The sequence below is a fragment of the Phoca vitulina genome, unplaced genomic scaffold (genome assembly GCF_004348235.1).
Source record: "Phoca vitulina isolate PV1807 unplaced genomic scaffold, GSC_HSeal_1.0 scaffold10, whole genome shotgun sequence".
Taxonomy (NCBI): Eukaryota; Metazoa; Chordata; class Mammalia; order Carnivora; family Phocidae; genus Phoca; species Phoca vitulina.
Window position 1 is genome coordinate 7,852,524 of NW_022589713.1, and position 72,089 is coordinate 7,924,612.

Genomic DNA, 72,089 nt, shown 5'->3' on the forward strand with positions numbered 1-72,089 from the left:
AGTGCCATCTTGTCTCTGATTGGCCAAAACAGAGAATGATGTTCCATTAGGGGAAATAAATTTCTTTGTAAATGGATCCAGGGGAAGGGATTCCTAAGACTTTCAAAAAGGCCTTAACAAAGGTCCTAAATAAGGCTTACTTAAAAATGAATTCACTACACGAGAAAATTCTGTAACAGTCACTGAACCAAGGAAGGGGCAGGCAACTCAGAATAAGCACAAGGACTTTCACCCTTGCTCTCTCCTTCCCGCCCCCCTCCCCCCCCCACCTTCATTTCCATTCTGCTCTCTGAGGACCCTGGGAACAAACAAGCTTGCCTCCTCTGGAACAAGTCACTTCCCCACCTACAAGCAGCTGGTGAATTGCATGACCTCCAAGGGCCCTTCCAGCATCAAAATGCTTTTATTGCCCAAAAAAGGGTTGGGCTGTTTTTTTCAAATACCACTTATCTTATTTGTACCTCGACCTCTCTACCGCACTTCCCTGTGCCAGCCCCGTTTCCTGCCCTGAGCCTGTTGGCATTTTTGACGGCTTTTCACCTCCTCTCCAAACACCCACATTTTACCCTGCCTTCCAGAGCAGCTCAACTACCTTCTCTCATCTGTACCGACTGCTTTGCTAGCCTACGAGAACTCTCCTTCTTCCAACAATATTCCGAGTCTCTTTCTCTCTGATTTTCCGGAGTGCCTGGGCCGTTTTGTGCCTTCACCTGCCCTGTCCTGCCCCACTGCCCCACAGCTTGCCAGACCCCTGCCAAGGCGCAGGCGCGGTCAGTGAGGGCGGGGACAATGCCTCTCCTCTTCGCCGCCATGGCCCAGCACCCAGGAGAGGGCTAGCTCCTAGCGCTCATTAAATATTTGACAGTCATACTGCTTGTGATTCCAGATTCGTAACTTCTCACTTCCTGCTCCCTTGAGAGCCCTGTTAGTACAAGTCTTCGGGGCTGGAAAGCTCGTAAATAGGAGTCCCTGATGCCAGGAACTGACCGAATATTCACAGCTAGCTCTCATGATTATTACAAGCTGGTCTGACAGCCAGGCCATTTTGTTTTCCTGCTGGACAGAAACATTCTGGAAGAATAATAACCTCAGACAAGATGCTATAGACTAAATGTGTGCTCTTACAATTCTTATGCTGAAACCTGATTTCCATGGTGATGGTATTTGGCGGTGGGGCCTTTGGGAGGTGATTAGGTCTTAAGGGGAGAGTTCTCATGAATGGGATTAGTGCTCCTTATAAAAGAGGCCCCAAGGAGTTCCCTTGTTTTCTGCCACATGAGGACAGAGCCAAAAGACAGAGGTGTATGAACCCGGAAGCAGATTCTCACTAGACATCAAGTCCGCCTGACCTTGTTCTTCCCAGCCTCTAGAACCATAAGAATAAATTTCTGCTCTTTATAAACCACCCTGTTTATGGTGTTTCGGTATAGCAGCCCAAACTAAGTAAAACCAAGGTGACTCTGACACCATGATAAAATGAAATAAAACAAAGCACCTCATAATTTTGTCTAATCATAAAAATAAGGTCACTGAGCCACCACAAAATACTCCATCATAGAATAGCCCCCACTTTCTGACAGCATCCAATTCAGAGCAAAAGCCTGCTTGTTTCAACCTTCTCCCAAATCATATAACTGAAGGCTACACCCTACCATGCTCTAACTAAGACACCTTGTTGTCATTGGTGATAAGGTATTTAATTACATGTGTGTTCCTAGGGTGGTCTTTGGCTGAAATGCATGGACAGTTATAGGCTGTCATTTCACATTCACTGATATCCACAAACATCTTAGGGGTAAAGTATTATTATTCCCAATTTACCCCCAGGGAAACTGAAGCTGAATGAGGTCAAGCGATTGAACAGATATCATACAAGGAGACTGCTAGACCTAACCCTGTTCACTTAATATAAGGATCAGTCCAGGCCCTTTTTACAACACCCAGATGTCCTCAGCCACGGAGAATCTCAGTTTGCTTCCTTTACCTTAGAGGTGAAGTCAAACAGCAAAAACACAACTCCCACCAGGAACATTTCTCAGACTTAAGAGGCCTTTAAAAGGAAGCTGAACTCTAGAGTGAAGATGAATATTCCAGTCTGGGTGGTAAGTAAACGGATGTCCCTTACCTGTATTGTCTACCTCCTTGTGTGTATACAGATATTTAAAAAAAAAAATACAATGAACTGAAAACAAAGCCCCCCGGAAAGACACAGGTGGTACTTAGAGTAGCCAGATGCCTCAAGCCTTGCAACAAGCATGACTGGGTCTAGAGCGAAGCACCCATCTCGGGCACAAAATTTAAGGGGCACCCAAAATCTCATTAATCGAGATCAAATCGATTAAAAAATCAAATCAGCAAACTGCGACCCAAAGGCCAGCGCCTGTTTTTGTAATAAAGTTTTATGGTAAGTTCCAGCAGGTGTCTACTCAAAAACAAGTCCAGCATCAACAATACCAAGCGGCCTCACCGTGTCACTAGTAGTGGCTCTCCCTACCCCACTCAAACAAACACGCTTCAAAGGAGCTGAGAGGAAAGGGAGGTCAGCTCGCCACAGGCTGCCAGGGGAAAGCAGGTGAGAAAGCTCCTGAGCAGCTCTCTGCCCCGCCGCTCCTCTCCCCGCACCGCGGTCCTGCCGCTTTAAATCCCAGGGGCTTGGAGGCGCGCGGCGGGCCGTTGCCCGGGGAGACAGACGCACAATAGCGCGCATGCTCCCAGGCCTGGAACGGCGGCCGCGCCGGCCAGTGCGCTCGCGGCCTACCCCCCGCTCCCCGCCAGCCATGGCCAACTTGTCCTCGCGTCGCAGCTTCAGAAAGCCCGAGGAGGAGGAGGACAGGCAGGAGGAAGAGGAGGAGGAGGAAGAGGAGGTGTTGGTAGAGATGGAGGAGGAGGTGGAGGAGGAAGAGGTGATGGAGGAGGAGGAAGAGGAGGAGGAGGCCCGCGACGCGGAGGAGAAGACGATGGAGGTCCATGGGACGTTCAGCGATGAGTACTTCTGGAACGTTGTGGACGTCGGTGACAGCAATGGCGAAAATTCAGAGCCCTTCCTTCCCCGCTTAGCCAGCATCGTCAGCCCCAGCCTGAGCCCGACCCCGCCGCTCAGCCAGACGTCGAGCCCGTCGTGGAGCGAGACCCCGAGCTGGAGCTCACAGTGGAGCACGTCCTCCCAGAAAAGTACAGCCCCTGCCCGCCCCTTCCTCTAGGGCTTCCCGGGCCCTAGGGGCCGCTGGTCCCGCGACTCCAGAGCCTTGGTCTCTTCGCGCGTCTGGTTTCTAAATACATGCTCCACTCCACACGCAACCCAGTCTACCTCCGGCCCTTCTGTCAAAGGCATTGAAATCTTGGCTGAGCCTTTGTGATGGCTCACAATTTCGGACATCGTTGAAACGCTTGGTGAAACTGGAAGCTTGGGTAGTGCCATACGGAGCGCATTTGTAGTACTCCTGTGTGCATTCACGCCGTGATTGTGTTCTCTCTCCCCACCCCCATTCTCCTCTCTCTCTTTCACGCACGCACACACACACACGCTCCTGGAAGACTAGTGCCTTCAGTGTTGTGCTACTAAGACAATCCTGCGAAAAACTCATTTTTGTGTTTAAGTTCCTGTGCTAAAACCACTTTAGTCACTTCCTTTAAAAAGAGACGCAGAACAGTTATTTAGAGTAGGATTCTCAACCTCCCAGTATTGACATTTCTGTTAGGAACCTTCTTTGTTGGGCAGAGGGTGGGAGGGGGCTGTCCTGTGCATTATAGATGTTTTGTAGCATCCCTAGCCTCTAGCGGGGACTATGCCATTAGCCCCCACTCTACGATAATCAAAAATGTCTTTAGACGTTGCCAAAGGTCTCGTGGCAGGAGGGGGGGGGCGGGGAGCAGAAATTGTTCTTTTGAGAACCACTGATTTAGAAGGAGTGGCTAAATTTTTAAATGTTTCATTCAACAGGTTTTCCTAAAATATTTCAGACATTTAGGAAAGACTTGTCTGGAATGAATTTAGATAGGTAAGAAATGTTTTGTTTTCATATTATTTTTGGAAGCTTATGATGTTTACCTCTTGAATAAACATGTCTGGAAATAGAGTAAAATAATCCAGAGCACTTACAACTAATTTATTCAAAAAGGTTTTTTTAAAAAATCATACTGTTAGACACTTTGGAGATAGAGAGCAGGTACCTGTCCATCTACCTGCAGAGATGGCATGTCCTCTTAATATAACATGAAATGATAACACCCTGCCAGGTGGGCAATAGCAAGGGCTCTGAACGTTTAGGACATAGGTCTCTATTGGCTAAATGAGACCATGATTATAGACACCTTCTGTGAAGGAGACTGGAAATTATGGTCTTTTTTTCTCTCTCTCTTTTTCTTATTGTTGTTATTGCTATTAGCCTTCAAGCACAGGAAGACACCAGAGAAATACCTTTTGGAACATCTTTATAAATCTTCCCTGAAATCTCACACCAAACCTGAGTCCACAATCTTGAACTACTGTTCACCTAAGCTTTGCTTTTACAAGCAACTTTTAAATTCCTAAGCATCAGGAGGATTGTTCTGTCCCATTTTTATATTTTTATTTATCCTTTTAATTCAACTTTTTAAGAAAAAAATAATGTGTACATGGTTAAAATATTGAAGTATACAAAGGTATAAAATAAAAAATCTCCATGCCCTTCTTCATCCCCACACTCCCACTCATCAGTTAACATATTATTAACGGTTTGTTTCTAATATAATTTTATTTTTATTTTTTTAAAGATTTTATTTTTAAGTAATCTCTTCACCCAACGTGGGGCTTGAACTCACAACCTCGAGATCAAGAGTTGCAGGCTCTACTGACTTTGGCCAATGAGGTGCCCCTCCAATATAATTTTAAATAGCATATTTTCATTCCCTGATTTATCCATTTTTGACATAATTATGGGCTTCCCACCCATGAAAGATGAGGAATATAACTCATACTATTTCCCTCCTCTTCATTTTTGGTAATTATGTTATTTTTAGTTTTTCTAGCCTTTAGGACTTTAAGGCATTTAAGCCTCTACTATCAAATTTATCAACTTTAGTGACTACCTATTAACTCTTATTATGAGAAGTTAACACACTATCCTCTCACCCCTTCCTCCTCCAATTAACAACAAATTATATACATTTTATAACAAACTATATTAATGTGTAATATATATTCATATAAAGTCATTTTACTCTGCCAAGGTTTGTTATGTTCATATTATGTTTTATAATCATAATTAACTCAGTACAGGTTAATTCTAAAAATTGAAAACCAATCAACAATATAATTTCATGCTAAGAACCCAATAATGTGATTGGATTCGTGCACAAAAAAAAAAAAAAAACAAAAAAAAAAAAACCCAAATCCTTTGTCAGTAAAACTTGGCTCCTAAAAGGGAGAACTTTTCAACTCTCAGTTGTTTTTAATTGTCTTCAGTTTTCCTGAGTTGGGTGCAGTGGTCACACTTTCTTGATTCCTATATTACTTGCTTTCTTCTATTCCTTTTCTCTTGGCTGGAGAAACTCCTCAGGTAATTCTCTCATGCAGATCTCATGAGTAGTCAGACTTCTGAGTTCTTGCCTGTCTGAAGATTTCTTCATTTGACCCTCATACTTAATTAATAGTATAACCTGGCATAGAAGAATACATTTAAAACCCTTTTCCTCAGAGCTCTGAAGACATTGCGTCTTTGCCTTCTAGTACCCAGTATTGCTAATCGTTCTGATTCTCAGACACTAGTGATGATACGTGAGTACTTCCTTCATTTGTCTCTGTCCTTTCCTTTAGGACTCCTACTAGATAGCTGTTGGGCCTCTTGGATATCTTCAAGATTTGGGGTGTTTATATGATAATATGCAGCCCTTGAGCAAAAATTTTTATTTTCGTATTCATTTTTGTCATTTCAAGGAGCCAGATCTTGTTCTCTTTTGCTTTTCAAATAGTGGTTGCTTTTAACTCTCTTTTGAGAGTACTCTTATACCAAAGTTCTTTTTTTTCAGGGTTAGTTCTGGTTATCTTGGTGCTTCTCTTCCATACTATTGATTGCCCTTAGGTGACTGGTAATCCTTGGTTATCGATTTGTATTTATAAATGAATGGCCAGGTAGGTGGCCAAAATGGCGTCGTTCTGTAGCTGAGTAGTTCCTCACGGGGCTTGCCTGGAAGGTTGGCTGTGAGTCCTATGTGGGTGGATGGGGGGATATCAGAGCCAGCCTCTTGTGGAGTGTCTGCAGGAAGCAGGCAAGCTGGATGCTCCACTATTACTAGATAAGGACACGTCACTCTGTGGTTGGAGTTCTTCATGCATTTCATTTCTGGATGGAATGTCCCTTCCTCCTTTCTCATCCAGGTCTATTGGGCAGGTCCTCTGGAACCTCATACTGTGCTCTGCTTCTCTTTCAGACCTAAAGCCTCCCCAGAGAGGCTGCCCACTCTTTGTAGGAAGCAGTTCTGTGGGCTTCATCTGGAAATAAAAACAACTGCCCTGTGTCAGGGGAGAAGAAGGGGGCCTGCCTGCCTGCCCAGTTGCTTTGAGTTGACTTCTTTAACTCCGCCAATGGCAGTCCCCAGCTCCCTCCTCGCTGCACTTGGTTGAGTCTGAGCTAGGAACTTCCCAGAAGAATTTGACTTACCTCTTTTGTCTGGAGCTGTGGTGTTCTCCACTCTGGTTTTCCATCAAATGAAAGCCATTTATTTTCATTCTTTAAGGACTTCAATATTACTTGTCTACTGATGACACCTTTCTTATTTTAAAGGGCTATTTTTGTATTTGTTTGTTTGTATTTGTTATTGCAGTAAAATCTTGGAAAGGAAGGGAATTGGGTGCTCAACTGCCATCTTGACCTGAACTTCCTAATATATGGGAACATCTCTTTACTTGATCAAACTCTTAATTTCTCCTCATAAATCTCCCTCAGAAGATGCTTCTTTTATATTTCTAAGCATTCTCTGGTGAAGTTGGTGAGACTGTGTTTTTAAGGAAATCCGTTCTTAAAAAGTCATAAAAATGCAACCAATCCTGGCTCACCTTCTATTTTGAATTGCCCCATTACTATTCTGGTTGAAAATGGGGCCAGCTGTAGATGGCAGATGAATGTGGAGAAACACAGGTTTTGAAGCCAAACAGGTCCGGACCCCATCTCCATCTGCCCCATGCAATGTTTCAGAAGTTCCCTAGAGCCTCAGTTTCCTTGCCTGGAGAAAGGGACTATTAATACATGCCTTGATTAGTTTTTGTTAATATGAATGAAATAATGTGAGTAAGGCAACTACTGTGAAAGTACTACTACATAGTAAGTTCTCAGTAAATGTTAATTTTGTTATCCCTCAGTCACCTGCCATCTTTACACAGAATTTCAGAAACAATCTTTGGGGTTGGTTTAAGGAAGGCAAAGAGACCTTGATGAATAATGTATTGATTTTGCTAACCATTGAATTGGGGAAAAAAATCCAAACATTAAATGTTGTGTAGGGATTGCTCTTTAATAGACCCTTGGTCCCTATAACTTGTTTCTCTGGGAGGTGACATAAACAGGACTCCCCCAGAGACTTGCACAGGTGGCTTTGGCAGAGTTATTCATCACTTACTACAAGACACAGTCATTTCAGAATTATAACACCCCACTGATGCAACATGCCAAGGAACCAAGCATCCAAAAAGGAAGGTAGAGACATAAGAGAACTAAGAATGATGGGGGGAAAAAAAAGTGACAACCTAAAATTGACTCAATTATTTGAAAAGATTTGATAATTTTAGAAGATCCAGCAAATTATTACAAAAAACTGAAATTCAAAGAGGCAAAGGAACTTGAGGCAATAGATATTATTTACTTGTTACTGGTAACAGTCATTTTAACTAGTAAAAATCAATAAATTTCTGCCTTCCTATCATGTCAGTGATAACTCAAGTAACTGAACTACTTGTAGAAAGAATACAAATTGTTTGATTACAATGCATTTAACTTCAAACCTCCTAAAAATTTTTTTGGATTATTTTTAAGCTATTTAATTGGGGCACCTGGCTGGCTCAGTTGGAGGAGCATAGGACTCTTGATCTCAGAGTCGTGAGTTCGAGCCCCATGTTGGATGTAGAAATTACTTAAATAAATAAAATGAACAAAATGTCTCATTTAAATTCAAGTAAATGCTTAAACACACACACCATCACCGCCACCGCCAACACACATGCCCAGATACAGTGGTAGTGCTTTATTCCCCGGGGCGGGGGAATGCGGCATTGGGAGCCTCGGGGACTTAGGAGTACTTTCCCTATGATGAAAACACACTGCCTGACTTTACTGAGACATAAGAATGGAAGAAAATATTTCAAAGAAAATAGAAACCAGAATCTTCTATGTACGTGCATTATTTGTTAAAATGTGCTATATTTGGAAGAACTGCTAACAACTATATAGGTATACTCAAAACTAACTCTTTGTCTAAACTTCAGGACTATGTATCACACTTTGTATCCAGGAATCCCAACATCAGTACAAACAGAAGAAAGCTGGCTTCAAGAATTGTCTGGCAAAAGGCAGAGGAGTGAGTAGTTTGATTTCTTAGCTTTTGCTGGGCGATAGGCTTGCACACTGGAAAGAGCGTGGCTGGAGGTGGCGGGAGAGCCAGGTTTGAATCCCAGCCCAACACAAACTGACCTTTGCCCCACAGAGTCTCAGGCTCTTCATGTGCTGGTAATAAGAATAATACTTCCATCACAGAATTGTTAGGAAGATCAAAATGAGATGAAATCTTTAAACTCTTTGGCACCTAACCTGTGATAAATGCCAACGTTTATGTTCACATCAAGAAATAATCTGCCTTTATGTTTTGATACATATCTTCACTTTTTTATTAAGAAGTAACATGCATGCTGTTTCTAAATGCCAACCATTAAGAAATATGTAATATAAAAGTAAAAATTTTAATTTATCTCAGTATAAGGAATTATGAATAGCCCTTCCTTTGAACTTTTCTGTTTTATATTATGTCACTTAAACATCAGATGCTTATTGAGCACCTACCACATGCCAAGCACCCATCATAGTCCAAACCCTGTTTTAGGGAAATGGCAATGAAAAAAAACAAAACAAAACAAAACCCCTGTCTCAGTGATCTGGTATTAAAGTGTGGAAGGTGTGGGGAGTGGTGAAATAGATTATACACAAAAATAAGCAAATATGTAGTACATTAGGCTATAGACGTGCTAAGGAGAAAAAGCAGAGGAAAGGACAGGAGATGTTGGGTGGGAAGGGTGCAAGGTTACATGGGGTGCTGAGGGAAATCTTCACTGAGAAGCTAAAATTCTTGAGCAAAGACCTCAAGGATGCGAGAGACTGAGCCAGGATGATCCCTGGGGAAAGATGATTCCAGGCACTCGGACTAGCGCGTGCCTCCTCCTAGAACAAGGGGGCAGTTGGTGTGGCTGCAGCCAAGTAAGTGGGAGGAGAATCTGAGGGGAGAGGGTCAAAGGCACAATTGAGGACCAGATCTTTTTCAGTGGGAATGAAGTGGAAAGACGATAGAGAGTTAGCACAGAAGAGTGACACAATCTAACATAAAAATGGACCAAATACTAAAAAGATGTTAATAATTCCCAAATTAATCTGCACAGTCAATGTAACTCTGATGGGATTTTTCAATGGAATGTGACAAGTTGATTTGTTGCCCTGGCTTAGCAGTGTTAAAAGACGAACTGAGGCGTTTTCAGATTTCTGAGTTTGAGCAAACATGGATTGAAACAGAGCAGTGCCCAACAGGAGATAGTTAGGAGCACTCCCCAGACAAGAGCGAGGGGAGAGGTTCTTACAGAGAAGACACCGGAGCAGAACAAGGAAATTTTTTGATTGGCTAGCTTACGGGCTTGAGTTATTTGGGAAGCCTAGTTGGCTGTTCCCGGTTGGCTGTTCTTAACCTTGAGGCATTTACAGGAATTGACTGGAACAGATCTTGGTTTGCTTACCTAGGCTACCAAGGAAGGTGTTAGAGCCACCTCATCTGATGGCTGCTCAGTGTGAACCAAGCAGGAACCTAGTGAGCCTACGTGTGCCTCTCCATTTCTTTCAGATCTTCTTCCATAGTTTCGTGGGGTTTTTTTCCCCCATAAAGGATTCATGCAGCTCTTCCTAGTTTATTCCTAGGTATTTTATAGTCTTGTACTGATGTAACAATTGGACACCTTTTTCCTGTTATATTTTCTAATTTTTGTCAATGCATAGGAAAATTATTGATTTCTATATATTAATCTTGTATCTGACCCCGCCCCTTGGTGAAATTCCTTATTAATTCTAATAGTTTGTACGTTGAAAGTCTACAAAACAATTAACATTTCCTCTGAGTAATGGCAACTTTATCTCTTCTTGAGCTTTTTTACTTAGCAGTGCATCATGGACATCTTTCCATGTCATGAAAGATTGATCTAATTCATTGAAACAACAGCACAGTATTCCCTTTTATACAGTTATTGTGGGTTATGTAATAAAACTGATTGCTAGATATTTCAGAGTTGGGTTGGTTTGGTTTGATGTTTTGAGCTCTTCCCCTTAACAACTAAATGCCTTAATAAAAATCTTGGTGCATTCATTTTTTTATACCTGTGCTGGTATTTCTGTTGGACAAAATGCCTAAAACATATTTAAAATTTTTTTCAGATACTTCACATAGGAAGTGCATCATTTTCTGAAGCCCACTTCTTTCTCCAACAGCAGTCCTTGCTGGCCCCGGCTCTGTGAGCAAATGGGCCAGCTCCCTCCCCTTACCTCTGTCCCATTGTACGTTGATCTGGTTGGTTTTCATTGTTCCAATTCTATCCATTTAAATCTTCCAGACATTTATTCGAAGTTGCTGATGGTCACCTTCCCCATTTCCAGTACTGCCGTGGAATCTGGGGAGGGAATAATCCTCATGGTTGAGTTCAGTGTCTTAAAGGAGAACCCCCAGCACCCTTTGACCTGAAAAGTCTTTTACAGAATAACAGACATAGATAGACAAAGTAGTACTTTAAAAAAGCAGAAAACAAAAGAGCCCGCAAACCATGTTTATAATCAAGTACAGTGTGTGTCTCTGTAGTAGTCTAGGACCAGAAAGGAACAGGGAAACATTTTTAAATGTGATCCATCAGTGGTGTCTTTCCTCTGTTCCCCACTGTCGATAAAAAGTTATTTGGAAAAGGCAAAAAAAAAGTAAAAGGTAAAACAAACACAAATAAGCGTATTTGTTTTTCCAAAGGGCATATTTTCTTTTACATTAAACTTCCTTCCTACTTTGTCAGGATTGATGACGAATGTACACTCATTTTACAGGGAAGAAAGCATCCTCTGTAATTAAAGAAACTGACCATGAAAATCTGGCTTCTAAGTTAAGAGGTAAATGGATGTTTGGAGACCTTCCCTTTGCCCACGAAGGCAAACTGCCATTGGGAAACCAGCTTTAACGGGGACAGTGCCCACCCCCTCTCGAAAAGCCCTCCCCTAAGAATCTATGTGAGGAGGTGGTGAAAAGGTTTCAGGGCATTGTAACTCTGTGTGTGTGTGTGTGTGTGTGTGTGTTTGAGATGGGTAGTAGGTGCCGAGAAAGTAGAAGACCCTGTTACGAAGGTTTTAAACTTTATTGATGCTTTTCTCTTCAGAAAAATGGGTAATTAATCCAAAAGAGCGAAGACTGAGTATTTTATGTGAGCTGGAGGTAAGAAATGTTTATCAGTCCAATAGTACACAGTGTTCATGGTAAATATCATTTATTCAAACTTCAATTCTCTCTCTTTCTAAAAACGTAGTTTAAAGAAGACTTCATAACCCTGTTTGAGCCTTCTCTGAGAACATTGCCTAGCATCGGGCCACCGTCCATTCTGACATTCAAACAAGAGAGTTCCAATTTAGGCATTAACTTCAAGGTGATTTTAATTCATATTATTTTAAAATTTTGAAATTTTGCTTATTAATGAATGATGTAATAAGCCACACGATGATTTGCACAGAAGACGTGAACATACTTTAAAAAACAAAAACAGGCGAAGAGCTCTTTTCCCTGGAACAGCGCTTAGGGTGGCTCTGTCTCTCTGCTGGGGCTGCTAGAACAAAGTACTGCCCAGCGGGCGGCCTAAAACCACAGCAACTTGTTGTCTCACGGTTCCAAAGGCTGGAAGTTCAAAGTCAATGTGTCAGCCAGTCCAGCCTCTAGGGGAGCATCTTTCCTTGCCTCTTCCTTGCTTCCGGCGGGGCCATCGAACCCTGGCCTTCCTTGGCTTGTGCCGGCTCCACTCCTATGTCCGCCTCAGCTGTCCTGGCATTCTCTGTGGGTCTGTGTCCCAGTGTCCCTCTTCTCCAAGGACACCAGTCATGTTGGATTATAATCTGATCACCTCATCCTCACTTGATGACATCTGCAAAGACCCCACTTCTACATAAGGCCCCATTCCCAGGTACCAGGGGTTGGGACTTCAATATATCTTTTCAGGGGACACGATTCATCCCATGACAGTGGCCACAAGGCCTGGAAACAAAGGTGAATGTTGCCATACTTGATCATCTTTTTTTTTTTTTTTTTTTTAAAGATTTTATTTGTTTATTTGAGAGAGAGAATGAGAGACAGAGAGCATGAGAGGGAGGAGGGTCAGAGGGAGAAGCAGACCCCCCGCCGAGCAGGGAGCCCGATGCGGGACTCGATCCTGGGACTCCAGGATCATGACCTGAGCCGAAGGCAGTCGCTTAACCAACTGAGCCACCCAGGCGCCCCCATACTTGATCATCTTAAGTGACCGATTAATGCCTCTGCCTGATGGGCAAGGGAAGAGCCGCCCTCCTAATTCCAACAGGACCGCACACCGTCCCGCTGTACCAGAGCTGTGAGGGACTGATTGGTGGTAGGATTATTTCCATACTCAGATGGCCTGGCCATGTCGAGAGAGCTGCACACTGATTGGAACCCCCTTCATTATTTCCTTCGGGGTACGCTAAAGGTACAGGCTTACTCCCTGGAAACAAGAGCCAGCAGCCGTGGGAGGCGGCCTGCGGCAGGTGTGTGTGCGGGGCTGCTGCGGATGCTGGGTGGGCGCACTCCCGTGCTGCTCAGGGCCGCCTCGGGCAGTGCATTAAACTATACAAGTCTAAATATGCCACGTAAGGTAACATCAGTCAGTGTTTGCTGCTCGTATTTGTCCTGGTTTTTCTAAACTTTAGGGTCACCCTTTAGACTCTGCAGGCTGAAATTCTTTATTCAAACATAGCTCCTTCCTCTTTCTGAACCACAAAAGCTTGTACCCAAGGAAGTGTCTGGAGTTTTCTTCTGCTGACACCCAGAGATGGTCCTGAACATGAGGAAAGCCTGGTGGCCTTTCTTCCACGGGAGTTGTCCCTGCGCTGGCCCCCAGATCTTGGGCAGCTCTTTCAGGCCCGCTTACACGGGGCTTTGACAGGGGCAGCTGTAGCTGGCCTGCCTACTCTCCTCTCCAGCTGCACCCTCTTCGGGTGCAGATTCCGGCCCCGCTCATGGTCTTCGGAAGCATCCCCGCCTTGCTTCCCCTGCAGGTGAAGGGGTGAAGGGACTGTGGGCTGAGGAGCTAATTACCAAGACCCTGGTAGGGAAATGGCCTGGCCTCACCACACTCTCTTTTTGTCCTGTCACCTGGGAGGCAAACTAGATGTTTCACCACCATCTCTCCAGGGCAGGTCTTTACCCGCCCCCCCGACCCATGGTTCCGCTTTCAGCCATGTGCAGTACTGATTATCAGGTAGTTTCTTTTTTTTTTTTTTTAAGATTTTATTTATTTGACAGAGAGAGACAGAGCGAGAGAGGGAACACAAGCAGGGGGAGTGGGAGAGGGAGAAGCAGGCTCCCTGCTGAGCAGGGAGCCCGATGCGGGGCTCGATCCCAGGACCCTGGGATCATGACCTGAGCCGAAGGCAGATGCTTAACAACTGAGCCACCCAGGCGCCCCTATTGGGTAGTTTCAGTAGCCTCAAGATAGTGGCCATCACTCCAGAGTGGTGAAGGCCTGGCTGCACTGGCCACTTCAGCCACCCTTTGGCCCCACGGTGGCCATTTTGCCGGTCCCAGAGAATGGCAGATACAGCTGGCCTGGTAGTGTTCATGACCTGCGAGTCACACATGAGTCACGCACGAGGTGGGTTTTTCCTGGAGGCCTATGCTGAGACTTGGCTGCTTGCCTGCCCAGGAGCCCCTGCAGTCACAGTGGTGACCTCAGGCCACTCACATGGCCATAGTGCCTCAACCCTTGAGCCCCTAACTCCAAGTCTCCTGTTGCTTCCCCTGGCCTCCCACACCCCTTCTGAATTACCGTCACCACACAGACAGGAGAATTCAGAGCCCCAACCTGGGGCTCGTGTGTGTTATCCTTTGTCTCCTGCATCTAGTCACACACTGTAATCCCCCTCCCCCACAAGGGACTCTGATGTCAACAGTAAAGTCATTTGTGCAACTTTCTTTCTTCACTGAGGAGGCATCCTAAGGACCCACAAGCTCTTGATGGGCTCAGCTGCGCTCTGGTGAACCAGACAGAGGCCCTAAAAACACCACCCCTGCCTCTTCAGGCCTCCCCAGCCCTTGAATAGAAATAATGTCTCATTACTGGAATATACAGATCTTGCTGGCTTGGTGCCTTCTCGTATAGGATCTCAGCCCCCTGCAAGTTCCCCACCAACTATTTCAGCCCCCAGGGATTCTGACAGGTTGGCACATCCCCCACCACCCCTTGCTCCCCTACTGGACGTTTGCTGGCCCTGCCCAGAGCCCTGGATCCTACTGCTCCCAGAGGCTCTGGGCCTCCTTGTGGGCACCGATTCATTTCTGTTTTCCCTTCTCTGAAGGAAGAAGAGGAGGAAATATCACCCCAGTGTGAGTTTTGTGGGTGCGATCTAAGAACATTTCTTTCCAATATGGATATTTTCTCTGATGATGATAACTCGGAATCAATAGAAGAAGTAAGTTCTAAAGCAGGTTTATGGAGGAAATCATGTTATTTTTTCAATGTATGAAGTATTTCTGCATCTTCCCCTGCACTGCAATGCTTAAAAGAGTTACATGTTAGCTGGTGGGGAAATATAAATCATAGTCACGATGGGATACCGTTTCATACCCACTCTGATAGCTCTAATCAAAAGGATGGATAATACTAAAAAATGTTGGCAAGGATGTAGAGAAACTGGAAGATAATATGGTGTAGCCACTTCGAGAAGCAGTCTGGCAATTCCTTGAAAAGTTAAATACATAGTTACCTATAGCCCAGCAATTACACTTCTAGGTTTATGCCCAAGAGAATTGACAACCTCTATCGACACAAAAACTTGTACACAAATGTTCATAATAACATGGTTCATAACAGCTGAAAAGTGAAAACAACCCAAATATCCATCAGCTGATAAACAGGTAAATAAATGTGGTGTATCCATACAATGGAATTTTATTCAACCATAAAAAGAACTGAAGTACTGATACATGCTTACATGCTACAACATAGATAGACCTAGAAAACGTTATGCTAAGCAAAAGCCAATCACAAAGTACCACAAGTGTATGATTCCACTTATATGAACTGTACAGAACAGGAAATCTATGCAGACAGAACACAGGTCAGTTGCTTCCAGGGGCTGAGAGGAGAAGAGGATGGGGGGTGGGGGGATGTGTTAAGGGATAAGGGTTCACATTCTAAAAGTTGGCTGAGGTGATGGTTTTGCACAACTCTGTGAGTTCACTAAAAACCATTGACTTGTACACTTGAAATGGATGCGAATTACGGAATGTGAATTCTATCCCAAGAAAGCTGTTACCAAAAAAAGTTACCATAGATCGTTATCCAAAGTTCATTAGCCATTTTGGGATTTTTCCCCCCTAAGTATCTTCATCGAGGACTAGTGAGATGAAAAATGACCTCTTTGTTTTTCAGGCCTCCTGTTGTAGGTATTTTCAAAATCTGATTGACTACATCTATGAGGAAAAAAAAAAAACCCAGGGCCCCAAAGCGGAATTAATCTGTATTAACCCTCACGCAGCCCACGGCAGTGAAGTTGATAGACTCAAAGCAAAGGAAAAAGCCCTGCGGAGGTAACACTGAGCCTTTGATATTGAAACTCAGGCCCACTGAAGTAGAGGGCTTTTGGTCGATGAACCTTGTTTTTTTCAAAATTTATAATTTTGAAGAGGTATTCCCAGAAAAGAAATAAAAATTGGGGGCCCCTGGGTGGCTCAGTCGGTTAAGCATCTGCCTTCGGCTCCAGTCATGATCCCAGGGTCCTGGGATCTAGTCCCACGTCGGGCTCCCTGCTCAGTGGGGGGTCTGCTTCTCCCTCTGCCCTTCACCCCACTTGTGCGCCCTCTCTCTCCCTATCTCAAATAAATAAATAAAATCTTTAAAAATAAATAAATAAATAATTGGCCAAAGCAAACCCATTAAAATTCCTGGTAGATGTTATTGAGATTCAGAAGCTCCCAGAAACTCTGTGAATTTTTTAACAATTTAAAGTAGAAATCTACCAACTGCAAATTCTCAGCTCAATTTAGAATTCCCATGTTGGAGAAATTTGTCGACTAAAGAGAGTAGAGACCCATATGTACTGATTAAATGCCTGGATTCACAAGTAATGATAGGTAAAAATAATAAGGGACAGCATTTAAACAGTTAAAATTTGTACTAAAATTCTGTTTTAAGCTTCAAAACACATTTCAGACTTTTGCATCATATTTTTCAATTTTGTAGAAAACAGGAGCGACAAATGGCCAGACAATTTACAATAATGACAAATGGACAGCCTAATTTTTCTGAAGAAGGTGAGTTCCTCAACACTGATGCTATCAATCAGTTCTACATCAGAAAGCTCAGGTGTTTGACCAAGAGTTGAAATTGGTGTATTTAAAAAATAATATTTAAAATGTTCATTCCAAGGGTGCCTGGTTGGCTCAGTCATTAAGAGTCTGCCTTTGGCTCAGATCATGATCCAGGAGTTCTGGGATTGAGCCCCCCCATCAGGCTCCCTGCTCTTCGGGGTGTCTGCTTCTCCCTCTCTGCCCCTCCCCCTGCTCCTTCTCTCTCTCTCTCCCTCTCTCTCCCTCTCTCTCTCTCTCTCTCTGTCTCTCTCGCGTGTGCGCGCGCGCGCACATTTGCTCTCTCTCAAGTAAATAAATAAAATCTTAAAAAATGGTAATAATTAAAAATAAAATGTTCATCCAGTCAATGCATCAGGTAAGATGGTTCAGAAAATCTGGTATTTCATTTAAGTGGCTTCCGCTTACAGCTGTTATTGATCAAAATAAATTTGCAACATCTATAGAGCACTTTACAGGTAGCTGCAAAGAGCTTATGAGTTGCTATAGTATGGATAAAATTGAAGGAGCACTGATTTTTAGAACCAGAAGTTCTTGATTTATCTCCTTGCTTTTCTCCCTATAGGCTGGCTGATTTGGGGTAATTACTTAATCTTTCTGAGCATCAGGCAGCAACTCTACCACTCAGGAGCTATTGAAAAGATACTTAGAAAAGATAAATATTTGTTGTGGTTTAAACGAAATCCCTAGTATAAAGTTCCTTGATATTCAACTATTTCCTACTAAACATAAGGTCAGAAAATTCCACTTAATGAAAATCATCTTTCTTCTTTTAACAAAGGAATGTTTTCATTTTTTAACAAAAGAAGGCACTCACTTTAATTTAATGAAGGACCTCATTTTTCTTCCATTAAAAAAAAGTCTGATGAATCAATGCATTTGTAATAGGTTTGAAATTTCATTTTAGAAGAGAGGTTTTGGAACATTTTAAACAAATATCTACTTTCATGTGTTTTTTTTCCTTAGATTCAAAGCACTTAAAAACAATTTCTTATCAACTTTCCGTGGATATTCCAAAAAAAGAGCTAATTGCTGACAGACTACTTGATTTCCAACTAGAAAATAGAAACATTTCCATTGTTTGCTGTGATGCTAGAATAGCATGTGGAAAGGTGATTCTCTTGTAATTTTTTTACCCGTGACTCTTTAAAATCAGTTCTTCCTAAAATTGTAAAAGCTGTCATAATGAATATAACAGGTTGGCTACATAACACATTTAACTCTTTGTCAAGAAGAAATGGTTCACACTTGGCTCTTTAACTTCTACTAGACTTTATGTTTTTTAGTCTCCATTGGATAAATTCTAGTTCACAACTCTCTAAACCATGTCTGTGAGAATTAAAAAGTCATTTTTGAGGGTCATAACCAGTAGAAATCAGACCAGGACTGCGTACTGCCCTTATTTTGGATGCCGTGGCCCTTGGGATGTAGCTGGAGACTGTGTCATCTTCCTTGGAGGCCTCCTGCACTGCTAAGTTGTCGGCATGAGCCAGCAGAGCATTTTGGACTCTCTGACCGTTTCAGCTGTTAGCCCTGTCACCACCGCTCATCATGCTTACATTTTTGCTGTTCTCAATAAAGCTTGTCAAAACCTGAAAAAAAATGCTTTTACATACATTTTATGGCAAGCTATTTTGGTTAAAGCCTTTTTATTTTAAAATGTGATCATTGGAACATTTGGAAGCCTTAAAAAACTAGAAAGAAGGGGGAGAAAATCACCAAAAGCTTCAAGCACTTCCCCAAAATCATTGCTAATATTTCAATATTTTCTAGATCCACACTGCCCAATAGGGTAGCAACAACTACATATGGTTATCTAAATTTAAAATAACTAAAATAAAATTTAAAATGGAATTCTTCAGTCACACTAGTCTCATTTCTAGTGCTGAACAGCTGTGTGTGACTAAGGGCTACCATATTGCAGTGCTGATACAGAACATTCTTATGGTCACCAAAATTTCTGTTAGACGGCACTGTTCTAGACTTTTTACCCTTTGGCTTTGGTTGACATTCTTGTAATTATATTACACGTGTAATTTTTATCTCTTTTTAAAATTTATTATAAAAAATATTTCCATGATATTATATAGCTTACATTAACAGCATTTTAATATCTATGTGCTCCTTTATGTAGTTTATCTCACCCTTCCCCTGTTATTGGACAATACAGGTTAGCAGTTTTTTTGCTATACTAAATAACATTGCTTTGAATATCTTTGTGTATAAATGTATGTTTATATATTTTTTCAGAATAGATTTCTAGAAATTAAATTATGGAGACCAGATTTCTTTCTTTTGGGTGATATAGAATTTAAGGTGTGGCAGTGAACTGAGGTAACTGACAGAATCAAATCCAAATCCTGTCTGGGGGAAAGTCACCTGTCCAGCCCTCAGATTTCTCCTGCAAATTATACTTCAGGTTCAGTTACTAGCACATAGTGAAAAAGAATCAAGAATGCAAGGAAATTCAACACCACAATTGAAAACCCAGAGGAATAATATCTAATTAAAAAAAGACCTGCAAAGACTCTGGAAATTAAACTATGCTTATAAAAATAAAATATCAGCTTGAAGATATATGGAGGGAACAGAAATCTATTGTGACATAATCAGTTTGTAAAGAAAAAAATGGAACTTATAGAAATGAAAAATATAACAACTGAAGTTAAAAACTTAAAAGATGACAGTAACACAGGTTAGACCCAACTAAAGAGAGAACCAATGACCTGGAAAAAAGGTAAAAAAAAAAACCAAATAAATAATGAAATTCTCCATGGGAACAAAAATAAGAATACAGAATATAAAGTATATGATATGATATGAAAATGAGGTGTCTAAAACACATTTATTCAAAATCCCAAAAGGAGAAGAAAAAGATAATCAGACAGAGGCAGTATCTGAATTTTCTAGAACTGATAAATGAGAAGAGCCCGCAGATTTTGCCCAGTGAATCCCAATCAAGATGAAATAAAGAAAAAAAAATCCTAGACATGTCAGAGCAAAACCAAGGAACACAGAGGAAAAACAAATCTTAAAAGCAGCAGAGAACAAAAAGTTCTGTTTATATTTAAAGAGAATTATACCATCAGATAACCTCCCAACAGCAACAATGGAAGCCAGAAGGCAATGGGAATTATCTTTAGGGTGCTTAAAGAAAATAGTGGTCAATCTAGAAGTCTATAACCAGTTAAAATATTTTTCAAGAAAATGTGTCCAAAAGGACATTGTCTAGTAAAGTCAAAGATAATTTGTCACTAGTAGCCCCTCATTAAAGGAAATTCTAAAGAATGTGCTTTGTGTAATTGGATGGTCTGAGATTCAAGAAATATGAAGAGAAAAAGTGGTACATTAGACCTTTTTTCATGTTGATTTATAAAAATTCTTATACATTTAGGATACGAGCCCTTTGTATGTCATATTGCTGCAACCACTTTTCACTTCTTGGTTTGTCCTTCACCATTTTAATTGTAATTTATCAAATCCTTCATGGATACTGCTTTTTTTCATTGGTTGGTAAATCTTTCCCAGACCTGAGATAATACAGCTATTCTCCTATGTTAAAGAAATCTCTGTAGTTCTGCATTTCACATTTAGATCTTTAATCCACTTGGAATTGATTTTTACATATAATGTGAGGTAGTGGTCCTAATTTCATTTAAAAAATATGGACGGGCGCCTGGGTAGCTCAGTTGCATCTGCCTTCGGCTCAGGTCATGATCTCAGGGTCCTGGGATCCAACCCCACTTTGGGCTCCCTGCTCAGCAAGGGGTCTGCTTCTCCCTCTCCCTGTGCCCCTCCCCCTCTTTGTGCTGGCACTCTCTCTCTCTCTCTCAAATAAATAAATAAAATCTTAAAATATACATATATGGATACCAGATTGTATCCAGCACTATGTATTGAAAAAGATTTCCTTTTTTCCATTACCATACACTGGCACTGCTGTCCCACATCAGATGTTTATGGCTGCATGAGTCTGATTCTGGACTCCTTACTCTGTATCATGGATTTCTTTATCCTGCCCCAACACTACACAGTCTTAATTACTATATTTTGTGATAGATCTTAATATCTGGTAGAGCATATTCCTCTCTCTCAACCGCCTTCTTTAAGAATGTCGGCTCAGGGCACCTGGGTGGCTCAGTTGGTTAAGTGTCTGCCTTTGGCGCAGGTCATGATCCCAGGGTCCTGGGATCAAGCCCCGCATTGGGCTCCCTGCTCCGTGGGAAGCCTGCTTCTCCCTCTGCCACTCCCCCTGCTTGTGTTCTCTCTCTCGCTGTGTCTCTCTCTGTCAAATAAATAAATAAATAAATATTAAAGAAAAAAAAAAAAAGAATGTCTTGGCTCTTCTAAGTTCTTGACATTTCCTGTAAATTTTAGAATTGACTTGTGAAGACCTCCATTACCCCAACAACACACAAATAATACAATCTTGTTAAAATGTGAATTGCAGTTGCATTGGATCTAAAATCAATTTGGGAAGAATGTCATCTTTAAAATACTTAATCTTCCAATCTATGAACATTGGGTCAAATTTATTAGAGGGGTTGTTCAAATATTCTATTGTTTTATTACTTTTTTGGTCTAACAATCCTTGCAATTTTTGAGAGAGGTAGGCTAAAATATCCCATTATGATTACGGAATTTTTTAATTTTTCCTTTTCCTTTTGTGAAATTTTGCTTTATATATATTGAAACTATCTTAATATGGGAAAAATATTTTGTAAGGTTATATCCTCCTAGTGGATTTAAACTTTTATCATTATGAAGTAATCTTCTTTATCTCTGGTAATATTCCTTAGTATTTTCATGTATCATTTTTATTTATAATCTTTTTGTATCCTTATATTTTAGATTTGTCTCCTGTAAACAATATATGGTTGGAATTTTTCCTTAAAAAAAGAACTAATCTGACATTCTTTGTCTATTAACTGGAGTATTTAGTCTATTTACATATAATAACTGACATTCCTTGATATTTTCTATTTGTTCCCTGTTATGTGTTTTTCTTTTCCTTTATCCTTTCTTGTCTTTTGGGAGAATATTTAAAATATGTTGTTCTATTTTTTCTTCTACCTCTACAAGCTTAGAAGTTACACTCTCTGCTTCTATCATTTTTCTGGCTACCCTAGAAATTTCAGCAAGTAAACTTAATTTATCCAAGTCTGAAGTTAAGCTTTATTATTTGCCCTTCTCTCATATATTATACCCAGAGATAGAATGGCTGAATCCCAAGATATGCCTGTCTTTCACTTTACTAGATGAAGCCAAAATGATTTCCAAGTTTTTGGACCAAATTACATTGATCCACTAGACAATGGTGACTGTTGTTCTGCATCCTTTCCAATAGTTAGTACTATCAGATGTCCCATTTTCTTTGCCAGTATGATAGGTATGTACTGATCTCTAATTGCGGTTTTAATTTTCCTTTCCCAGGTTACTAATGATGTTGAGCACCTTTTCGTTTATTGACTGAGATTTCTCCTTCGAGAAGTGCTCAAGGGTATTTTGAACCCATTTTTTTTCAAATGGTCATAATATCCAAGAGGAACTGGGTACCAGCATACATGCATAAGAATGTTGGTGGTATCATTGTTTACAATAGTCGAAAACTGGGAATGACCCAAATATCTATTAAATAAATAGTGATAAATTCATACCATGAAATACTATACACAAATGAAAGTTAGTGGACCACAGCCACAAACTGGAACACGCATGAAACTCACCTACATAATATTGACAGAAAGAAACAAAATATTAAAGATATTTTCTTTGTTTCTACTTATGTAAAATTCGAAATGAGAAAAAATTGAAGCTATATTGTTTAGAAATTATAAAAGTGCAAAGAAATGACTATGAAATCAGAATAGTGGTTATGTCTAGGAAAGAAAGGTGTCGACTTTGAGATAGACACACAGAGGGCCTCCTCGAGTATTGGCATTATTCTATTTCTTGACCTGGATGGCGATAATAATGGGTGTTCACTTTATAATTACTCATTACAAAACAGCATGTTTTAGCACTTTTCTGAATGTATTTCATATTTCATAATTTTTAAAATGAAAAAATGTGTTATCTTCCAAAATAAATGGCAACATTTATGTGAATATTTCAGTAGTTTCATTGTTTAGCCCTAGAAATTCTTAAACCTATTTTACTACAATACAGGATTAAGAATAAAAAGAATATTTAAATAGAAATGTTACTGGGGGTACCTGGGTGGCTCAGTCAGTTAAGCGGCTGCCTTTGGCTCAGGTCATGATCCCAGAGTCCTGGGATCGAGCCCCGCATCGGGCTCCCTGCTCAGCGGGAAGTCTGCTTCTCCCTCTCCCTGTGCCCTTCCCCCTGCCTGTGCTCTCTCTCTCTTTGTCAAATAAATAAATAGAATCTTAAAAAAAAAGAAAAAGAAAATGTTACTGGGCACAAATTCATTTCCCTATTGAGTATTACATATAAAATAGTTTAACTTGGAGATATATTAAGGATTATCTCCCTGTATTTCTTTCTTCATCTTCTCATACACCATTAGTGTTTTGCTCAAATAACTTCAAGAACAAACTTGAAGAGACACCAGATGCTACAGCTTATACTTGAGTTTAAAGTCAGTCTGTTGAAGTATAATTTATATACAGTAAAATTCATCTTTTTTAGATGTACAGCTCTATGAATTTTGGCAGTTATGTAACCACTACTACAATCAGCATATAGAATATTTCCATCGTGCTAAGGCTGCTATTTAATCTTCTATTTTGTTTCTATAGTAATATGTGAATAAGGTAAAAATTAAAAAAAAAACACAAAACCCTTCAAACAGATATGTAATGTCAGATTCCTGCCTGAAAGCTTTTATCAAGTTATCTGCAGGGGTTAGGAACAATCCTTAATGATTCCTAAGAATTGTTCCCTGTCACTGTTGCAGGGCCAAAAATTTAAATTAAGAAATGGTTTGTAGGGGCGCCTGGGTGGCTCAGTCATTGAGCGTCTGCCTTCGGCTCAGGTCATGATCCCAGGGTCCTCGGATCGAGCCCCGCATCGGGCTCCCTGCTCTGCGGAAAGCCTGCTTCTCCCTCTCCCACTCCCCCTGCTTGTGTTCCCTCTCTCGCCATGTCCCTCTCTGTCAAATAAATAAATAAAATCTTCAAAAAAAAAAAAGAAATGGTTTGTATCACTGTCCAGCAAGCAAGGAATGCCTTTTATTATCATAATTAATGCGTTGTATCTGGAACAATTAACAGTTAAGCGTCCTTTCATTTTCTGTGCTATATACATAGATCATGAGGAACGAGCTCTTAGAGAAGCACTACAAACATGGAAGCAAGTTTCTGACTTCATTTCCAGATGGAACAACACAAATATTGTATCCTTTCAACAAGTTGTTTTTATTAGCCTTATTTCTTCACATAAAAAGAGAAAAAAATATATAGAAAACTATAAAGAAAAAACAGATATTACCCAAATCCTACCACCCAGAGAAAAGCTATTAACATCTTTTTAATATATCTTTCCTTTTTTCTATGAGCATATATATAATTCTTTAAAAATTAATTCAACTCGTTATTCGTATCTTTCAACTTGCCCTCTTTGATTAATATTAAATAGCAATGTTATGAGTATATCATAAACAATAAAGATAGAAATACACCACCATTTTTATAACCACAAGGTATTTCATTATAGGGATGTACCATAATTCATTTAATCTAACCACAAAGGTGGTTTCATAATTTTTTGCCTTATATACAACAGCTAAATGAACAACTTTTTGCAGACTTTGTTGCATACTTATCACTTATTTCCTTGAATTGAATGTCTAGGGGTAGTAACTCTGGCTAAGAAATTACAGACATTTTAAAGCTTTGATAGATTTTGTCCCCCGGAAAATGTGTACCAGTTTACACATCCATGAGCAGCACATTATTTTTTAATACAAAAATTCGATATCCATTTTATGGAACACTAAGTTATTCATCACTTGAACTTCTGCCTGGTGGCCAAGCCATTTGCTATTTTGACATAAAGGCCATTTAATACATCAAGGAAAGTAAAAACAAAAAACAAAAAACTATGAAATAAGGAGAGCTTTTTGGTGAATGAAGGTCCCACTTTTATAGGAGAAAGTCATGTTTAGTTTTAGTTTCCTAAAAGTTTAGTCAAACCCCAATAATCAACCAGAAAAATGACTTTCATGGCATAGGAAGTATATGAAGTTTTTGTTGAGGCCCCATGAGAAAAAGTGTAGGTTTTGTCTTAATTATATCAATAAATTTTCCATAACTCCCCCCAAATTTTATTATTAGTTATCATTTCATGCCCTGGCTTTAATTCTTAATTCTCCTGAAAGCTTTGGCTGCTTTTCAGAGTGACTCAATCTTGTGTTTACTTTTCCTCTGGGCTTTGCTGATCAGCTTAGATGGGACTGAGTATTAACAGTAAATTATCCTCAGTAGACTTTACTCATTTTGATGCTATTGTAAATGGAATTATTTTCTTAATTACATTTTCAGAATGTTCACTGCTAGTATGCAGACGTACAATTTAATTTTTGTACATCGGTCCTGTAGCCTACAATCCTGCGGAACTCGTTTGTTAGTTCTAATATATTGTTTTGTGGATTCCTTAGGATTTTCTATATACAAGAGTAGGATAGTTTCACAGCATTCATTTCCAATCTGGATGGCTTTCGTTTCTTCTTCTTTCATAAAATTTCCCTAGTTAGACCCTTCAGTGCAATGTTGAATAGAAGTGGGGAGAGTAGACATTTTCATTTGTTTCCTAATCTTAGGGGGAAATCACTCCGTCTTTCACCATTAAGTATGATGTCAGCCGTGGGTTTTTGTTAGACACTATCAGCTTGAGGAGTTTCCCTTTTATTCCTAGTTCATTGAGTTGTTTATCATGAAAAGGTATTGGATTTTGTCAAATGCTTTTTCTGTGTATATTGAGATTATCATTTTTTTGCTCTTTATTCTATCAATATATTTCATTGATTGATTTTTAGATGTCAAGCCAACCTTGCATTCCTGGGATAACTCCACTTTGTCATAGTATATATGTTTTTTTATATGTTGCTAGATTCCATTTGCTAGTATTTTGTTGAGACTTTTTGCATCTTGTAAAAATATTTTGATCCCATGAAAAGCATAAAATTATTTTTGTAATAACAGTAGCTCTCATTCCAGAATGGTTTCAAAGTCTCTCTCATAAATTGACTTTATTCCCAGAAGGACCATTAGAACAACTCAAATGACCTTATCTGATCTCAGCTACCCATCTGGAAACCTAGCCATCATCCGAGTGCCCAACAAAGTAAGTGGTTTCACTTGTATAGTCCAAGAAGACATGCCAACTGACCCTGCGATCCTGGCATTGCTAGATTCTTCTGGCAGAAGTTCCTGCTATCATCCCAATGGAAATGTCTGGTAGGCTTCTAGGTTTCTCCTGCTGCCATTTGGGGGGTGGGGTGGGGGGTGGTTGTGAAATTTTACTTTTTCTTTTATTTTTTCCAACTTTATTGAGATATAATTGACATATAACATTGTGTAAGTTAAAGGCATAAAATGTGTTGATTTGATACACTTACATATTGCAAAATGATTATCACATTGCATTAGCTAACACCTCCATCATGTCACATAATTATCACTTCTTTTTTGTGTTGAGAACATTTAAGATATACTCTCTTAGCAACTTTCAAATACACACACACACACACATAGTATTATTAACTATAATCTCTATGCAGTACATAAATCCCTAGAATTTATTCATCTTATAGCTGGAAGTTTTTTTTTTCCTTTCAAATGATAAAAATAAAAATAATTTAAGAGGGCGCCTGGGTGGCTCAGTTGGTTAAGCGACTGCCTTCGGCTCAGGTCATGATCCTGGAGTCCCTGGATCGAGTCCCGCATCGGGCTCCCTGCTCAGCGAGGAGCCTGCTTCTCCCTCTGACCCTCCCCCCTCTCATGTACTCTCTCTCTCAAATAAATAAATAAAATCTTTAAAAAAAAAATAATTTAAGAATTATTTAAGTTAGTGATCTTTAGATAGTAATGTTCAACTCAGAGAAAATTTTTATTTATGTCATCCCATTTCTTCTCAGTGGAAAAATCCCAGGCAACTATGTAAAACAAAGCTCATGATATTCTTTCTATAAACTGTAAGAAAATATGAACTTTGTGATGTCAATATTAGAAAAAAATCTCTAAACAAATTATATGGTCACCCAAGGGATTTGTGATAGGAATCCAGGTGGTCTCTCTAGAGCCTATGCCTGTTAATGTTATACTACCTCATCTATGGAAATAATTTACAATGGATAGCTGCCACACTGTGTTGTTATAGTTTTGTGTGTGTGTGTGTTATGTTTTGAGATATATCTATAACTATTCCAAGATCCCTATAGCCACAACCAACAATAACATACAAACAAAATCTCGGCAGATCCTGATCTTATTTTGATCTACGAACTTATCTATTCTGTGACTTTGCATTATTTCATTTAGCCTGAGAAAGTGAAATTTGGGTTCTAACTTCAAAGGCACTTCCAACTTCCTGAGCTTTTCAGAAAGAGATACTATTCCCCTTTAAATTATTTACAGGAATAACAATCTCATCTTGAGAAATTCCATTCATAATTGACAAAGTCTGGACATTCTGCCAGTACTTGAGAAAGTTAAGACATTTGTGTTTTTCAGGTCTAATGCAGTAGTCAGTCCATTAACCCTATGTGTAGTGGAGAATTTCTATTTATCCTTCGGGGTTCAATAGCAATTCTAGATTACATCTGGTCAGGTACTGTATTAATTGTCACCAGATATCCATTGGTTTCTAGAACATTTGCCCTCTCTATGAAGTCCCCTGACCCACTAGCTGGATCCCTGGTCCTCTCATGTGACTTCTGCATACTCTCACTGCCCCTTCTAGCTGCCTCTGCCTTTCGTATAGCAAGCCCATCTCCGCTGCTGGCCCAGCGGCGTTGAAGGCATACTCTGAATCTTTGCCACTACCAGCATGTATCTGTATGTGATATAGACTCAAATAATGTTTATTAAATGAACAATTTATCTACATAATTTTAGCCAAGTATTATTTTCATCCACATTTCAAGACAAAAGGAAACTTCCTCCTCCCACGTACAATAAGATCATCACCTCAATTTCTCATTTGCACTTTTGGTATTAGATTACTGCCATTAATCAACAGTGGGGAAATAAGATGTGATCTTACCCTAGGGCCCCTCATGGCCAATTCATCTAGTTTTTGAAAAAATAATTTATTATCAAATTCAGCCACCTTTCTAAATACCCAGAACTGTACCTATTCCCTCTCCTCAAGAAAGCAATGGCGATCCAAGTTGGAAGAAGGTGAGAGAAGAGGAGATAACTAAGTAGAATGGCAGTCCTTAGTGCCACTGGAGCTCAGACTGTGCTGGGCCTAGTATGTATGTAATGTAGTAAAATGTGGCATCAGCTACACCAAGAGACTGGGGAGACCCCATTAGTCTAAGCTCCACTTTGTGCTCCATCACAAGGCTCTTCACTGGCACTCTAAGCCATCTCAGAGATGTTCCCTGAGCCTCTCCTGCCCACACCTGGCCCTGATGAGAGCCCTCCTAAAAGGACTCCTGGCTCCCAATTGCTGGGTACTGTTAGAACACAGCTGTCCTGTACTGAGGCCAATGGGGCCTTCCCCAAGACTTACAGCCACTGGTCTTCATTTTGTCCTGGGGAAAATCTAAGCACTGGTATTCTCCCCTCTTTGGGTACAGCCTGCTCGCCTCTTCTGCATGTCTTCTTGTCCAGACTAAACCTTCCCTGCTCCCCCTTCATTCTCCCCAGCACACAGTTTTCCAGATCCCTTTATGATCCCGGTTCTCTCTTTGGGACCCAGTTTGGTTTATCAGTAGGTCTTGGATTGGATCCACCACTTTAAATTAATATAAAATTCAGTCACAGTATTATCATTCCCAAGATTACCTGAGGTTTTGCACTATTCGTATGCTGTTGGCTAGCATTAACTGTTGCTCCCCTTGGCTAGCAAGCGACAGGGCTAATTTTAAGGTCGAAGTATAATGTTACTGTTTATAATTTTTAATTTCCTTTCTGCCCAGGGTATACATCAATATCTTGGGAGGTCAATACTCAGATCAAGCTGGCAACAGAATAAGGGCTTGGAATTGGTCCAGTTCTGTCGCTTCCTCACCCTTTGTTTCATTTAAACCTGTCTTTCTGGCTTTGAACCATTACATTGGAATTCGCATCCTAGAACAAGACAAGATTTCAATCACTTTTCTAGCAATGGGCCAACAGGCAAGAATCAGCGTTGGGACCAAAGTGAAGGTAGGTACATTTTTGAAAACAGTTCTAAGCATTTAGAATAATAAGAGTAAATGACTTTCGTTAATGTTATTACTGACAGATTATACTTGCGTGTAATCTACTGTCCACTAAGAGTTTTGGAATTCAATGAAAAAACACATAATGAAAATTTCATATGGAATTGAGGTAACCTTTTTGTTTGTTCTTCAGAAATTCCTTTTAGTTCAGAGTGGATCCAACTAATGTTTACTGTGTTTACTCTGTGCCCAAGTAGTGCTACTTTGGGGGTTTGGTTTTAGGATTTTGTATTGTGTTTGTTTTTCCTTCGTGCTATAGCAGAAAGCCCTGGGCTGAGTCAGGAGACCCAGGTTCTAACCATGTTCAAGACCAAGCATAAGTCCCATCTCCTTGGAGACACTTCCCAGACCTCCTAGCCCTTTGCCCAATCAGGGTCCCTCATGGCTTTCCCTAGGGTATCCATGTACTCACCTCTGTCCCTGCGCTTGCTGGACCATGCTGCCTTACTTGCCCTTGGGGCTGCCTTTCCTACCAGATGGTGAGCTCCAGAGGGACAAAATCTCTGCCTTACTGATTCCTCTACCCCACCCAGGGCATGGCCTAGAAGACATTCTCAGTAACTGGCAGTGGTTAAGAACGTGGCCTTCAGGTTACAGGGACATAGTTTCATACCTCAACTTTGCCACTTAGCTAAGTGGGTGAACTTGAACTTCAGTTCCCTCTTCTATAAGATGAGGATAATGATTCCCACCAAATAGATTGCTGTGAAGAGTCAATGCGAATGCAAAGTACTTAGCATGGTGCTTGGTACCAAGTACTCAGTAAACAATAGCTCCGTATAGAGTTTGTCAATTTATGTCAATAATGTTGAAATATATATAGAGATAGAGATAGAGATAAATAGAGGTCTATGTAGCTTATCTAGTGTGTGGCTCTGAACAAGTCCCTTAAACTCTGAAACCCTTTGTTTCATCAATTATTAAAGGAAGAGATTGCTCCAGATTTCAAAGGCGTTGTCAACCTCGAAAAATTCTACACTTTTAAATAAGTGGAAATATAACCTCAATATTCAGCACAGGCAGGAATATCTCATAAAGACCAAACAAAAGGGATACTTCGGAGTCCGCCAACAGAGAGTGAGGGTCTACAATGTGCTCAGTATTATTCCAGCCACTTTTGGTCAATCTGGCTACTGCGGTCAGTGGTTCAGACTCCAGACAAACTTCTTTGTTAGAAATCTATAAGATAGGCTTCTTTTGGTACATTACATTCATGGTGAATGCATTCTTAGCAAAAATGTAAAAAATGTTCTCTCTCTCTCCCCCCTCGCTCCTTAGAAAAGAATTTTAATCAGAAAGAGTCATTGTGATGCAAAAAAAAAAATTGATGTTAAAAGTTTTTCCATTTCTCATTGTCCTCATGTTCACCCTTATGTTAGGTTTTTAAAAATTACAAAAGTGATATGTTAAATACATTTTCATGTTTAAAGATTCAAATAATATAGAAATAGAGTAAAAAATCGAGATTCCACTTTCATCCTTTCATCTATTCTAATCCCTTTCCCAAAAGTAATCACCACCCCAAATTTAGTATTCCTCTATTCAGTGTATTTATAAATTATTCCTACACATCTCTTTTAAAATAAAAGTTGAATCCTATTGCTTGTATTGTTGGGGGGATTCTCTTTGTTTTTGTTTTCCACTTAAGGAGTATTAGGGGTTTTTCCATGTCTACATTTCCAAGCATATTTGTCTATTTTATTTTTAATTGCTCCATAACGTTTCATATGCACTATAGTTAATTTATGCTACATAGAGCGGCCTCCCAGTGGCACCGGCCAATTATTCACTTCCTCCTCCTGGAAGCATTTCTTGCCTTGCTTTCAGGACACTGCTCTCCCTTGATTTTCCTTCCACCTCGGGGACTGTTCCTTCTCATTTTTCTTTGCTGACTCTCTTCACCTCCCCATTTTCTACATATTGAGGGGCTCCAGGCCTCTCCCTGGGGCTCTTCTTCATCTCCTTAGGTGAATCACTCCCTAGGTGGTCTCATGGAGTCTCCTGTCCTTAAATACCACCTCCATCTTGATAACCCTTTCATTTTCTCTCCCATGAACTTTTAGCTTGCACATCCCGGATTCCAACCCTGCATCTCTGCTTGCGTGTCTAAGAGGGCATTAAAAACTTAGCGAAATTAGATCTTAGAGCTTGCCCCACCCTCAGTCTTCTCTTGGCACGTTGTGCCTTCTGCCTTGGGCCGGCCTGATCATCCACCTCACGCACGTATTAGCTCTTCAGCTCTGCCCATTACGGGGCTCAGTGTAATCAGTGAAGTTCTTTGTTTTTATTTTGACAAATAGATTATAATATTATCAATATGTATTATTCCCAGTGTCCCTACTAGTGACCTTTGCCTCAAATGCTATTCTGTATGATGTTAAATTGCTACACCTGCTTTCTTTTTAGTTAGCATCTGCTTGGTACATTTTTTGCATCCTTTGATTTTCTATGTTTTTATACAGTTTTAAGTTAGATGTGTCTCTTGCAAACAGTATATAACTGGATTTTGTTGCTTTCCCCAACCTTATAGACTTAATCTTTTAATACGTTTTATTTTAATGATCACTCTAAAATTGTTAACACCTCTTTTTTTCTATATGCATAGAATTTCCAAGTCCTCTAGTTATTGCTTCTCTTTGACAACAATAATTCTCTCCAATCCCTCAGAAGATATTTACCATATATATCCCAGAGTCTTCCTCTGGCTACTGTCTCCTTGAGTATTGGTATCTCTGATAGGTAAATCTGGCCTCTCTCTCACGGCCTCAAATTTCCTCAGATATTTGGTGATTCCTGGTTGCGTGTTCATTTTGTATTTGAGAATCCCTGCTTTCCTGCATGTTCTGCTTACTGAAGTTTGTTTGTGGGGACTGTGGGAAAGCGGTATGCGCTGTTGAGGGCTAGAAGGCTAGCCCCAGTGCCAGACTTCCAGCTCCAGCCTGTGCAGCCTGGGGGCACGGGGGTTGAAAACGGGAACACCCCCACCCACGTAAGGGCTGCCTCCCAGCTGATCAACTGATCCTTCTAATAGTTACCTCAAGGCCCCTCCTCCTTCTCACTTCTGTTAACTTTGATCTCAGGATGTGTGTGTTTGGGTTCGTGGTTACATTTGGTCGTTTATCTCTCTATGGATATGTCCCATCTGTTTTTTGATATTCAGGAATTCCGTAAGATTATTCCTGTTGATCTAAATCTTTTCTATTTCCTAGAACCATTATTGATTTACTCTCTTAAAAAGTTTTCTGTGATTCTATGGAATTCGGGATTGAAGGGAAGTTAAAAATGCTGGTCCATTCTTTGTTACTCATCCGTCTCATACTCCCTCCCCGTCCTTCCGTCCCTCCCTCCCCTCCTCCTCCCTCCCTCCCTCCCTCCCCTCCCCCTCTCTCCCTCCCCTCCCCCTCTCTCCCTCCCCTCCCCCTCTCTCCCTACCTTCCGATGCCGACGCCTGAGGGAATGCCGTGCGTCGCGCGTCTCTTGCAGGTAGGTGGTCACTCCGCTCGCGGCAGGTAGCGGTTCAGCTTGCATTTCGCCCACCCCACTGAGGCTAAACGCCCCTCCTCAGCTGGTCCTGAATCCACACACGGGAAACACACACAGGCGAGCCTGTCCTGACAGAGCCATTCCCCTTCCTGCAGCTGCAAGGAGACGTCAGCCTGCCGCACCAAAGGCTGTGGGGAAGGGGAAGAGCAGAGGCCAAGGGCTGCTCAGGGAAAGGTTAATGCGGACCGGCTTCCTGGAGGTAGCGGCACATTTCAGAAGGAAAGGAGCTTCAGCCGTCCGGCTCCTACCTGAAAGCTCAGCTGAGGTGCCGCGCCTTCTCTGAGGAAGGCTGCCCGCCCAGTGCCTTCCTGGCCTCCAGTCCAGCGCTGACCACGCCCTCCCCCCTGGGAATCGCCCCGCGAAGGGACCGTGCTCGCGGCATCTTGGTGCTCCCCTCTGTATACGCTGAGACAGTACTTGAATAACTTGTAAGCCTTTGAAAGTACCCAAATTCGATGTGGTCAGGCCTGCTCTGGTCTCTCAAATCTCCGCAGCATTCTAGCTCATTCCTCCTTCAGATGAGATTAACACCGCTGCCCCCCGTTTGTAGATAACGAGACTCAGGGGATCCAGCTCCAAATTAGTGCCGCCCGCGCACCTCCTCCCGCCCCCCGCTGCCACAGGTGGACCCTGAGCTTCCCTTCTCTTTCTCTTTGCCGAAAAGCTCCCTAACCCTGAGGAGATTCCAGTTCTCCGGCACCTGAATGGGGAGGACCTGCTGCTGCTGGCCAATTTAATAAAGATTCGACGCCTGTTTCATAAACTTGAAGGATGCGCGCATTTTCCCTCCAGCCAGGTCTGGGAAAAATTAAAGCAACCTTCCTACCTTTCCTCACTTTCTGTAAAACTAATTGCCCTTTGTCACAATTCCGGTATAAAGAAAGATACAATAAAAACAATATCAGCTATAATAAATGAAAACACTTAACAAATGATGGTGCCTTCATTTTTTGTTATTTTGGGAGGCGGTCTGAGAGATTTCAAGAAAAGTGTAATGACCAGGAAATACCAAGAAATACGCTTTATTACACGTTTAGAACACATCCTGAGTCACCAGTAGCTTACATTCGAAGTTGGAAAACTAAACAACTCACTTTCGGGACACCAGAGAATGAGCGTGGTCATTCCTAAGTGTCCATTATCAGAGTTCTATCAGGAAAACAGAAAGCAGGGAGGATGAGATGCTTCCAAAACCATCCGAAAGGCTCTGGAAGTGAAGGTCAAGGAAATCCCCTGCTGGCTCTTGGGAAATCTGGAAGAGAAGGAGTCTCAGGAAGCCATGAAGCCAACAGCACCACAGTGAGCAGGAGCTCTGCCCGATGAGCTGCAGCCTCACCCAGGAGCGCAGGATCACAAGAAGGGGCCATCTACCCCCTGTCCACCCCTCCTGCCCACCTCACAAACTTCAGGCCTCTCCCTAGGGAATGGACGGAGGTTCCTAGACTCAGGTCTTGATCAATGCTAAGTGTTTCAATTTTATTTTTGCCTTCTCCCTCTTCCTTTTCACTGATGAATGAAGTTTTAGTTTCTATCAAGTGAGACAAATATTAAACTAATTGAACTAATATGTATCTGTATAGCTCTTAAAAAAATAGCACATTTGTACAACACATAACAGTCACAACAGAGCCTTAACTGAATCTGTTTTTTGTACATCAGTAAGAACTATTTTGGGAAGCTAAACCCAGAGTGGATACTGAATGAGGCCTTTAATTGGAGACTGGCGGGATAAAGAAATGACATCCTTTATCATGTGGCTTCATGTTTAGTGACAGAATGTTATTTAAAATTATCTTCACTTTTATACTCTGGTTTCTCTTCAGATCAGATAAAGCTTTCACCTTTTAAAATTATCTTAACTTTAAAAATAATTACATGTAATAAAGAAATTGATGTTCCTTCTTTAAAAATGTATTAAAAATAAAAATGTTTCCAAGTGAAGAACATATCTATATCTATTAATCTATTAGGGTCATATCTCAAGGCAGTTTTATTTATTTAAAGGATTGGGTTGTTAAAAATAACAATAATGATATATCTTATTTTGAGTATACATACAAAAAGTGGATTGGGGTATGCCATAGATTTTATATCACTGTCTGCTTTTCCATATGGCTGTTTTAGGCAATCTCAGTATTGAATAATCCACTCTGCTAATTCATGGGTGGTTTTTTCTTTTTTTCACAATAACAACCTCTTCAAAAAAATTAAACTCTTATGGCCATAAAGTTGTCATATACTAATACTACATAAATTGGGGGAGAAGAAAAACACTTCAAATGTGTAGGTTTTTCCAGATGTAAATGTTAAAGAAATTACTGATGTACTTAAAGCTTAAAGGAGTACTACAAATCTTTGTCCCTCTTTATTTCTGATCTCAGGATTATGACTTTTATTTTTATTTTGTTTATGCATATTTTAGATTTATGTATACATTTCTGACAGATAAAATAATCATATTTTAAGAAGACATATATGCACTTCAATGTAACTGATAAGCAAAGAAATTACAACACTTTGCTCCAGGTAAAGTTGGCAGCAAAGTGTGTTCAGCAAAGCCCTGCCTGGATCAAGAGGTAAAAATCATGTCCGGTTTCTCAGCCTACACAAACTTTTTGCGATATATGAGCCAAATATTTTAAAGTACGTTTCACTGGTGGCCTTTTCTGCTAACAAAAGTAATACCAACTCGTTGTAGAAAATTTGGGAGATTACAGAAAAGTATAAAGATTTTAAAAGTACTCATAATCCCACCACAGGGAGACAGTCATCTTTAATATTGTGCTCTATTTCTTTCTAGTCCCTTATCTGTATTTATGTATGGATATTTTTTTCAAAGATTTTTTATTTATTTGAGAGAGAGAGAGCACAAGCAGGGGGAGAGGCAGAAGGAGAGGGAGAAGCAGGCTCCCCACTGAGCAGGGAGCCCGATGCGGGGCTCCATCCCAGGACCCTGGGATCATGACCTGAGCCAAAGGCAGATACTTAACTGACTGAGCCACCAGGGCACCCCTGGATATGTTTTTAAAAAAATTTTTTTTCAAGCACGGGAATCAGTCATTGCCAATAAGCATTTTGAAAGCTGGAGCAGCCACTCTGGAAAACAGTATGGAGGTTCCTCAGAAAGTTGAAAATAGAACTACTGTACAACCCAGCAATTGCACTACTGGGTATTTACCCCAAAGATACAAATGTAGTGATCCGAAGGGGTACATGCACCCCAATGTTTATAGCAGGAATGTCCACAATAGCCAAACTATGGAAAGAGCCAAAATGTCCATCAACAGATGAATGGATAAAGAAGATGTGGTATATATATACAATGGAATATTATGCAGCCATCAAAAAAACCGAAATCTTGCCATTTGCAATGACGTGGATGGAACTGGAGGGTATTATGCTAAGCGGTATAAGTCAATCAGAGAAAGACATGTATCATATGATCTCACTGATATGAGGAATTCTTAATCTCAGTTTGTTTCCTGAGATTAAGAATTCCTCATATCAGTGAGATCTTATGATACATGGCAATAAACGGGGGGGTGATGGGAGTGGGGGGTGGGGTGGGAGGGATGGGGTGGCTGGATGACGGACATTGGGGAGGGTATGTGCTATGGTGAGCGCTGTGAATTGTGTAAGACTGATGAATCACAGACCTGTACCTCTGAAACAAATAATACATTATATGTTAAAAAAAAAAAAAAAAAAAAGAGGATAGTAGGAAGGGAAAAATGAAGGGGAAATCGGAGGGGCAGACAAACCATGAGAGACTATGGACTCTGAGAAACAAACTGAGGGTTCTAGAGGGGAGGGGGGTGGGGGGATGGGTTAGCCTGGTGATGGGTATTAAGGAGAGCACGTATTGGATGGAGCACTGGGTGTTATACGCAAACAATGAATCATGGAACACTACATCAAAAACTAATGATGTAATGTATGGTGCTTAACATAACATAATAAAATTAAATTAAAAAAAAAGATAGGAAGAAAATTGCATTTCTACTCCCCAAAGAAAGTTGTAGAAATTAATCTCTATTAAATGGAGAGCTACTAAATAAGCCAATAAATTAAATGCACACTATTTGTTAGTAAAGAAACAAATACCTTCTGGAACTGTTAGTATTTCCATTTTCACAGGTAAATTCACTACCAGTTTATAAAAAATAAATGAATGAATAAATAAAGCAAAATCTTTTCAAGTTTAAATTTTAATGAAGGTACTAAATAAAATTGGTAACATTTGGGATGCCAATCACATATTCAGAAGCAAATGTTATACTTTAATAATAATTTTTTAAAACACAGAAATGAACTGTGCTTTTCTCCAACTGTGTTAGATAATACACAAAGGGTGATTTAAAAATATATTTTACTTCAAACTCAGTAATTTATTATGATCATTCTATTGTTTCATTTTCCTACAACAGATATTACGTATGTATATTTTGTGCTCTACCTTATTCCAGAAACAGTGTAAGGAATCTTTTAGGAATATATTCAATTTAGAAAAAGAAAATAATTTTAAAGCATGTAAATATAACTGAGGCACTATGAAATGGGTTAAACTGTTTCAAAAACACATCCCCTAGTCCTCTTGCTGAAGCCGGCACAAGACAACCTATAGTGAAAAGATAACTCTCCTCAAATGACACGCTTCCTTGGAGGGAGTGTCTTACCAGACACTACACTCGATCTTAGCTAAAAGGCTGAGAAGCGATGGGGAGCGATGGGGCGTGTCTTGTCATTTTCTCCCCTATGACACAGAGTGAAATGCAGGAACTAGGAATACCCTGGTTGGAGCCAAACTGGCAAATCAAAAGCAGGTGATAAAGACACTGTATGTGTGTCCACAGCCAGCAAAAGAACCGCTGGACTCTCTCTGTCACACCTCCTGGTGGCCCAGCAGTAGACGATGCACAGAACAGTCTAGGTGCAAACCAACACTGCTCTTCGCACCCACTTTTTACACACTGCTCTACAGGACTGGCACTGAGAAACGAAAACAACGGTGTAACGTCCATCCAGATTCTTCAGAGATGATGCTCAATTGAATCATTTTCCAAATACCCCAGGCGCTTCCTCTGTGTGAAACCATCAAGCAAAGTGACAACACGGTGGGAAAACAATCCGCCTCTTGCTCGCCTGTTGATGGGAAAACCTACAAACACCTGACAAACACTGAATGAATCAACAAAGGGAAATCTCTACCAGGGATATACGTGGCATAGAGCGGAATTCTGGGTGTCTCGTCGCTGCTCCAGCCTAAGGACAGACTAACAGTGCCCCCAATTCAAATGCTAGTTCTTACCTCAACAGTGCGTGGAGAACCTGGTTTTCTGTGGAGCTGCGCTGTGCCTGCTTACAGATTTGTCAGACACACAGCTGGGGGTACTCTCTCTGTATAAACCAAATGTATTCATAAACCAGGTTTTCATTCCAGGTCTAGAATTCACCCCATTTATTTGTTCATCTGCTTAATAAACATTTATTAAATGACTCCTTTGTGCCAAGCACTGGTGATACAAAGTTTAAAACCATAGTTTCCTCTCTCCAGGGAAAAAGAGAGCATGACACAACAATGAGGTAAGTGCAGTGATTGGAAGTAGTACAGGGAGCACCCAAAAGAGACCACCTGTCCCAGCCCAGGATCTAGGTGTCATAAGGGGTGGAGGGCACAAAGGTGAGCAAATCAACTGTTCGATCTCAGAATAATCACAGTATTTTCTCCCAGAAGCAACAAGTAATCCCTTAGTAGGTCAACTGGATGCAGGAATCACCGGTGATTCAAATGATGCCCACAAAGTCACCACTGCCCAGACGATGAGTAAATGAATTATTCTCAGAGCCTTGAGGAGTCTTCCACACCATCAGTTAGCAAGAAAGGGCCAGAGGTGAGTCAGGCAAACCTCATCCTTTACCAAGCACTTATGGAAGCAATAACGACCTCCAGAAAGATGGTGGGAGTCAGCGGTTCTGGGCATTGCAAGTAGAGGGGGCGGTGGCCTGACTTCAGTCCAAAGAAGAAGGTTCAACTGTGGACAGAGTCAATGCATGAGATCTTGGGACATCTCAGAAGGAAACAGATAGCACTAGACAGGTGTCTGTATAGGATACCATCAGGTTCCTCTACATTCACCCTAATCTATACATACACCAGTGATCAGAAAAATGCTGGGACAGTGAATGTGGGAGAAGTGACAGGAAGGGGTAACAAGTCACCAAGTAGAGGAGGCATCAATGTGTACATTTTCACTCAATAAAAATTTGGCACATGTCAGGCATTGTATGTGGTCCTCATAGAGTTTATATTCCATTGAGAGAAACAAAGTAAATAATTTCAAATTCTGATAAATACAGTGAAAAAAAAAACAACAAACCCAGTAATGTGAATGAGAGCTATGGGTTAAGTAGGAAGATAAATAGGAGGACTACTTTATATTATGTGTTCAGAGAAGGCCTCTCCGAGGGGCTGATATACAAAGGTTGAGAAGAAGCCAGTCATGCTGGGCACCTGGGCAACTCAGTTGCTTAAGCGACTGCCTTCAGCTCAGGTCATGATCCTGGAGTCCCGGGCTTGAGTCCCGCATCGGGCTCCCTGCTCAGCAGGGGGTCTGCTTCTCCTCTGACCCTCCCCCCTCTCATGCTCTCTCTCTCTCATTCTCTCTCTCTCAAATAAATAAAATCTTTTAAAAAAAAAAAAACCGGTCATGCAATGAGCTGGGAGGAGAGTGTCAGGCAGAGAGAGCATCCGGCTCTGAGGTGGGAATGAGTTTGCCTGCATGTTCCCGTCACAGAAAGGCCACCCAGAATGAGGTGAGGCTGGAGAGGTTGATCAGGCAAGGCAGGACCGTGTGTGCCATGGCAAGGAGTTTGGATTTTATTCCACAGACACTTGTCCTTTTCTTTAAGGGGCTCCAATTTCTAGTCTTCGGAGTTGACCCTGCACTTTTTCTCTGTCTTATCCAGTAATGACAGGGGGAGCAAGGATGAAAAGCCACGGGGACACCCAGGTACCTTTGGAGAAAATATAAACTGGCAGCATCACTTTGGCCAGCAATCTACACTAATAAAGCTGAGGATGTGTATACCCAACACAAGGAGACAAAAACAAGCTTGTGCACTGCAGCAGTTTATAATAGCAAAACAAATTGTCCATCGACAGAAGAACAGGTAAATTGTGGTGTGTTATGGACTGAATGTTTGTGTTCCTCCAAAACTCATATGTTGAAATCTAATCCCCAATGTGGTGGTCTTTGGAAGTGGGGGCCTTTGGGAGATTATTAGGTCATAAAGACCAGGCCCTTTAGAATGAGGATAGTGCCTTTATAAGAAGAACCCAGAGAGTTAGCTCATGCTCTTTCCTCCACGTAAGAATAAAAGGAGAAATCAGTCTGCAACCCAGAGGAGGGCTTTCACCAGAACCCAACCATCCTGACACCCTGATCTCAGACTTCTGGCTTCCAGAACTGTGAGAAATAAATTCATGTTGTTTATAAGCTATCAAGTCCATGGTGCTTTGTTACAGCAGCCCAAACTAAGACATGGTGTCTCCATACAGTGGAATTTCATACAACAGTGAAAATGAATAAACTAGAACTGAGTCAAAATAAACAACCCTCAAAAACATTCTCATTTTGAAGGAAAATATCAAAAGGGAAGAGGAATACTTTCAGTATTATTCTATTTATATAAAGTCTTAAAACATGCAAAGCAATCCCACATACCACTTAGGTAGACACACCTATGTAGAAAAAGTATGAAGAAAGGCATGGGAGTGATAAACGTCAGGGTTCGGGCTAGTGCTTCCCACTGGAGGCTTACATGATGGGGAGAGGGATGCAGGGCTTTGACTATCTCTCAAGCAAGGTGGTAAGTTCGTGGGCCTTCATTAATTATTCTTTATATGTATTTTTAATATCCAAAATTGGTCTTTTTTTCTCTTTTAAAAGGCTAGCCAGAAGCAGGCGAGCAAACAATAGAAGGCACTTGAAGAATTTTTTAGGAGAAGCAACAATCTTTGACTCAGCAGAAGCTTTAACTGGATTCTTGAAATCAGAGTAGGGAAGCAGACCATGTAAGCCAGAACTTAGAAATTTCTTCTCTCCTCAGCCAAAGAATAAGTGATGTTCCTTTAATACATGACATTCTTGTTTTTTAACTCTACCCTTACATAATTCACCAGAGACAGAGACCAGATTCAGAGCTTAACATGAACCATTTAGACATTCTTTACTCAGGTTCATTCAATTCACGGATTATCTGGAATGCTCACAGGTGATATTTTTCTATCTAAAAAGATGTGCTACATTTTCCTGTGTCCACACTACCTGACCCCTTTCCCCAGTGCCAGAATTATGCAGGGATACTACACACTTCCATACACTTCCAAGCTCTTGACAATCCATTCACTGCAACATTCAACAGAGATGGGGAAAAAATCTCATTCCTAATTCCATAAAATCAAATGATGTTTTATGAACTACTCTGTGGTCAAAAGGTAGATATGATGGTTTTTGACTAATTCTACAACAAAATAAGAGCGGGAGACAGGGTAAACTAATCCTCTGTCACACACCTCCATTGATTATAGTTTAAATCTCACATAATCCTGCAAATTTCCGACACCACCACAGACTGAAAGATGCTAAGTGACTTACTTAGGTCTCACAGCTGACCAGACAGTGCAACTAGAAAGTGAGCCCTGGTCTTCAGATCTGATCCAATGTTCTTCGTTCTGTTCCTCGCCTGGATGCTCTTTGCCCAGAGCCAGAGCCCCGAGAGCCATGGGCTGAAGTGGAAATCATCGGTTAGACCATCCAGGGGCGAGTCCCACTTCTCCACCAACTAGCTTTGTGCCCTTGGGCTGGTTACTTAACCTCTGTGAGCCTCAGTTCTCTCAGCTGTAAAACAAAAAAGATAAAATCAAAGTCCCACAGCTATAGTGACCATGAGAGAGAATAGAGGTAGGGTGCCCAGCCCGCGGCAAGCTGTGCTCAGCCATTAGGGCCACTGTGATTGCTACGGAGACCCGGCAAAGCCGTGCTGGGATCTCAGCAGCCCATTCACACAGTCCTTCCCAAACCAGGAAAGGACCTCACCTCTCTTCTGAGGACCAACAGAATTAGAAATCGATCACAGAATAGTTTAAAAGTACTAATAGGAATGGAAAGCTGATTTCAGAAGAGAATGATTTCATTATTACTATTAAAATAAGTTATATTAATAAGTATTAAAAATAGTGGAAGTAACTTTGTATCATACAAACACATTGGCTTCTCTGTTACCCACAGATTAGATAGAAAGTGCTAGATCAAACATACGCACACAATTCTGTAAGGGCGCATTTAAGTTTCTGCCACGTTTATTGTTTATCAGTCCTAAAACAGATGAAATTGTAGGGTATGGATCCATTTCTGCTTCATTGAACTACAAAGACAAGGTTTAAAATAAATTATATCCCAGTGAATGGCCCATAGGCCCTCCAGAAGGAAAAAAGCAATCCATCCAGACCAGTGATGTCAAACTTTTCCCTTCTCATGCCCTTAAAAAAATGTTTTTAATGCATGTTTTCCCTTGCATATCTTTCATTTGATGTCTATAAGGAAGGATTCATAATAAGTTTAAGAGGTTGTGAGGAACGTAATTTCTAATGTACTGTGAATCTTGACATTTTGAAATAAAACATTACTTTCTAAGATGAATTCAGTGGAATCTAAATGCCACCAACCTTAATGTAATATGACACCCACCCTTATCCATTTAAAAAATATATGAACTAGCTCTTCTTCAACATACCACCAGTTTGAAGATCACTATTCTTTCCACTTTGGTATATATTTTAAAATTTCCACATAATAAGTAAACAAACGAACAAACACCACACACAACGTCCAAATATATATACATACATTTTATATTATATATATGTATATTTTTATACTTATACACACATACATATATACACGCACAAAATCAGATGGCCTGGATTCTAAATTTAAATTGGTCTGGTATATCATATGACCTCACTGATATGAGGAATTCTTAATCTCATTATTTTTTTTTATTTTTTTATTTTTATTTATTTTTTTATTTTTTTATTTTTATTTTTTTTAAGATTTTATTTATTTGCGAGAGAGACAATGAGAGACAGACAGCATGAGAGGGAGGAGGGTCAGAGGGAGAAGCAGACTCCCTGCTGAGCAGGGAGCCCGATGCGGGACTCGATCCAGGGACTCCAGGATCATGTCCTGAGCCGAAGGCAGTCGCTTAACCAACTGAGCCACCCAGGCGCCCCTCATTATTTTTTTTTTAAAGCTTCCCAGCTGATTCTCCAGAGCAGCCAAGGTTGATAACGACTGGATTAGGGCTAACATCAGGGAGAAAATCCATTTCCCTAAAAGCATCCTAATCAGCACAGACTCCTGCCGACACTGGGACCAGCACAGTAGGGAGGGGCAGCAGGGCCTACTCCTTGTGTTCTTTCCCTTTGTGCTGGAAAGAAAAATCACCACCTCTACTCGGAAGAACTCTGGGACACAGTGGTTGTCCAGGAATTCAGGGACAGCGAAGGGTTCTGTCTCGTAAAGCATACGGCCTCATGCAGAGATCAAGCTGACAACCTCAGACTCAAAGGAAATGTGCTTTTTTTTGTTTAATCTGCTTCTCTGAAGAATCACTGCATCAGTTTCAAGTGTAGGGCTATTCCATCATCTGCTGTGTTGCAGGGCTTCGTCTACCTCTATAAGCAATGTGTCTGGTGTTCTACCGGCTACTTTAAAGATTTTTCTCTTTATTATTGGTTTCCAGAAGGTAGAAAAGCAATAGAAAAAAAAAAAAAATCAATGAAACCAAAATTTGGTTCTTTGAAAAGATCAACAGAATTGACAAACCTTTAGCTAGACCAGCCAAAGGAAGAGAGAAGACTCAAATTACTTCAAACAGGAATAAAAGAGGGGACATTTACCAAACTTACAGAAATAAAAAGGATTATAAGGGAAAACTAGGAGCAGCTGTATGCTAACACATCAGATAATTTAAATGAAATGGAAAAATTGCCAGGATACACAAAATACTGAAACTGACATAAAATGAAATGGAAAATGTGACTTGGTCTATAATAAGTAAAGAGATTAAATTAGTAATTTTTAAGTTTCCACAAAGAAAAGCTCAGGCCCAAAGAAAAGATAGTGTCACTGGTGAATTTCACCAAATAGTCAGAGAAGTCAAAGACAAGAATTAAGATGAGTTCTTCACAAGTTCCAGAAAACAGAAGAGGAATAGACACTTCCTAACCCATTCATTGTATGAGGGCAGTATTACCCTGATAGCAAATCAGACAAAAATTGCCCAAGAAAAGAAACTACAGATCTACATTGCTTGTGAAAAGAGATGTAAAAATTCTCAACAAACGCTAGTAAACCAAATCCAGCAACATATAAAAAAGATTATACACTGTGACCAAGTGAAATTCATCCCAGAAATACAAGGCTGGTTTAACACCTGAAAATTAATGAATGTAACAGACAATAATACAGCGTAAAAGGGAGAAAATATGATCATTTCAATAAATGCAGAAAAAGCAAGGGACTTCCTCACCCTGACAGAGGACATCTCTGGAAACTTCACAGCTAGCATCAGGCTTAAAGGTGAAAGACTGGATGCTTTCCACCAAGATCAGAAAAGGCAAGGATGTCTGCTCTAGTTACTTCTAATTATCATTGTACTGGAGGTTCTGGTCAGGGCAAGAAAAAGAAATAAAAAGCATCCAGATCAAAAAAGAAAAAAAGTAAAACTATCTCTATTTGCAGATGGAATGATCTTATATATAAAAAACCCTAAGTAATCCACACATACACACAAATATTAGAACAAATACACAACTTCAGCCAAGTGACAGAACACAGGATTACTATACAAAAATAAATTGTATTTCTACACACTAGCAATGAACATTCTGAAATGAAATTAAGAAAACAGTTCCATTTATGATACCATCAAAAAATAAAATACCTAGTTATAATTTTAACAAAAGAAGCCAAGACTTATACACTGAAATTTACAAAATATTGTGTCAAGAAATTAAAACCTAAGTAAATGGAATAACACCCATGGTCATGGATCAGAAGACTTCATATTGTTAGGATGGCAATACTCTCCAAACTGAACTACAGATTAACATAATCTCTACCCAAATCCTGGCTTTCGTGCAGAAATTGACAAGCTAATCCTAAAATTCATGTGGAAATGCAAGGGACCCAGAATACCCCAAACAATTTTGAAAAGGCAGAAGAAAGTTGAAGGACTCATACACCCCTAATTTAAAACTCACTACAGGGGTGCCTGGGTGGCTCAGTTGGTTAAGCGTCCAATTCTTGATTTCAGCTCAGGTCATGATCTCAGTGTTGTGAGATCAAGCCCGGCACTGAGCCCTGCATTGGGCTCCATGCTCAGTGCGGAGTCTGCTAAGATTCTCTCTCTCTCTCTCTTTCTCTCTCCCTCTGCCCCTCCCCTTGCTCTTTCTCTCTCAAAATAAAAAAATAAATCTTAAAAAAAAACCTACTACAAAACTACAGTGACCAAGATAGTGTCATCCTGGCATAAGGCTAGACATACAGATCAATAGAACAGAATTGAGAATCCATATATAAATTCTCACATTTATAATCAATTGGGGGATTTTTGACAAGGTGACAGCACAATTCAACAAGAAAACAATAGTCTTTTCAACAAATGGTCTGGGATAACTGGATATTCACATGCAAAAAACAAAATTGGGCCCCCCTCTTCATACAATATACAAAAATTAATGCAAAATGGATCAGAGACCTAACTTTAAGAACTAAAACTATAAAACATTAAAAGAAAACATAAGCATAAATCTCAATGACCTTGAATTAGGCAATGGTTTTCAGACATGACACCAAAAGAAAATACATCAGTTCATCAATATTAAAATTTTTTGTGCTTCAAAAGACACAATTAAGAAAGCAAAAAGACAGGGTGCCTGGGTGGCTCAGTTGGTTAAGCGACTGCCTTCGGCTCAGGTCATGATCCTGGAGTCCCGGGATCGAGTCCCGCATCGGGCTCCCTGCTCAGCAGGGAGTCTGCTTCTCCCTCTGACCCTCCCCCCTCTCATGTGCTCTCTCTCTCTCTCTCTCAAATAAATAAATAAAATCTTTAAAAAAAAAAAAAAAGAAAGCAAAAAGACAACCTGCAGAATGGGAGAAAATATTTGCAAATCATACATCTAATAAAAATCTAGTATGCAGAATATATAAAGAACTCTTACAACTCATAAATAAGACAAATAACCCAATTAAAAATCGGCAAAAGATCTGAATAGACATTTCTCCAAGGAAGATATACAAATGGCCAATAACACATGAGAAGATCAACATCATCTGCTATCAAGAAAAAAATGCAAATAAAACCTCAATGAAATACTACATCATAACCACAAGGATGGCTGTAATCAAATAGTGAGATAAGATTTCAAGTGTTGGCCAAGGATGTAGAGAAATTATAATACTCATACAATGCTGGTGGGAATGTAAAACAGTACAGCCACTTTGGAAAGGCATTCTGTTCATTCCTCAAAATACTAAACATAAAGTTACCAAATGACCTGGTAACTCCACTCCTAGGTATATACCCAAGAGAACTGAAAACATATTTCCATACAAAAACTTTCACACAAATGTTTATAGCAGCATTATTCTTACCAGGCAAAAGAAGCAACCCAAATGTCCATCAACTGATGCAATAGAATGTGGTATATCCATACAAGGGAATATTATTCAGCAATAAAAAATACTGACCACATGCCACAACATGGATGAAACTTGAAAATATTATGCTAAGTGAAAGAAACTAGTCACGCAAGACCACAAATTATATGATGACTTCATTCATATGAATTGTCCAGAATTAGCATATCTGTAGAGACAGAACATAGATTAGGGTTGCCTAGGGGTGGAGGGTTCCAGAATAGGGGGAGGATGGCTAACGGGCATAGACTTTCTCTTTGAGGTGATTAAAATACTCTAAAACTGACTGTGATTGCAGGGGTTTGTTTTAGGGAGGACAAAAATGATCTAAAATTAGGTTGTAGTGATAGTTGCACAAGCCTATAAATATCCTAAACCTCAAATTGTATAGTTTAAATGAGTGAATTGCATGGCATGTGAATCATATTTCAATAAAACTTTAAAAATTTTTGGAACATTTTTCACCATTATTTTTCAAATATTTTCTTCTCCCTGCCCCTTTGAGATTCTAATTACACAAAAACTATATCTCATCATATTGTCCCACAGGTCACTGATGCTCTGTTAATTTTTTCAGTCTTTGGTCTCTTCATTCAGTTTAGTTTCTTTTGCCATGTCTTCAAGTTCACCAATCTTTTCATCAGTGTTTAATCTTCTTTTAAGCTCCTCCAGTGAATTATTCATACAAGATATTGCATTGTTTCACTGCTAGAAATTCCATTTGGTTTTTTTATACATCCAATTTCTCTCATCATTGTATTCATGTTTTTAAATACTTGAACATGTGTATAAAAAATTATATTAAAATCTTTGTCTGCTAATTCCATCATTTTAGTCATTTCTGGGTGGTTTCTACTTATTGGTTTTTCAACTGGCTACGACTCACATTTTCCTGCTTCTTTCCATGTGCGGTAATTTCTTATTAAATCAACATTGCAAACTCTATACTCGGGAGTGTTAAATTTTGTTGTTTCTTTTATAGGGTGTAAGAATGTCCTGTGAGGCAGTTAGTTTAATTTTGAATCATGCTGAGCCTTTCAAGGCTTGTTATTAAGCTCAAGGCTTGTTATTAAGCTCAGAGGTGTGAGTTGAGGGCAGTCTTTACCCTGGGCTAGTTTAGCCCTATTGCCAAGGTGTGACCCTTCCAGAATCTCATTTGAATGCCCTATATGTATAACTCCATCCTGGCAGCTCAGAACATGAATGTTTCCCAGTCCTTTTGAGCTCTGGGAATTGTTCGGCCTACAACTCCCTGTTTTTTGCAGCCTCCTGGAGTTTCAGCAATACTAAGGAAACTCCTACAGAGACTTCTGGGGGTCTTTCTTCACATAGCTTCCACCTCTGTGGTTTCTGCCCTAAAATTCTAGCCACCACCTTGAACTCCAATCTGCATCCTTAGCTTGGTAAAATTACTGTGTTCTGCTTGGGATCTCTGCACCTTGGACTGGAAAGTGCCCCTGTTATGGACTGAATTGTGTTCCCTTCAATATACTGAAGCCCTAACCCTCAATGTGACTGTATTCAGAGATAGGGCCTTTAGTAAGGTAATTAAAGTAAATAAGCTCATAAGAATGGGGCCCTAATCCTATAGGACTGGTGTCCTTATAAGAAGAGACACCAGGGTTCTCTTTCTCTCTCTCTCTCCATGTAGGCACAGAAGAATAGTGAGGACAGAGTGAGAAGACAGTCATCCATAAGCTAGAAGGCAGGCCTTACCAGGAACCAACCCTGATCTCACCTTGACTTTGGCCTTCTAGTTTTCAGAACTGTGAGAACATAAATTTCTTTTGTTTAAGCCACCCACTCTATGATATTTTGTTACAGCACTCTGAGCCAATACAGCCTCCAAGAGAAAGCCTGGACTATATGTGGTTCCTTGCTATTTTCCTCTTAGGGATCAAGGTCCTGCACTGCCTGCTGTCCAATTTCTGAAAATAGTCATTTTACATATTTCATCTACTTGAAGGCTAGTTCAGTCCCAGTTAATCCATCATGGCCAGAAGCATGAGTCTCTCTGCAACATGTTTTGTATCTTTTAACTAAATGATTTTCGGAAATTACTGAGAAGAGGAAAAGATGGAGAGTCAAAACCCCACATTGAGGGACACTTGAGAAATCTTCAGTCACCACCCACTATTCTCCAGGAAAAAAACAAGTACGTTACGCCATCTTGATTGGGGTGGGAGTGAGGATCCTATATATATATATCAGGCAGCCCAGCATAGTCCTAGCAAGATTTCAGATTTCAGCACGGTAACCCTTCCAGTCCTATTCATACTTGTACTGCCATGGAGTTCTCATTCAGTCCAAGAGGGTAATCAATTTACTTTCCATCATACAATTTTCCTTGGGATGAATAAGAAAAATTAATCCCTCAAGTGAATGTCTAGGCTCAGTGTCCTTCCTGAAATCAGTACTCACAGGACATGGATTGTCCCTAGAGATTAAAGCCAAGATTATATCCTGTGCTGGGCCACAAAGGGCAAGGATGACTTCTCAGAAAAACATGAAAGAACAATCACACTAAACCACAGGCACTTTAATTACAGTGAATTTCATGCTCTCAGGGCAAGAAGGGAAGCTCCTTAGCCATGGAGCAGAAAATAGATACCAAGAGGAATGTAAATGATACCCAAGGGTTAAAAGCTAGATTGTAAACACGAAACTTTAGATTTAAGGAGGAGAATTCTGAGGGAGTCTAGTTTCAGCATGACACTGAACCCTAAAGTAAAACTCTGGAATACAAAGGGACTGTGACCACAAAAGTTGACAGTGATTTTTTAATTGAATAAATTATTGTATATCTTTCCAAGGTCAAAGATGTCTAAAGGGATACTAAGAGAATGCCAGAATAATGTTTTTGTTAGAGCCTCTGGTTACTTCTTTTCCCTCTGCTGCCTCCCCTCTATTCCCACCCCCATATAGGCAGAATCACTTAAAACCCAGATATGATCGTAATGCTCATCTGCACAAAAACCTTCTGTGGCTATCATCCATAGAATGCAGCCCAGTTCCTCAGCTCTTAATGCCCTCAATCATCTTTCCCCAACCTCCCTTTCCAGCGTACTTCCCACCGTATCACCCATCCCTCTTCCCTTGCCCCTCCCCCATATGCTATGCTCCAGCCACCTTCCCCTACAGGAATTAACCACAAAGACCCCCGTGCCTCTGTGCTTTCTTATCTCTAAAATGCTGTTCCTTCTGTGCCTTCCCCCCTCACACCCATTTATTGAAAATTCTATCTTCAAGGGATTAAATCCAATGCCGCATCCCTCTCTGTTCTCGTAGCCCTCTTGTGAGGATTTAACATGTTTTGCTGTGTTTGGTATTTTTGTGTGGTTGGCTCTTCTGCTAGAAGCTCCTTGAATGCAGAAATTGTGTTACACATTTTCACAACTTTTATCTTCCACGTTACCAAACACATAGGAACCCCTCCAAAAAAAGCTTTTAAGAAACCAAATGGAAATGTTATTCTGAAGGTGGAAAATTCTAAAAATAGGGTTCACTTACAAGTGTGGATTTGCTTGGCTCTCAGTGCAGATTCCAAAGCTAGTTTTCCCCCCTCAGTCAGCCTAAGGAAAGGTAGAAGCCCAGAGGATTAAAATACAGGTTATTTTATTTGTTGGAAAACATTTCTGGACTCCAGTGGTCCAGAATGTTATCACTTCTTATCATCCAACTCATTCATACAAAAGCTGAGGGGGGTGGGGGGGTGGAGAAGGGCTCTACACCAAAGTCAGTCTTTTTTTCCCCCTTAAGTTATATATTTCAAAGCTGCTTCTGATCACAAGTTCACTTTCCCTCACGTTCCAAGGAAAGAGGAACTTCCTTAGAAAGCACTGTGAACCCTCTTCTTTCTGTACCCCCTTCTGTCCTCTAGGTGGCCCACTACCAACTTTAAGCCCTCGAAGTTCTCTGGCATGTTCCCCTATTCAAAAAGAAAAAGGATTTAATCAGAGCCATTTCTCTTTGTTGGCTTGTTACATTTGACAGTCTTTCCCACGAAAATGTTTGTCCCCTTCAATTTAGCCTTTATTTCATTATTGGAATGAAAGACGTCCTCTGTTAAGGTAATTTTAAACATAAACACAGAAAAACTTCTCAAAGAGGTGAAGGAGAAGCTTTGAAAGCACACTAGGCCTCTCTGATGGCAAATCCCTTTCAGGCTTGGCCGAAAGAGAAGGGCTGCCCTCTCCTACCCCAAGGGGCAGATCCGGCTAAGGCATCTCCCCGCCTAGGTTCCAACTAGAGGCTGTGGTTGTGAGGCTCCATTCCAGGACCCCAAGAGGCCACTCTGCACAAGCACGTCTCAGATCATGTGTCCCCTGACCGGTGTCTCTTTGTCTTCTCCTTTCCCAGCCCCTTCCTCCAACTCTCCTAACCTTAACCCAGAGTTCTCAACACCAGCCCTATTGACATTTTAGACCAGATTATTCGTTGTGGTGAGTTGTCTTGGGCATCGTAGGTTATTTTGCAGCATCTTTGGCTCTACTCACAGCTGCCAGGAACAACGCACCCCTGCCTCCCAGCCATGACAATCAGAAGAATCCCATCACCAATGTCCCCTAGAGAGTAACACTCCCAGTTGAGAACCAATGCCTTAACAAAACCCATTCCTTCATCTACCCTTTCACTCACAGGGGGCATTTATTGGGCTACCATTTTTGCCCTCCTTAAGACTTTCAGAGGCTTATGTTCTCAGCATGTTTGTCACTACTTTACCCGGTACAGTATTTCATTAGCTTTTCGGTATTTAACTCTCTTTATGTAACATTTTATAACTCACAGTTGTGCTTCTCATATGATCTTTCCACATGCATCTTCTGGAAAAAAATTTCCTGGAACATTTTCCTTCAGCTACTATAGTAATTCTTAAGCATAGTCCTTTACTGCAGATTATACAGAAAGTTCATGTAAGTTTAAAAGAAGTGAGTCTATAATGTAGATCACTTGGTTTCCTAGGATGATGTGTATACACAAGCACACTCCCCCAATACCCCAAGAGAAATAAGATACAATGGAACAGAAGTTACACATAGCCTCAGGAGAAACACAATTTTTTAAGAGTATGAATTTTGCTTGAAGCTTTAGAAAGTTATTAAGAATAAAACAAAATTTTTATGTTAAAACCAGTATAAACAATCTGGAGTGAAATGAATTTTTTTTTTTTTTTTTGCATGATTTTAAACTAAAGGAGGTCAACGAAGTTTTTTTGCAATGGGTCACATCGAGCCACAGTTTTAGGCAGACCTGTGCTTCAGGAGGAACATTGAGAAACCCTAGTTTGGTGGCATGAAGAATCTTCATTGCATTAAAAATCCAAGAACCTAAAGAAAACATATGATCCAAACTCCAGCTGAGAGGCAGGTGTGGTGTTTTTAAACTCATCTTATGGATGAGGTAATTTCCCTTCCTAGGACAAGAAAATGGAAATCTCTCCATAGGCTTTGCAATTGTCACACAAGCAGTGAAGAGGATAAGCGGTCAGGAAAACCGCAATTCGTAAATCCGATTTTAGGGCTTTCTAGGTGGGGAAACAGGCTGAGTCCATCTGTAGCTTGCATTTGCTTGTGTTAGGATAAGAATTTGTCCTGTCAACTTGCCTTCTCTCCGTGTGTCTCCTGCACTCCCTCGCCTTTTTTAGTTTGGTTGATTTGGAAAATTCCAGTCCACCTTAGCTAAAGTAAAAGTAAAATAAACAGTTGTAAAGTGAAGCTGAGATTAAAATTTTACGTCTGCTTTGTTACTGTCTCTTCTCTTCCCACCCGGAGTAATTTCTAACAAAGCCCTCTTTACTGTTACTCCTTCTTCCCCAAGCCGCACCAAGGATGGAGTTGTTTTTCTTTTTGTTGTAGCACTGCACAAACTATAGAATCATGGCAAGATACTTAACCTCTCCTGCCCTTTCCTTCAAGTATTGAAGTAGATCTCAAAATCTTTTACAACACCAAATTTCTATATATTATAGAATTTTACTGGGAGAATCACATTTATAGGTAACCTATTGTTTAAACATATATTTTAATGCTTTAAAAAAAGGCGTCTCATCTCTAGATTCCATCTCTAGAAAATGTCGTCAGCACACTTACCTGCAAACATATGTGCTCCTAGCAACTCAACAGTAACAATAAACAAAGGAGCAGTAATTGTTTTTTTCTTTAGTAAGAGTTGCTAGTACACAAAGTAAAGGAGCATAGCCAGTGGCCCGAGGGAACCTGGGAACCCGCTGCCCAGATTCTAATGCCTGTATTAAGCAGGCCAAGTGACCTAATGCTGGCTCTATCCATTCCAGATTAATTCCCAATAGCTAAGCATTTAATCTGAGCAGTTTATAACCACAAAGCCATAAACTTGTCTTAAAGAATTATAATCCTCAATAGGAAGGAGGTTGGGTGAGGGAGTGAAGTCACTAATTAGAGGAAAGGAAGGGTTAACAGAGCACAGTATTTGCAGAGTGGCTATCAAGTGAAAAATAGGATTCAAAGATAGGAACGTGACCCAAGTTGCACCAGAATAGTTTTCTGAGACTTTATCCATGCCCCTTCCTCCCCCATCCTCCCCAGCCCCATGCAGTCTTCTCCCACTTTGGTGAAGGCTCATGGAGAAGTGAGACCAACTTAAATGAAGAGTTCGGACGATCACATTTGAATCCCTGAGGACAACTCTACAATGGATTTTTCAGTTACACGAACTAATAAGTCCTTTGCTTTGGTAGGGGGACTGAATTAAGTTCAGAATTAGTTTCCCTACTCATTTTATGGGTTCTATTATGGTTACTACAATGAAACTAAAAGTATGCATTTTCCCAACTCAGAATTATAAGCACTTAAAAAGATTTGTTTTGGGGTGCCTGGGTGGCTCAGTCAGTTAAGCGTCTGCCTTTGGCTCAGGTCATGATCCCAGGGCCCAGAGATCGAGCCCCACAACGAGCCCCACAACAGGCTCTCTGCTCAGCAGACAGCCTACTTTTCCCTTTCCCTCTGCCTGTCGCTCCCCCTGCTTGTGCCTTCTCTTTGTCAAATAAATAAAATCTTAAAAAAAAATAAAAATAGATTTGTTTTACGTAAAAATCAACATTGGTTGTGACTATTAAATATAAGCATAATGTAGCCTCTGGAAAAATCTACAATTAAAATCAATTTGATATCCAAAGATTTTACATTTCCTTTTAAAACATCCATCTAAAAAGTTTCAAAATATAAACTCAACAAAGTTTAACAGGCCATACTGATAAAACAGATTACTTGGGACAAGTCCTCATTGTTTTCTAGAAACACAATCTCCCTCTCATTGTTTCTCTCCTCTTTGAGTTCCCACTTTACTGAATTCTTACTAAGTCATTTTTCTTTTTAAAGATTTTATTTATTTGAGAGAGAGAGCACACGCACAAGCAGGGGGAGAGGCAGAGGGAGAGAGAGAAGCAGGCTCCCCGCTGCGCAGGGAGCCCGATGCGGGGCTTGATCCCAGGACGCTAGGATCATGACCTGAGCCGGAGGCAGACGCTTAACCAACTGAGCCACCCAGGCGCCTCTCTTATTAAGTCATTCTATAAATGTGAAGCAAATAGACAAAATTTTCTTCTGTTCCATGAATTACATTTTCTTCCAGGATGAGTCGTTGAGTCTTTTGCATTGTGCTGTAGGTACGGCGCTCCTCAGGACCACAGACTGACAGCGTCAGCGTTACCTGGAAGCTTGTTTGAAATGCAAATTATTTGGTCCCATCTCAGACCAACTGAATCAGAATCTCTACGGAGGGAATCCCGGATTTTGTCCCAATGATTCTTAGGCACACGGAAGTTTTAAAACTAATGCTGCTGTATGTTTACATAGTTACGTTTCTTTTTATTTTGCTCAAGCTTAACACAGGCAACAGAAGACATTCCATAAGCTCTGATAGCGTAGGTGACTTAACACTTCCCACTCTGAGACCAGTTTATTTTCTTCTTCAAGATACAGTTCAGAGCTGAGTCTGTATCCGTTTGCTTTTCTGAAGCCTAGTGAAAAAGAGCCAAGGACTGTGAAGGGAAAGGCTCACCTGGATTATCAAAAAATATTTGAACTTTGTTTTCTCTTCTGAGATTAAGTTGTCCCTATTAGTCAAGAGGGAAGGTCCTCACACTATTTTATTTGGGAATGTCAGTATTACTTCCTCAGGAATTCTGGAGGTTGGGGGTAATGATGGACAATGACGTACACTGCTGCTTTCTGCTCCAACCCAGCACAGAATTACACCACAGAGCTGTTGTTAGCTCGGCAACACCGAAACACAAGTGGACCATAAGGCTTGAGAAGTAGTTTAAGGTCCAAGAGCAGTAAGACTTCAGTGCCAGACTGAGAGGGAGGGGTGAAGTGTTAGCACTGGTTGGGTTAAGAAGTCATTAGAAAGTAAACATACTTTTTGATACCAACAGTTTTTACAAAACAAAATTTCCTAAATATAGTTATCATGTGAAATGTTCTAGCACAGATTTAGTTCCACAAAAGAGGGGTTCCTTTTACATCAGCTTAATAGAAGTTTATTTTCACACTGCTATGGTAGTAAGCCCCTAAACTTTACAAACCCTCATGTTTCTCTCAAGAGAGATTTTTTAAAGCCTTAGTGTTGAATATCATCAAATCATGCTTAAAAATTCTGCAGGCTGGTTTTAAAATCTGAATTAACTAAAATTATGACAATGATAAAATGCCAACCAATCAAGGTCCCAAACTAACAACATTCAAAATAAGAAAGAATTATTATTGGAATCTTGTTGTGTTTTGACAATGGTAAAGGCTGACCAACTGCTGTCATTAATGTTAATGCCATTAAAAAATGTATTTATATTCTGAAAGCATATTTGTCTTGCACATCTTGACACTGAGGTATAAAGCCATGTTTTGTCAACATTTTTTATTAATCTAACAAGTATTTTCTTCCATAACAGCAACTGTGGTAAAAACCCCAATAACATTAGCCAACCTGCTATAATGTTCTATGGTCTTCTACTTAATATAGTACATAAACATTTATAAACTACACAGCCACACCAATTTGTAAGCAACTAATAAATTCTGAAATGTTAGAAATATAATAAAACTAATTCTAAATAGTTTCTAACTTTCCCCTTTTCCTTGTTTATATTCATGCTTCCCACTAATTTTTTCACTAGACTCTATTAAATCCTAGATTTAAATAGGGTCAAAGGTAAAACAGTATTGAGATGCGTGTCAAAAGAACACACTGAGTTTTATCAGTGTCTAAGCCACTTAAAGCTATTCTCCAAAAGACAAGTTATTCACCCAAGACAAACATGAAAAAAGAATTTAATCTTAAGTTTTTCAGGGTTGACCTGTCACATACATGGGAACATCCAAAGGCTCAAGTTTGGAAGGTCTAAATGCCAAAAGGTTAATTTGTCACTAGGGGAATGGCCATCCACTGAAGAAGGGCCCTACACACACTGAGCACTGTGTTCAACGTGCAGAAGACAGACATTTGGGCTGCTACAAATGAAGGTAACGAGGCTTTAAGCCTTTATCATAAGTAAGATAAAATATTACACCTGAATAATAACCTCTAAGTAACTTCCAGCTTAATCTCTATTGACTCTTGCCACTGTATCGACTTAGGTTAACAGTTCTGCAGTCTTAATTAAAAGGAGAAGTCATTAAATCAATTTTCTGCAGTGAATTATCAGACTACCTTCCTGTTAGCTAGAAATTACAGTATGTTCCAGCTTGAGGCTGTAAAATCATGATGATTACCAGACATTAATTCAACAAATATTCACTGATAAATGAAGTATATGGTTGTGCTAAGTGCTTGGTAGACCAAATGTTGAATTATCTCTTAATTTTTCCTCAAATCCCTTTATTTCTAGCAACAAATCTAGACCTACCCCTTCTATTCCCATATGGAAGCTAAAATATGTTAAGACTGCTGATATATGACTATTTTTCTATATTATGATCCTATTTCTGCTAAATTACCTTTATAGTCCAGCAGTTTAAATTTTTTGCTTAAAAAAACTATCTTTTTAGAACTCTGAAAAGATATTAAATTCACTGAATAAAAAACTTTTCGATTTTGTTCCTTAAATATAATAAAATTCTGATATATGATGTTAAACAAGTTAAATTATTAGACAAGTAATCTCTATTCACCTAAAATTAATGGTGTAAAGAGGTTTACCTGAACTTTCAAGGGAACTAAGTTTCAATTACCCTAAAAATGGTAAATGACTTATTATTTGTGTGTGAAACTAAAGCATGTTCCTTATGAAATTATCTGCAAGTCAAAAACAAAAATTGAGGAAGACAACTTTTAAATATAATGTTAATAGGTACGCTGGGCAATAAATTCAAACTTTTTATTTAACTTACATCTGCTTAGTTTTTTATTGAGTTAAGTATAAAGGCCCAGTTAATCAACTCATTAGATTGGTCAAGGCAAGACACTTGAACTACATAACAATATTTAAAAAGCAGTTGGTCTTTTAGTAATTCTCTGGTAATCACACACACACACACACGCACATACACACAAATTGGTAGAGTACTCTGGATATAGGATTTCCCCCCATAATCTCGTATAATGCACTGTTCACAATCTGCAGTATTTTGAAAACTATGTAAATTGGACATGACCAAATTAAAGATGCCTGATAACCTCTTATAAAGTATTGAGGAATTTCAGCTGTATTCCCAAAAGATCAATTTTAAACTATAAAAAAGGAAAATTCATATAAAATCACAACAGATTTAACAGACATCTTTGAAAAGAAAGTCAAATTGTAACTCAATTTTCTACTTTTCCAAATATGACTAAGGAAAAAAGGTACAAGTGGTAATGTCTACATTTTTTAAAAACTGTTAACTGAGTGGATTTGGGGAAGAAAAAAAAGCTATACAGTATTATTGCACTCCACGAATGTGCAGAATTCCAAAATGTGCCAGCACTGAAAAACTGTCTTGCATTGAGGTTTTTCAAGAGGTACAACGAGCCTGCCAAGAAAGCATCTGGTCTGTACTAACAGCTTGCTGTCTTCAGTACAGGCCTTCATAATGTCAGTCACGCTGCTCTTGCAAAAAATCCCTTAATGTCTGAAAGAGAAAAAAGAATATTTTATTTCAAAATTCACTCTTATAAAATCAACCCATTGATAAGAAAAGAACTGAAAACATCTCTGCTATGCAAAAGTTAACTAACATTCACCTCTCTCTGTTCACACACATTTGCTTACAAATTTTCTATCTCGAGCATGTTAAAAGAATCTGCATACTCTTAGGAACTATTTATTTGCAGGTAAAGAGAAGATATGTATATAAATATTCTAGCATAATATACCAACTCTGACTATTAGGAGTTCCAGCCAAAAAAGTGATGTTATATAAAGGCCCAGTTATTAAGCCTTGAAGATAAAATTAGTAGCACAACCTTACCTTGTTTTGGCAGGTCCAAACGCTCTTGATCACTTAATAAATTTTAAGAAAGAAAACATCTATCTATTAAATCTTAAATTGGGAACTCAAGTAGTATGGAATATCTAGTATCTTTTGTGATGAGAATGATATCTATAAATGGTTACTGTATTCTTAAACTACTTACAAAAGAGTTTTCAGTGCTGATAGGTGGGGCTATGATCGATGATGTGGGATTGAATCCATATGCACATTGAGCTTCATTTCATTGTCAAGAATTTGAACAAGCTGTTGCATGGATGGGAGGTGGCCAGATTCCAGCTTAGACCACACAGGCACATCTATAATAAAAATAAACAGTACCACCCCTTAAAATTAAAGATGAGTCTATAATAAATGCTCGTTCCACAAATATTTATTGTCTATATATACAGCTGGGGATACAGTAGTGAACCAGAGAATTACCCTTCTTGCTGCTATGGAGTTTACATTCCAGTAGGGGAGATACTAAAAGCACTACACAAATAGCTACAAATCACAACTGTGTGCTAAGAATTAAAACTAGAAGATGCTGAGGGACATAGGAGGCTAGAAAGGAGCCTTTGTACTTATTAAGTGAGAGGTATCACTAAAATTGGAAAATACTGTCATTAAAAGTGAGAGCTGAAATACAAGAGAAGAGGGGTACAAGGGAGGCTGGAGAGGCAAGCACTGACTAGATCAGGGTCAGCAAACTATAAAGTGCCAGACAGTAAGCATTTTCAGCTTGGGAAGACATACAGTCCATCACAGCTACTCAACTCTGATTGTAGTCTGAAACAAACAACAGGCAATACATAAATGAGTAGGCACGGTTGTGTTCCAATAAAATTTTATTTAAAAAAAAAAGGCAGCTGGACACAGAATCCACGTGGCCACGGTTTGCCAATCCTGAGGCTACATCAAGCAAGGCCTTTTGGGTGTTATTAAATGTTCTGGTCTTTATCTTGAAGACAAAATAAAGTCACTTAATGAACTTGAGGCAGTGAAGCAACGAGATGAAAATGATGTGCATTAAAAAAAAAAAAAATCACTCTACTGTTTGGAGCTGGTATCAGCAGATTTTTCTGTAAGAAGCCAGAATAAATATTTTAGGCTTTATGGCTCAAGAGAAAATCAAAAATATCTCATAGGTACTTACATAACCAGAGAAATAAATTTCCACAAATTTTTCATTGATGAAACTCAAAACTTTAGGTATAAACACTAAAATCTGAATTTTATATAACTTCCATGTGCCATAAAATAGTCTTGATTTTTTTGTAACCACTAAAAAAATTTTAAAAATACTGTTAACTCATAGGCTATATCTGACAACCTCTAGTTTAGAGAATGTATTAGAGGGTAAGAAAATAATCGTGATAAAGATAATCAGAAGTAGAACTCTGAGAAATGTAGAAGGTAGAATTAAGAATCAGACTTGGTAATCCATTAGATATGGAGACTAAGGGAGAAACTGAGGTTATCCTAGCTTTCTGACATGGGAAACTCTGGGAAGAATGAGAACAGTGCCATTATAAATAAATGAGCAATGCCAGGGAAGGTGCAAACTGGAGTACCCAAGAATTGCAGGAAGCAGAGGTAATCAACAGTTTGGGAGGAGTTTAAGATTCCCGGATATACCAATGTTTATAGCAGCAATGTCCACAATAGCCAAACTATGGACAGAGCCTAGATGTCCATCAACAGATGAATGGATAAAGAAGATGTGGTGTATATGTATATATATATATATACACACACACACACAATGGAATATCATGCAGTCATCAAAAAAAATGAAATCTTGCCATTTGCAATGACATGGATGGAACTAGAGGGTATTATGCTAAGCAAAATAAGTCAATCAGAGAAACACAATTATCATATGATCTCACTGATATGAGGAATTTGAGAAACAAGACAGGGGACCATAGGGGAAGGGAGGGAAAAATGAAACAAGATGAAACCAGAGAGGGAGACAAACCATAAGAGACTCCTAATCTTAGGAAACAAACTGAGGGTTGCTGGAGGGGAGGTGGTGGGAGGGATGGGGTGGCTGGGTGATGGACATTGGGGAGGGTATGTCCTATGGTGAGCGCTGTGAATTGTGTAAGACTGATGAATCACAGATCTGTACCCCTGAAACAAATAATACATTATGTGTTAAAAAAAAAAAAAAAAAAAAAAGATTCCCAGGTATAGCACCTAGAAGAGAGATCTAGAGCTCTCTAGAGTTATACATTCAGGGGTCATCATATGGACATAATTCTCAAGCTAGGGGAGTTGAGGACCATATAAAATGATAGTTTTGCATATTATGAAAAACAGAAAAGCCCAATGGTCATTATAAATCATTTAAAATGTGTTACAGAATGCAAACTATTCAGAACCCACCATTCAAAGTTATCTCAAATGCACCTGTTGACATACACTGGTTTTCAATCATGTTGCTCAAGAAGAAAACCATCATACATGCATAGACCTAAAAGAAAATATAATTAAGTACAGCAGGCAAAGTTATTTTAAAGGCAAAACATTACAACTGAAGACAGTAATCTTTTAAATACAGAGTCTCATTTTTATTTGGTAACGGCTGTTTTTAAATCTACTTTAAAAGTTTCTATACGGGGCAGGGAAGCCTGGGTGGCTCAGTCAGTCAACCATCCGACTCTTGGTTTCGGCTCAGGTCATGATCTCAGGGTTATGGGCTGTGGTATCAAGCCTCATGTCGGGCTCTGCGCTCAGCGCAGAACCTGTCTGAGATTCTTTCCCCTCCCTCTTCCTCCCACTCTGCTCCTCCCCCTGCTCTTTCACTCTCTCTCTCTCTCTCTCTCTCTAAAATAAATAAATAAATAAATTCTTAAAAAAAGTTTCTATACAGACTATTATTGCTATTCTGTATATTCAGATAACATACATGGAATAAGGAAAATGAAACATTAATTCACAGCTTTACACACACTGAATATATATTCATAATGTAGAGACAGAAATTCTAGAGATTTCATAATAGCCTTAATAAGTTAAACAAAAGAATTCCAGCATAAGAAGGGTTTATTTCACCATTTTTATAATATAAGGTATGAATTCACAAGAGACTAGTGATGCAATAATCAGCAACTCCATGTATTCAATACAACCTGTCCATGTTCCAAACAAATCATTTTAAGTCAAATAAGAAAAAAGTAGATTAGAAAGCACTAGCATATTAAATTATATTCGCTCCCCTTTTGAAGGCAAATCTATACCCTTTCAAAAGAGGCTAGAAGTTCCTTGGTGGACAGGAAGGTTTTAATTTAACAAAATCACCTGACTAAAAACAGGATGTAATGAGGATGTCAATTCACAGCAAGTTATTTCAAAAAAGTAAATAAAAATGCCCATAGCGAGTGAGAAAAAGCTCTCCTCCCATCCCACTTGAACTAGGTGGGCTTTGATTTCATAGGGGTTACCCTCGCATTTGGAAACTGTATGTCTATTTTCATGGGAACAATACACAAGGAAGTGTCAGGAAAGCTAGAGCTTTCAAGTACATTCCTCTTCCCCAGCAGATTAACAATGTTATGTCTTCAGAAGTAAAATGCACTAAAGTTGGAATTAATAGAATTAATAAATATAACACAAAACATCATCAGTACTTAACTTTCAATTCTTAATCTTATGCATATCAATCTTACTAATAATAGGTAGAGACACAGTTCAATAAGAGGAAGCACCTGAGGATGTTTATGTTAAGAAGCCTTGCCTGTTACTGGAAATAAATGGTTCCCTAAGAAAAAGAAGCATAGATATGTAGGAGTCCACTAAAGGTAGTTTCAGCCTAGAACTAAAGAACAAGACCAGAGAGAGGACTCCAAAACAGAATACTCCTTAGAAGGAAACCTAAGCAATCCCATCCAAGAGAGAAATATAATTAGTCCCATTCCTCACAGCAAAAAGATAAACCCTCTAGAAAAGATGATTTTAAGTAAAACAAATGAAAGAAATCTAAAAAGAATATATGCCACAGCAAGACCCTACAAAGGAAAATAGAAATAGCACCAAAGATTCATATATATATATATATATATAAGGACAAATAAAAACAGACAAAATTTTAGTAAGGACAAATCCATAATGGATTTATTCTTGGAAATGTCATTTTCAATGTAAATAAACCCATTAATACCTATAAAGTTAGTATAAAAGGCCTACATTATGTGTATATTATGTTTTGTTGGATATGATTTGACCTAATCTATATAATCAATATCAGGTATTAAATTATTTTGTGCCCAGTTTCTACTAAAGTCACACCTCCCTATCCTTCAAATAGTAAAAAGATAAAACCCACTCATTCTTTTTTTTTTTTTTTAAAGATTTTATTTATTTATTTAATTGATAGAGAGAGACACAGCAAGAGAGGGAACACAAGCAGGGGGAGTGGGAGAGGGAGAAGCAGGCTTCCAGCCGAGCAGGGAGCCTGATGTGGGGGCTTGATCCCAGGACCCTGGAACCATGACCTGAGCCAAAGGCAGTCACTTAACTAACTGAGCCACCCAGGTGCCCCAAAACCCAATCATTCTTAATACATAGTTATAAAAACTAAGGCCGAGAAAAAACAATCACAAACAAAAAACTAAGGCCATTAAAGGTTAAGTGCCATGCCCAAAGATTAAAAAGTGATCGAAGCTGAAATAATACAAGTGAACAGGTGAATCAGCAACAAGTACTTAAAAAAAACAAACAATCCATTAAAATATTTTCATTTACAACCTAAAAATCTACAACTATCAAAACTATAGGTTACATACCTTATTTTCTTGGCCCCACTGCCAGATGCTAGGAGCTTGCATGCCAAAGAAAGCAAAAGGATCCTTGCCAACAATTATTAAGCCTATTAATACTAGTTTGAAGACTGACAGGAAAGATGCTATGTGTCTATCAAAAGAAAAAAAAAAATTCATCAGAAGCCACAATTTCTCACCTAATTCAAAACTTCATAACTCAAGTATATGTGTATAGACAATTTCTAGACACCAAATCTAAAGGTTACTAATTACAAGTAGTGAAAAAGATAGTAACTAAAGCTTATTGTGGAGTTTTAAAACAAAAATGTTTAATATCTTTTAAATCAATCAAAAATCAACTTGTAAAAATATATAGTATTAGCCTTTAAAATATTATTTTAACAGTACAGACTTCGTATAAAAATTTGGGAGTTCTTGATCTATTTCCACAGTAAAAATTATATAAGAAAACACATCCTTAGAAGGTTACCATCTCTGAAATAATCCTCTTTTCCTTCTTACAGAAAAATTCTTCCATATTTGGATCAAATAAACTTGCTATTTATAAAACAGTGTTCTGTTTATTGTAACCAACTAAAAAATTATAATAACCAAGAAAAGTTAATTGAACTAGTTCACAAAAGTTTACTCACAAAAGTGAAAAAAATTCACTTTAAAAATTCCTTTTAAGTTACTGAAATTTACTTACCTATATATGGGTTGAGGGAGGTAATTTTCTCCTTCAATGCGGATGTCTGGGTACCGCTGGCTTATAACCCGCATGTACTCCTCAAACACCCGCCTATAACCTCAGGAAACACTGCAGAAAAATAAAAGTGCTTCTGTTAAGCGATTTAGAATATGCCTACACTTACTTTGCATTTAGACAAAGCCTAAAAATTGCCAAGATTAAAAAAGCATTTCTCACAAACAGTGACAAAGTAGTAACAACTGATGCTCTCCACCACGTATATCCATCTGTTAGAACATTAAACTTTATAGATTTGGGTTATTGTTGGGCAGCAGCAAATACCTATTCATACATGTCAGCATATTTTGGGCTCTCAAATCAAGTTGCTTTTTGTGGGGGTATCAATGAGGATAAATACTGAAACGACAACAATTCTTATACATCTGAAAGAGGGACTTTCAAAACTGGGGCACAGAAAGCTTAAAAAATACCAAGGCAGGAGACATGAAAACTTTGGTTCTTATTCCACTCTGCCCCTAACTGGGCAAACATGCCTGCTCAATCACAATAAAAGGAACTTAAAGAACTCTTAAATCCCTTCTGACTCTAAAATTTGCTTCTACTTTGCAAAGGAAAACAAAGATTGGGAAGGTAATTTTCAGCAGTATGACAGCAATCCATAACATTACTCCAGAAATTAAGTCAACAGCATCAAATATCTCCATTAAAATTTCTGAACAACTATACTGTGGATATATATTTCCCCAACAAGAAAAGGGGAAAAGGCCACCAGAGTGCATCTATAAGGGGAGGATACACTGACAACTTCAAGACACTAATGAAAAAAATTGACACAAATAAATGAAAAGATATCTTGTGCTCATGGATCAGAATTTATATTGTAAAAATGTCCACATTACCAAAAGCAATTTACAGATTCAATGCAATCCTTATCAAAATTCCAATGGCATTTTTCACAGAAATGGAACAAACAATCCTACAATTTGTATGGAACCACAAAAAAACCAGAATAGCCAAAGCAATCTTGAGAAGGAAGAACAAAGCTGGAGGCACCATGCTTCCTTACGTCAAAGCTATATTACAAAGCTACAGCAATCAAAATTGTATAGTAGCAGCACAAAACAGACACATGGATCAATGGGACAGAATCAAGAGCCCAGTAATAAACCCACAGAAATATGGCCAATTAATTTACAACAAAGGAGCCAAGACTGCAGAAAGGATAGTCTCTTTAACAAATGGTGTTGGGAAACTGTCAGCAACGTGAAAAGAATGAAAATGGACCAACTATCTCCCATCACACACAAAAATCAACTCAAAATGGATTAAAGACTTAAACATAAGACTTGAAACCATAAGCATCCTAGAAGAAAACACAGTGGGTAAACACCTTGACATTAGTCTTGGCAACGATTTTGTGGATTTGACCATAAAAGCAAAGGTATCAAAAGCAAAATAAACAAGTGGGACTACATCAAACTAAAAAGCTTCTGCAGGGCAAAGGAAGCCATCAACAAAATGAACAGGCAACCTACAGAACGGGAGAAAATATCTTCAAATCAGATATCTGATAAAGGGGGTTAATATCCAAAATGTATAAGGAACTCATACAACACAATAGCCAAAAGTCAATAATCTAACTAAAAATGGGCAAAAGGACCTGAACACTTTTCCAAAGATGACATAAAGATGGCCAACAGATACATGAAAAGGTGCTCCATATCACTAATCAACAGGGAAATGCAAATCAAAATCACAGAGAGATATATCCCCATACCTGTTAGGATGCCTATCATCCAAAAGACAAGAGATAGTTAAGTGTTGGCAGTGATGTAGACAAAAGAGAATACTTGTGCACTGTTGGTGGGAATGTAAATGGTACAGCCACTATGAAAACATTTTGGAAGTTCCACAAAAAATTAAACATAGAACTACCATATGATCTAGCAATCCCATTTCTAGATATACCCGAAGGAAATGAAATCACTCTAAGAGGTATCTGCACCCCCATGTTCATTTTAGCGTTACTTAAAATAGTCAAGACATGGAAACAACTTAAATGTCCATCGATAGATGAATGGATAAAGAAAATGTGGTATAAATACACATAGGAATATTATTCAGCAAAAAAAAATCCTACCATTTGCAACAATATGGATGAAACTTAAAGGCATTATGCTAAGTGAAATAAGTCAGACAGAGAAACACAAATTGTATAATTTCATTTTACATGGAATCTAAGAAAGCCAAGCTCAGAGACATGGAGAGTAGACTGGTGGTTGCCAGGGGCTGTGGAATAGGCAAAATGGGGAGATGGTGGAAGGATACAAACCTCCAGATGCAAAACAAATTTTAGGGATCTAATTTACAGCAAGGTGACTGTAGCTAACTATACTGTATTACTTGAAAGTTGTCAAGAGAATAAACATTAAATGTTCTCACCCGATAAAAAAGGTAATTATATGAGGTGATGGATGTGTTAACTAACCTTACTGTGGTAATCATTTCACAATATACATGTAAATGAAATCATCACCTTAACTATACATAATTTCTATTTGTCAATCATAATTCAATAATGTTGAGAGAAAAAAAGGAGGTGGTACCACCAAATCAACAAAAGAGCTTACAAATTCAGGTAAGATTGTTAAACACATAACCACATTAAGTTCTAAGTTAATGAATATATAAAGCAAGGAAAGTACAGAGGAAGCAGAATCAGTAACTAAGGTGCCAACTTCGTTGATCACACTATCATCAAGGAAAAAGAAACCAACCACCAGCATCAGGTTTGTATCTGGCAGGGTGTAACAGCCCAAATATTAGTAGATCTCAATTTAAGAAAACGCACTTGGGGGGGGGGGGGGGGAGAAGTAAGAAAGAGAGAGAGAGTCACCAATTTTCTTTACAATTAATACTTCCTCTACATTTAGAATAAAAATTTCACAAGAGATTAAGTCCCTAAAAAGTATGAAATTTTTGCAAAAGGAGACAAATTTCTACAGCTAAATACTTAACTTACGAATCTCCACATACTTTGTTTAGTAAACATTCACCTTAGCTAATGTTATTACTGTGTTAGAGTCACCAAATTGTAGTATTTTGTCAATTGCTTTCTCTATAAGAAAATTTTTAATGTTGCTTTTGTTTTGAGGATATTACAAAAAATAATACCTATATGCCTAACTACCTTGAAACCAAGACATGGCAACTGATTTCAATGTCCTCAAGTTTGCATCAGTGTTTACAATGGAGTTAATTATCTAAAATGATATTCACTAACTTTTAATGAAACACTGTGAGAGCTAGAGACAAAGTTAATTGAGTTGAAACTTTTTTTTTTATAGATGGAGAAAATATGAAGCCCAAAGAGATGAAGTGACTTTCCACGGTTATACATCCATATATACTATTTATTTATTCACTCACTCAAATACTTATTGAATGTCTACTACATGTCAAGCACTATATTAGACACTAGGCATGTAGTAATGAGTGACACAGATGTGGTCCCTGCCTTAGTCAGGGGCTGAGAGACCAGAACATGGACTTTGTGATTTGACATCCTAGCCCTTTCCACTAGACCCCAATAAAACAGTTAGATGGTACAAGAGCTATTCTTCTCTTTGTCCAGGAAATAAGTTCCCTTTGGCCAAAATGCCACAAGCAAGTACCTATATAGTTGACCTCTTGATGGCAGAGATCTCTGAAGTTTTTCCATGACGAAGACCTAGAGATTCTCCCTCTGTAAAAACCTGTGGGCCCCCATAAGTCCCTCATATTTGTTCTGGGAGTTCCAATCCTTTGCCAAGGGAAGCCCTAAGAGGCCCAGCTAGAGAGGTGTATTTATGTGCAGGCAACACTTCTGGTCAGATTCCTCCTAGTCACCTACTTTTCTGGCTACTGTGCTCAGAAGCCTAGCTCTATCCTCCGTTCTCCCAGTCCCAAGTCTTCAGTATGGTCTCAGACCTTTGCATCAAACTCCAAATGGAATTAGTCCATAATCTTGAAATCCAAAAAGGACTTTAAAACTGTACCTTTTTTCAAATTTTCAGTTATAAAACGTGTTAAGTCATGAGGATAGAATGTACAGCATAGTGACTATAGTTAGTAATAGTGTATGGGATATTTGAAAGTAGCTAGGAGAATGGATCTTAAAAGTTCTCATCACAAGAAAAAAAAATTTGTGACTGTATGGTGATTGCTGTTAACTGGACTTACGGTAGTAATCATTTTGCACTACATACAAATATTGAAATCTTTATGTTGTACAACTGAAACTAATATGTCAATTATACCTCAACAAAAAAACAAAAACAAAACAAAAAAACTGTACCTATTTTATTTCTGAAAGATGAAGCAGTTTACAAAACTGACAACATATTGTTAGACAAGTTTACTTACATATAAGTAAACTTTCCTCCCTATCATTGCCTCCAGAATTGTGAAGAAAACCTAAGGAACTTTTTTCCTAAATAACTGTTTTCCCAAAATCAATTTTCCTGTTTTGAAATAGCAATCTCTACTGCTTACAGATGTTTTCCAAAACAAAACATACCTGGGGTTCACATTACAAAATGTGAAATTCAAGGCATACATAGTGAGGAGCCAGTCATTTCCACTTCTACTACCACACCCAGCTCTTCCAATTTACTTCATTCTTTCTGGGTCCATGAGTAAAACTATGACTTCCAGTGTACCCCCAACACATAAATATGGGAACATGCTAAAAATATGCTGCAGCAGCTGCCTCTTCTTCCTGCAGTGGGACCAAAGGTCCTTAAGAAGTAGATTTAAACTCTGAAATCTTAATGTTAAGTCCTAATCACTTTGCAAATCCCTAGTAATATAGAAATATCTTACTATATGGAATCAACTTTTGCAATTGCTCACTTTAAAATATTTTTCACAGTACTTTTCTAAAAGAAAAAACCTGGATACAAATGAGATGATCTATGTGAAAGGAAATTTAAGAAATAAAGAAAATGCCTTGTCTGTGCTATTTCAAATAGATTCTGTGCTTTTTTGAGTCCATCATGTATTCAGTGTCCTGATTCACGATGCCAACCACTCTCCCTTTTCCCCTTTCTATATTATGTCTGCCCCTAATTGTAGTCAAATACTTATATCAAACTTGAGCCCATCACAAACCCCAATCTCTCAGATCTTTTTATATCAAACTTGAGCCCATCACAAATCCCAATCTCTCAGATCTTCTTACTAAAACAAAACAGGGCATGAAACAAACTGAGAAAGACACAAAGAAATGGAAAAACGTTCCATGCTCATGGATTGGAAGAATAAATATTGTGAAAATGTCTATGCTACCTAGAGCAATCTACACATTTAATGCAATCCCTATCAAAATACCATCAACTATTTTCAAAGAAATGGAACAAATAATCCTAAAATTGATATGGAACCAGAAAAGACCCCGAATCGCCAGGGGAATGTTGAAAAAGAAAACCAAAGCTGGTGGCATCACAATTCCAGACTTCCAGCTCTATTACAAAGCTGTAATCATCAAGACAGTATGGTACTGGCACAAAAACAGACAAATAGATCAATGGAACAGAACAGAGAGCCCAGAAATGGACCCTCAACTCTATGGTCAACTAATCTTTGACAAAGCAGGAAAGAATATCCAATGGAAAAAAAGACAGTCTCTTCAACAAATGGTGTTGGGAAAACTGGACGGCTACATGCAGAAGAATGAAACTAGACCATTTCCTTACATCACACACAAAAATAGACTCAAAATGGATGAAAGACCTCAATATGAGACAGGAATCCATCAAAATCCTTGAGAACACCAGCAGCAACCTCTCTGACCTCAGCTGCAGCAACTTCTTGCTAGACACATCTCCAAAGGCAAGGGAAGCAAGGGCAAAAATGAACTATTGGGACTTCATCGAGATAAAAGCTTCTGCACAGCAAAGAAAACAGTCAACAAAGCCAAAAGACAACTGACAGAATGGGAGAAGATATTTGCAAATGACGTATCACATAAAGGGCTAGTATCCAAAATCTATAAAGAACTTACCAAACTCAACACCCAAAGAACAAAGAATCCAATCAAGAAATGGGCAGAAGACATGAACAGACATTTCTGCAAAGAAGACATCCAAATGGCCAACAGACACATGAAAAAGTGCTCAATATCACTTGGCATCAGGGAAATACAAATCAAAACCACAATGAGATACCACCTCACACCAGTCAGAATGGCTAAAACTAACAAGTCAGGAAAGGACAGATGTTGGCAAGGATGAAGAGAAAGGGGAACCCTCCTACACTGTTGGTGGGAATGCAAGCTGGTGCAGCCACTCTAGAAAACAGTATGGAGGTTCCTCAAAAAGTTGAAAATAGAGTTACCCTATGACCCAGCAATTGCACTACTGGTTATTTACCCCAAAGATACAAATGTAGTGATCCAAAGGGGCACCTGAACCCCAATATTTATAGCAGCAATGTCCACAATAGCCAAACTATGGGAAGAGCCCAGATGTCCACCGACAGATGAATAGATAAAGAAGATGTGGGGCGCCTGGGTGGCTCAGTTGGTTAAGCGACTGCCTTCGGCTCAGGTCATGATCCTGGAGTCCCGGGATCGAGTCCCGCATCGGGCTCCCTGCTCAGCAGGGAGTCTGCTTCTCCCTCTGACCCTCATGATCTCTCTATCTCATTCTCTCTCTCAAATAAATAAACAAAATCTTTAAAAAAAAAAAAAAAAAAAAAGAAGATGTGGTATTATATACACAATGGAATATTACACAGCCATCAAAAAATTGAAATCTTGACATTTGCAACTATGTGTACAGAACTAGAAGGTATTATGCTAAGCGAAATAAGTCAATCAGAGAAAGACAATTAATTATCATATGACCTCACTGATATGTGGAATTTAAGAAACAAGGCAGAGGATCACAGGGGAAGAGAGGAAAAAATGAAACAAGATGAAACCTGAGAGGGAGACAAACCGTAAGAGAGTCTTAATCTTAGGAAACAAACTGAAGGTTGCTGGAGTGGAGGGGGGCCGGGGGATGGGGTGGCTGGGTGATGGGCATTGAGGAGGGTACGTGCTATGGTGAGCGCTGTATGTTGTGTAAGACTGATGAATCACAGACCTGTACCCCTGAAACAAATAATACATTATATGTTAATAATAATTTTAAAAAAAGAAAAGAAAACAGGGCAAAATCTCAGGTATTTATGAAGGCCTGAGCTCCCTCTCTAAAAGGGAAGAAATGGGATTTTAAAACGTGGCTATCTCCACAAAGGTGAACGTTTAACATGTTTAATTTTTCAAAGGACTGAGAAGATAAGTGAATCTTCAGAGAAACAGAAAGATAAAGTACCTTTTACTGAGAAAAAAAGTACAGATGTGAACCAGGGAAAAGTGAATGACGTCTTCTCCGACTTCCCAGTTTTCTATTTTAGCTCATCTCCGACTTCCCAGTTTTCTATTTTAGCTCGTCTTAAAGCCCGGCTGCATCCCTGCCTTTGGGTTCTAAGACTATTCTCTCAACAATTTTAAAATGCATTTCCAAATGTATTGTTCAAACCAGTTCAAAAAGGTTTCTGCTACTTGCATCCCAAGAATTTCAACTAGTATTTCTCCCACACTGTACCAAGAAAATCAGGAAGGTATTTGGTAAATACTGTGCTTTCTAATTGTCTACAGCATTGCTCAGTCCAACAGCTCACTGATCACTGAAAGCTGTGTTTTTAGATATAATCTTTACTTTTCCTTGTTCTGTTTAGTAGATGAAGTACAATAATAAACATTTGTCTGGTGCATCACCTGCTCTAAGTGCTTTAAGGAATGAAATCTGCAAGATGTTCTCTGTTTCTCACACAAGAAACAAGGTATTCAGGGAGTGAAAAATAGACTAAACTGATAAATGTTCTTAAAAATTGCAAACAGGAGTGCTCACACACTTTGAAGATTAAAATGTGGCCCAGAATTTGCTCAGTTTTTTAAGAAGTTGCAATAGCAGCACTAAAAAGGTATCAGCTTGTCAGATTAAGGAACAGTATTATACGAAATCAAGTGACTTCCATTCTAGCTACCTCAAATCTTGAAACACTACAGTGGCCACCGCAATAAAAACACATACACGAAATATGCCTAAAGTGGCTTCTAAGATTCCTGGCTTCTTTACTAAGTGTATTCCAAAGATGTAACAAACCTAAAATTTGATTAGTAATCTGTTTTTATTCTCTTCATACTTTTGTCTTCTTCTGGAGGCCACTAGCTTCTAGTTTCTCTATACCTTTGGCATAACATTTCAGGAATTCTTTTGCTAAAGACTATTCCACCACAAATTTATAAATTACTTAGCTCCTTCAGCTCTTCCTGGGGAAGGAATTTTATCTGTTTACTCTGGAAAACACTTATTAACAGATTTATAAGGTACGCAGTCACTCAATAAATGGTGACAACTGCATTTTGTAGAATTCTTTGTTTCATCTTAAAATACTTCATATACGATGCCAAGCTTTTATTCTTTTCAATACATTTTTTAATTACATGCCACAGAACTCACCCTCAGTGCATTTTTAAAAGTTGTTAAAGAGTCTGATAAAAAAATATACTGTGTTCTATGCTAAGTCAATGGCCAAACTGAAGAAGTCTCTGGGTTG

General features: G+C 39.3%; 2 protein-coding genes across 2 annotated transcripts in view; one reads left to right on the top strand and one right to left on the bottom strand.

Annotated features, from left to right (window-relative positions):
• The first annotated feature begins 2,736 nt into the window (after window positions 1-2,736).
• Window positions 2,737-33,912, top strand: ERICH6 (glutamate rich 6). The gene is made up of 14 exons (XM_032408454.1): window positions 2,737-3,171; window positions 3,941-3,998; window positions 8,456-8,547; window positions 11,304-11,366; window positions 11,630-11,685; window positions 11,777-11,893; window positions 14,826-14,939; window positions 15,902-16,059; window positions 16,712-16,782; window positions 17,803-17,948; window positions 24,108-24,193; window positions 26,100-26,255; window positions 28,946-29,174; window positions 33,438-33,912. The coding sequence occupies exons 1-14, from the start codon at window positions 2,778-2,780 to the stop codon at window positions 33,699-33,701; spliced, it is 2,004 nt and encodes a 667-aa protein (XP_032264345.1). The 5' UTR covers window positions 2,737-2,777; the 3' UTR covers window positions 33,702-33,912.
• A 21,504-nt stretch (window positions 33,913-55,416) lies between these two features.
• The window catches only part of SELENOT (selenoprotein T), a 25,117-nt gene continuing 8,444 nt past the window's right edge, over window positions 55,417-72,089 (bottom strand). The window contains exons 2-6 of the mRNA XM_032408455.1: window positions 63,441-63,551; window positions 62,756-62,882; window positions 60,357-60,444; window positions 58,129-58,282; window positions 55,417-57,623 (exon numbers count right to left, since the gene is read on the bottom strand). Of these exons, the coding sequence (XP_032264346.1) occupies window positions 58,158-58,282; window positions 60,357-60,444; window positions 62,756-62,882; window positions 63,441-63,551 (451 nt within the window). The 3' untranslated portion in view covers window positions 55,417-57,623; window positions 58,129-58,157. The remainder of the gene's footprint in view (window positions 57,624-58,128; window positions 58,283-60,356; window positions 60,445-62,755; window positions 62,883-63,440; window positions 63,552-72,089) is intronic.

Coding starts and splice junctions, on each gene's coding strand:
- ERICH6 (XM_032408454.1), top strand. CDS start 2,778: ATGGCCAACTTGTCCTCGCGTCGCAGCTTCAGAAAGCCCGAGGAGGAG. Junction 3,999..8,455: donor TCTGGAATGAATTTAGATAG/GTAAGAAATGTT, acceptor TCTAAACTTCAG/GACTATGTATCACACTTTGT. Junction 11,686..11,776: donor GTATTTTATGTGAGCTGGAG/GTAAGAAATGTT, acceptor CTAAAAACGTAG/TTTAAAGAAGACTTCATAAC.